This window comes from Lepisosteus platostomus, chromosome 1 (assembly GCF_059453375.1).
Source record: "Lepisosteus platostomus isolate fLepPlt1 chromosome 1, fLepPlt1.hap1, whole genome shotgun sequence".
Lineage (NCBI taxonomy): Eukaryota > Metazoa > Chordata > Actinopteri > Semionotiformes > Lepisosteidae > Lepisosteus > Lepisosteus platostomus.
The window spans coordinates 53,566,161-53,638,249 of NC_142611.1; positions in this window are offsets into that span (position 1 = coordinate 53,566,161).

Below are 72,089 nucleotides of genomic sequence, written 5' to 3' on the forward strand. Positions count from 1 at the left end.
CAGACAGTGCATACACTTATAGCTTCAAAGCAGAGGGAATGTTTGCTGAGATGTGGGAGGTCCCCTGATCAAAAACAATTGGAAAATGTGCCTTGGTTTTCCTAGTTAATTAAGTTGTGAGTAAATGATGGACAGTTAGCAGCCCAGAAACACACCATATAAGATCACATTTAGACAACAGAAGAGAAAGGAGAAAGGAGAAAGCCGAGAACAGGAAAAGCAGGGGTGCACAGGATGAGGAGAGAGGAGAGAAAGAAGGTGAGACCTCAAGAGAGGAGTCATGAGGAGTTTGAATGTGAAGCTTGTGCTAGATAAGAGCCCCTACTTCATGAACATCCAAACAAAACCTGACTGGAGCTAAATATTTGAACATTGCTAGGGAGAGCTTGCTATTCTTTGTGTTTTAGGGAACTTTGGTTTCCTGGTAAAAGATACATTGGGTAGAGACATCTTTCCTGCTTGTGGATGCATTTTTAGAGTAGGGAGATAGGCTCCCATTCATTTTGTGGCATCTTGTACAGAGAGACAGATTTAACTGCAGGTTGTATCGCATTTATTAAGAAGGCAGCTTACAGTATCTCTTATTCTGGCCTCTATGGGTATTATCTAAGAGTTTAATACTTAGTAGAAGTCTTTAAGGCTTTTGTGGGTGATTAAATTGTTAGGCCTCTAGAACGCCTCGTTTGTACATACTGTAAACAAATTAACTTGTGTGTTGTATGTTTTTGTTGTGTGTGTTGTAGTGTTTGTATTGTCCTTGTTTATAAACATTTGTTTAACTGAGTGTGCCTGGAATATTACTCTTTTCACCAAATCTGTGCCAGAGAATAAAGCATTCACGTGCCTCTCATACCAACTGCTTGGGTATATTCTGAAGAAATCAATTACAAGTTACTTAGATTATTTTATTTATTGACTAAACCACTTGTTCAATTCCTGAACTTCACCATTTTTGTCACCCCCCCATTTGTAACGATATTTTGGTTTCCTAGGTTTTGTTTTGTAGTACATGCATTTATCATTGTTACATTTAACTATTGTTCCATCTGAGAAAGTCATTACATTAAAAGACTTTTCATGCAAAGGTGGCTATCATTACAAATTGCAACTATAAAATCAATGTATTTTTTCTTTGTAGTAATTTATCTAGTGGTTAGGGTACATAAATAATAATAATAATCTTAAACAATATTATGTTATGTTCAGTATGTAGAGATAAAAAAACTTCCTGTTTATATTTAATATAGTTGGACTATCTTCATTTGCTCACCTCTAATCTCACTAGTGATATTATTAAACTAATTATGATATGTCCAGAATGTTTACAAGCTCAATTAGTGCAATTTTCAGCATTCAAACTTCTTCAAATCAGAAATGGATGTAAATAAATGAGGCAGAATATTAATTAGTTTACTGTCATTATCTATCACTGTGAGAGTATCGAGATAATACCTGTCTGCTTGAGCAATATAAAAATTAAAAGTGTGTTAAAAACCCCAAAGTCCTTTTGTGTAACCTGCATTATATAAGGAATTAATAAACCTTTCATGTTATTAACATCATGTACTGACATTGTAAGGTACATTAGAAAGAAGGAAATAATGGTGGTGGCATGTGGTCTGAACCTGGAAACCTTTTTGGCTTTTTAAAAACATTATCAGATTTCATTTGAAAATCCTACATGTAGATTGAGGACAAATTTGGAATGAATTTCATCATGATGAGGAATTTGATGTTAACAGTTGTTTATCAATAAGATTGATGAGGAACATGTGGTGTTTCCTCCATCCAGACCACCTAAAACAATGTTACAGAATGTAAATGTGTATTTTTTTTCCACTGAATAAGAATGTTTTCCTGGGGGAAAAAAGAATCAGGCAATGGCTAACAAGTAGCTGTGAGCTGTTATTTCACATTCTGTAGTTCTAAATGTTAATAAATTTGCTGTCCAGTAAGATAAAATTAATTTTCATAAGGCCTTTCTTATGTTTTATTTTTAATCCCTGCCTCCTCTTCTCATAAAACCCATTAAATAAATTTTATTCTTAGCTTACTTGTCTTATTGCAAATAATGCTTTTATAGCTTGCAGGAATTAAAGTGTAATGAGTTTGAGTTCAGTCTGGAAACATGCCAAAGTCAAAGTCTCTTCTGCTATTTTTTCTGTGGGGCTGATTAGGTTTTAATGATACCAGGTTTGTCTTTAACACGACAGTAGCTGTAGGAAAATGGTTTTCCATCGCTGGAGAGAAACTGTAGACGCACTGCAGTGTATTTCAATCTTGCGCATGTAACACCAGGAATCCAGAAATAAACTCTTGACTGCATGCAAAATTAATAACTTTTACTATGCATTGAAAATTCACAGCTGCATGCACTTTCCTGAGCATATGCACAGCTCTTTGTGTCAGTGTCTATTTGTTTCACCATCTAGGAGCTTTTGAATAGGAAACAAAGTGCAGAACAGTGACTTCTGACTACACTGCTACACAGTGAATCAAGTTTAGTGTGTTTCTCCTAGAAAGACTAATGAACACTGAAGGAGTGGCATTTTCTCTAAGACAGAACCTGTGTCTTCTTATTGTCCTCATCAATGCAACAATGCTTAATGACACAGATGCCATTGCACCAAACCTTTTAAAATATGTTTTTGCAAAGCCACATTTTATAGAATAGTTTCTCCTCATATTTACTGAAAAAATGTAAAGTTTACCTGTACAGATGCAGCCATTCAAACTACGGTACAAACCCGTACCACACGCAACTACCCACAAGCCACCGCAGTCCACCGCGGTAAGTGATTGGCAGGTCAAAATGACCGACAGGGGCATTCGTGGTGCATTGGTCGGTAGTGAAAAGATGTAATCATTTAATCTCTTTACTGTGCACGTTTTAATCCGCTTAGTATTGAATATTTATATGGAATTTTACCATTAAAGGGAAATTTTAGTAGCTGAGCATAAAAAGAAGTGGAGCATAACGCATCTGAAGGTCATAAACGATATTAATTTAGGAACATAAACATATTACTGTATGTAAACTGTACTGTATATGGCTGGTCTTGGTAGTTTAAAGAAAAAATACACACCAGTCTTCAATTTCTCCCTAAACATTTTAAGCATCAAGGTTTTATGAAACGGTCCCCAAATATGAGATTGCTGTATAGAATTAATTTAAATTATTTAAATTATTTAATTATTTAACACGAAAATTAAGCTGTTTACGTTCCTCCGCCTGAGAATAAAGTCACTCGTTGCTACGCAATGCAGAAACACAGCCACAGGTAACTAGCAAAGAGAGGACATTAGCTAGCCAATATGATAAAGCAATAAATGATTTTTTTAATTTCTTTTACACATTTATTTGAACATTTCCATCGATTGTACAAGCACTTGAAAACTGTCCAATCCCTAGTTCGTCTGCATTTTTTATGCTCCGGGCATTCTCCCGGTCTGGCGCCGGTCTCTGTCTTCTAGGATATAATGCCGGCGATTTGTGTTAAAATTGGATTTCCAATAACGCCGCAGCAAACTTTTGTTTTTATGTCCACTATAACGGACAATCTCCCTTGCTTTTAACTGAGCGTTTCATAATTTCCTAAAATGAAAATGCAACAGAATTCTGGGGTGTCCCTATACCAGAGATTACGGTAGGCTTCAGAATGGTGATTGGCTGACACCATCTGACACCCCTCTGATTGGAGAAAAAAAAACTTGCTGATCTGTTCTACATAGCAGGAAGAAAACAGCATATGCTGCTTCTATTTGAAACGTGTATTTTAAAAGTTTAATTAGGAAGTAAAAACCTTACAGCGTACACCGATTTCTAAACTGATCAGGAGGAAGAAAAAATAAAAAGTGGTTATTAACTTTCAAAACCTGTTTTATTTATTTTATTTTTATTTAGATTAAGAGTTCCCATCACCCCCATTTCCATTTAAATCACAAACCCATGTTTAATTAAATATTTTTATTGATTCACAATCTGGCAATGCAATGTAAATTGTTATCTTTGTCTTCTGCATAATAGTGTTCACCTTTCTGTCCAACAAATTAATAATAAAATTTATTTTCGTCGTCTCCGCTTTAATGGTACCCCCGTTGTGGATTGTATTTCATTGCACTTTGACAGATTGTCTTTAAATCAATTGTTGTCAGAATATCCCCACCTCCAAACAAGAACAAAATTGCTACGATTTTATCAACTGGGTGTTTCAGTAACTTAAAGTATATATTTAAAGTAATAATTTAACAATATATGTAATTTTTTTAAGATATGTTTATGTTGTGAATGTCTGTAGATTGTATCTTATTTTTAGTTTTTATTTAAGCTCTACTTATTATTTTACAAGAGAATGCACCTGACAAGCTGGACAGTATGCTTCTCAAAACGCTTTACAGGATAACAACAACAATAACAACAACAATTTACAAGTTCTGGGAGGAAAAATATTATCAATATTAATAATAATAAACTTTATTTTATATAGTGCCTTTAAAGGTGGCTCCTTAAAGCGCTTTACAGGATAACAACCGATGAAACAACAGTGGCTGGGGGTTGAAAATACCTGTGAAACAGGTTGGTTCACAAAAAATGTACTGTAGACACAGAGACTCAGTAGCAATAGCAATTAGCAATATCAAAATATCAATATTATGGACACACAATTGACTTAAAAAAAAAAAAAATTTTGACAGCAGGTTTTTGTTGACAGCTTGACAGAAGTTTATCAGTGAAAAGACCACAGGCATTCTTCCTCCCCCCTACATTCTCAGAGTAGAATAGAATTTATTATTAGCACAATTTATCACAGTGCTAAATTTAATATTATTGATTACTAATAGTTTATGCTAACACCTAGCTTTCTTAACGCGAGAACTTACTGTACTTACTTACTGTACTGTACTTAAGTACTACTACTGTAAGCAAAAAAAGGGGTTTTGGAGGGGGGGAGAGGTGTCTTTCGCTGGAAGACTTGCCCCCTTCTACTTTGAAAATACCTGTGAAACCGGTTTAATTCGTCACAGCCAGCACTCCCGCAGATAGTGATGAAAACAGCGCAGCGTCGCGCCAGGCAAATGTACATTAATATGTTGGGCTTTTGGGCTCAGGTCAACCATATGTAAAACTTTGGTGCTTAAAATGTTTAGGGAGAAATTTAGTATTGGTGTGTATTTCTTCTTTAAAATACCAATAACAGCAACATACAGTTTACATAATATATTTATGTTCCTAATATCGTTTATGACCTTTATGACCTTCATTATGCTCCTCTGCGTTTTATGCTTATCTACAAAAATGTCCCTTTAGTGGTAAAATTCCATATAAATATTCAATACTAAGTGTCAAAAGAAGCGATACACAACCTGTCTCCTCTATAACTCTTCAGTTTAGAGAGAAATTCCGCCAGAGCCTCACAACATTGTCCAATAATATTCTTCTCGTGTAACTTTTAGTTAAGCGGGATTTGAGCTACAGACCATAACAGACCAAAAAACTGAATCCACCTGCGATTCGGGTGTTAACAAAACATGTTTAAAAAGAAAGTGAAATACAGTAAAACTACCAGCTATATAGATACATAGATTTAGATATTTAGATCCTTAAATTAATATCATTATTAATTTATTTTGATATGTGATTACATACTCTCGATTATAAAACAGATAATTCCAGTCCTGGAATCTGACTGGCTGACACCCTTCTGAAGTGGTACCATAATCTCTGGTATATGAACGCCCCAGAAATTAGACTTTTTACTGTGTGATAAATTTTAAAGACTACTTCTTAGCGTAGATAAGAAAGCGTAGATAAAAAAGCTTGGATTCTCATGTATCTGATACAAGTATCTTTTAATTCAGTCTTTGTACAGTCTGAGGATCCTTGTGATATTTTGAGCTCTGGTTGAATGATAAGTGTCGCAGTTTAAATAATTTTCGTTGTTAGAAATTATGAAACGCTCTGTTAAAAGCAAGGGAGCTTTTATGTCTGTTATACTAAAAGAAAATGCCCGACGAACTAGGGATTGGACAGTTTTTCAGTGCTTGTACAATCGATGGAAATGTTCATAATATAATATATATATACAATGTGATAAAGAAATAAACAAAAAAAGTAATTTATTCCTTTATCCTATTGGCTAGTTAATGTCCCGTCCTTGTTTGTTAGATCAACGAAATGCTGTGGTATTACTTTTTGTTGATGAAAAAATAAAGTATTTTCATTTAAAATAACGGTTACAAATAATGTGGACCAGCGTAATACTTTGAGTTTACAGCTTGTCCAAGGTAATTCATTATTAATACTATTAGTAATATCTTCGGTAAAGGCTTTGATGTATAAAAAAATTCTGCATAATTAAAATATTTATGATAAAGGTAGGTTGTGAACTTTTGCCTAACTGAGCAATCTTGCATTTATGAAATCTACCAACTTTTTAATGACTGATGATTAACATGCTGTAATACACAGTTTAAATTTAAAAGCTTAAATGATGTACATGAGAGGTTAAGCTTTATTGGCTCCTCCTGGCAGTTTTACAAGGTGATTCTGGATACTTTCCAGTATGACGTCAAATGACGCGATACACCGTGTAATACTGCGTTTTGATGCGACACGCCCACCGCAGTGTACCGCGAAATACCCCACCCATTTTGAATGGCTGCATCTGTATGTTCAGATCTTTACAATGGTATACTGTATAACATTTGCCCTTCAGCCTACTTTGTAAACAATAACAGAAAAAGAATATAAATGCTAAAAAAGCATGTGACAAAAAAATCATTTTATCAGGAATAAAATTAATCTTTCCCGAAAATAATGACATATTTATCAGTCATTGAGTCAGCTTTAAACTCAGGCACTAACTAAAGTTTCAACTGCCATTATTATTATTTTTTTAATCTGAAACTCAACAAAATCAATGTGCTGATCTTTGGAAAACAACCCTACCCATTGGATTTAAAACTATACTATTGCAGGAAATAATATATTAACATTTAATTTAACATCCATCTCCTTAGATGTTACAATTACTTTTGCTATTGTTTTAGAAGTTATGTATGTAAAAATAACATAAGAAAGTTTGTCAAAGAAGCAATTTCTTATCCAGCCATTTCTTGAAACACCTGAAGAGTCTAAATAACAGAACTGTTTGTTCCAGACACATGCAACTCTCTGTCTTAAATGCATCTGCATTTAATTTCCTCTTGCTTTTATACACCCACATTTCATTACAAAAAAATTGAGATGTTCTTGTTTTCACCCTCAAAAGCTTTAAATGTAATCCTATTTTAATCTCCTATCAAAGGCAAAACATATAAAGTGTTCAACTTAGTTTTCAGGCTGAACATTTTCTCTTCAGTGAATCAGAACAGGAATTATTTTCTCTTCTATTAACTCTTTCCTGTAACAATGTGTAGTTTAGGTATGATCCGGAAGCGACTGGAATAGGGCTACAGGGAAAACACAGTCAGGAAAGGAATGGATGGCGAACAGGGGCGGTGCCGACAGTGATTAGGTGCAAGGGGGGAATGCAGGCAAACAAGTCCAGGGAACAGTCCAATGTAGGAAATCTGGGGCTAAGTCCAAAATCCAAAAACCAGGGAATCCATCCAAGACAGAATGATTAAAAACAGGAACATTGACATGGAACAAGGAGATTAAAAATGGAGTGACAAAGGCCAGGCACTCCAAGCCCCAGACTCAGCTTGGTCAGGACACCGTTAGGAAGTCCATGCCCTAAAGCTGTTGAAGAAGGGTGACTTGTTGCTAGGCGGGCCTCCGGGTGTCCGTCTTCCACTGCAAAGCCCCAGTTTCTGGAGCACCAGGTTTAAATAAATGACGGAACAAGGGGGCAGGTGAACGTGATAATGAACTTAACACAAAAGGGTCAGAGTGCCCTCTAGAGGAGGAATGACGATCATGACATTTCCAGGACAGGCATATTTTCTTAACCAAAACATTTCACCCAAAACAGTACTCAATATCCCAAATACTATGTTTTTTCCTTTTAATTTAATAAATTAATTCAAATTTGATAATTATATTAAAAGTTTATTTGGAATAACATACCTGATTGAGATAATGGCCTTCCCATGAGAACAAGCCTAACAGGACCTCCAAAAGAGATTAAAGGAACCCCATAAGCAGAATCCTTTAAAATCACACCATCTGGTGTTGTTACATGGTGATATAAAAACATCATGTTGTTATCACATTTTTAAAAACAAAATATGTTTTAATAAGTGTGTTGTAGGTGTTGGTACAGTATATAGTATCTGAGTAAAACATTTCATATATGTAATGTTATGAATACAAAGGCATAGATTAATGGTTGGTAATAATTGAAATCAAATTCTGAAGGTAGTAGCAAACATTTGCTCTCCCAAATCTTCACTTATTTTACAATCTGTTTTGCAAATACAAATAGTCAAAGTAATCATTTCTTTTCTTTTCTTTTTAGTCTTTTCAAAGTGGAGCAGTGGCTCTGTGGCTTCTGTGGCTGGTAGAGGAATCCTACTCTGTTGGGCTCCTGAGCAAGGCCCTTAACCCCAAATGTTCCAGGGGTGTTGTATAATGGCTGACGCTGTGCTCTGACCCCAAGCTTCTCTCCCTGTCTGTGTGTCTCACAGAGAGCGAGCTGGGGTATGGGAAAAGAAATTCCTAATGCAAGAAATTGTATATGGCTAATAAAGTCTTAGAAATATTCAGAAAACCACTCTTGTTAGTACTTTGAAAAAGAGGCAACTCTGTCATGAAGTTCAAGGGCTTACAAATGCATGACTGAGCTAGAGAATGAAACACCTGCATGTTTTGTTCTTGGTATGGCTGACCTAACCATTTCAAAATGAAGTTATTAAAGCTTTATCACATTTGCTGTTTCATTTTGGACAACTGGATGGTGACAGTCAGGACTTGTTGGCAGCAGTTTCTGGAGCACGCTCAGACCCCACAGAAGCTCAGTCTTCATGAGACGACAAGGTCACAGCAGGTCAGGAATACATTCTACAAATTGGACAGACACCAGGGCAGCACGGGAAAAAAGACCTTGACAGAATGATGGAGATAAATTTATTTCATCAGCAAAGAAAGAGACAGTGTGACAGTGCAACTGCACTACATCTGGGCTGTTAAGAGTAAAAGTTCCCACAGATGAAAGAAATACAATGATGGATTATTATTTAGCTTGATCCTGACTGCAATTCTTTTTTAACTTTATCGAAGAGATGCCTTTTAGCACTGCATCTATTTTAAGGAGTCTATCTCCTTATGTAAACTATTCAAAAAGGGTTTTCAAAAATGGGGTGATACATCTCCATAAAGGAAGCAGTAAACTGTGATAAAACCTTTATTTGTGTGTATTTTTGTATTTTTCTTTTTCCAAAAAAACTGCATAACTGTACCTTCTTTCAACTTGTTCAAAATTTAATTAGTTTTGTTATACTTCATCAGAACCTAACAGTATGGTCCATTATTGTAGAAATTATGTTTTTAATACATGTTTTGATGAGTATTAAATTATCAAATGTACTGAATCTGTCTTATTCGAGAACCTACATTTTTAGCAAATTGATGACATGTTTTTCTTTTACATTTAAATGTTTGACATTTAAAGTACACAGATTTGTACCTCTCTGATACTAAATAATAGTGTTCTTGAATATCAGTTTAGCCAATTAAACCCATTGTTTTGACAGGTGACTACTGTTGTTTTTGTATCCAAAGTGGCTTCCCGTGGAGGTAGAAGATGCTAACAGGGCTGCAATTCAAATCAAGTGACCTTTACAGCAATTGACTGAATTAAGTATGATTTTCTTTCTCCAATGGGAAATACTGTAATTAAGCTATATACAATACTTCCCTGACTGATCTTAATATGATTAAGAATTGGAGTGATTGGAATAGGATTGACAGAGAGAACAAAGGAAATATCTAATTAAAAAAATAACTTTATTAACTTTATCAAAGGGTTGTAAAAAACAAGCTAGATTGTTAAAACTAATGAAGAAGAAAATATCCTTCTAATGGCTATTTTGAATTTTACTTTCTCAATTGGGATAATAATAAACTCTTTGTGATAATACATTGCAAATAAGCATTTCATCGCACTTGTGCATATGACAATAAACTTAATAAACTTAAACTGTAAATGTAAATCCCGTGTTTATGTTGCAATGCATTTATTTGTTACTGTAAGAATGTGTAACATATCTGTCAAAACCTGACTTCAGAAAAGATTTGAGGTCTGACAGGAATCAAAAATCTCCATGACTCCACTTCCTAGACGTTATACTATGGTAAGCTGCTCTCTTCCATTCAGTGTTCTTTTTGCTTCCCTCCTTCACCCCAGCAATTTCACTGTTAACTCCTCACTTTGCATTGGTCTTCATCTTTACAACCAGGTGGTTGGCTCTCTTGATAAATTAGGTCAAGTTATTAAAAGTTATGATTCAAAGGTCATAAAGATGTATGTATAGCTGAAGTGTGAATAATAATTATAATTGTAAAAATTATTTATTTAGGCAGGTTATCACATCAGTTTCATAACTGCAACCTGCAAACCTTTACATTACCTCTTTGTTGTTTTACTGTAGGCACTGCAAATCTCTCTGTGACAATTTCATATTTCCTTTGGAGTGAAATAATCAGAATTTTTGTTTGTTTATTCCACCCCTTTTCATTGCACCTGCACAAGTATGATATACGTGTTGTGTAGGTGTTGTTTTCCTCATTCAAACAAGGTTTGACATTTGTTTCTTTTCTTTGATATGGAAAAAGTTGAGATGGTAATAAGAAAGCTGACTGCTAGTTAGACAAGAGTCAGCCTTGTATTTTCCAAAAATCAATGTTTTGTGGATTTTTTTCTTTCATCCACTTTGGATTTTTTTTTACTTGTAAGTGTTTTGTATCTTGTATAACACTATCTGTTGCAGTTTTTACAGCAAGATGACATTTTACATTTTCAGTAACATTTATCAGTGAACTCATGTTTGATTCTGTTTTTACAAATATACTTCAAATGTTTTAAATTAAATCAGAAAATATGAGTCAAAGATCCTATTATTTAATATGTATTACACTGCATTGCAAAACTATCCAAAGGGAGAAGAGCATAAAAATGTAAACACAGATGGTCCAAACTGCTGGACAAGTACTGAGAGGCTGAGGATCAAAGAAGAATGATGCCACTGTATGGACAATGCTGACTTTGAAAGAGCTGCAGAATTCAATAGCTGAGATAGGAGAAAAAGACCATTAGTCAATAATATCCTGGTCAATCCAAAAAGCTGGCCTGTATGGTAGAGTGGCAAATCTATCTCAAATTCCTCATGGAGTTTAAACGAAGCATTTAAGTGATACAGCAAACATGGCAAACTTTATTGTGGTCAGGTAAAACAATATTGGAAATTTTTGGTCTACATTCAGTTAGGTTGACCCTCAGTTGGAAACCCAACACTGTACTTGACCCAGTCATCATCATCCCTACTGCCAATCATGGTGATAACAGCATAATACACAGTATGTTATGGCACTGCTTCTTATCACCAAAATCTGAAAAGCTTTGTCAACTTTGATCAAGCAAAGTATAGACAAATCTTAAAGCAAAAGATGCTTCAATATCCTGAAAGCCTAAAGCTGAGGAAAATTGCCCTTTCCATCGGGAAATGAGCTAGAGCACAAGGTCAAAGCTGCACTGATGTACTGTAACTGAACAAGAAAAAAGCGAATGTCCTTGAGTGATCCAGTCAAAGTTCTGTCTCGAATCTGATTAAACGTTTATGGTTAGACATGAGAATTGGCATGCCATCAATGATCTCTTAGTAACTTGGCAGAGCCTAAATAAGTTTGCAAAGAAGAATTTGTGACAGCTGTATCATTCTGGTGAGAAAAGATGCAATGTCTTATTTGAAAGGATTCGCAGCTGCAGAAGGTGCTTCAACCAAGTTCAGGTGGTTGAATAATTATGTAATCAAAAGATTTTAAATTTTGATTTTTCTTTGCTGTATTTGCTGAAATGTAACTACTTTCGAACTGAACAAGCTTTGTTTATTTTGTTCAGTCTGACCTTTCATGTTTTGATTAAAATATTAACATAATTTTACAGGATGTAATCACTATGCACTGTAAACTCCACATAAAGAGTTTAAAAGTTCTGGGAGTTTAAAAAGTGGTTGCATCACTCAGCAGTGATTATGTTTTTGCAGATGCTCCTGTATAGTTTTTGAGCAGATAACATTTTTGGACAAAATTAAGTCATTAATTAATTACACCTAAGTAGTTAGTGACACTTTTCATCCATCCAAGGATTTCATCCAGCGTTTTCATGAAGAAAATCAAGGTTTCTACTTCAACAATATTGGATAACCTGTTGCAGACTTTTTAAATATGCGCTTCACTTTGTTTCCAATTTTTTTATCTGGTTTGTGTTTTTCATGGATTATTCTAAAGAACTACTCTATGAGTTTTCTGAATAATTGTATCAGATCCCATTGTAGTCTCATCTGTTCACAACTACAATGTTCTTTCAGGCTATCATTGTCAGGCATTAAACAGAGGATTGAATCTAGCTCTTTTTCTCTGGACTGATTCCAGGTATCCTGATTTTGTACCTGTATATACAATGTTTCTGTACAGATGCAGCCATTCAAAACAAGTGGGGTACACTGCGGTACAATGAGGTGGGTGTGTCCGATCAAAACGTGTCATAACGCGTCATTTCGCGTCATACCGTGCTTTACCAAATGCAAATTAGATTGTCAATAGTATCTGGAATCACCTTGTAAAACTGCCAGGTGGAGCTAATAAAGCTTAACCTCTCATCTACAGCATTTGAGCTGTCACCAGAAAACATCTGATATCGAATCCCGAACACCGCTGAGGGACAATCTTTATTCAATTAAGAATTTAAGTTGTATACTCATTAGACTTTTAAATTTAAACTGTGTATTACAGCATTTTAATCATTATACATTAAACAGTTGGTATATTTTATGAAAGCAAGATTGCTCAGTTGGACAAAAGTACACAACCTACCACCTTTAACATAAATATTTTAATTATCCAGAAATATTTTATGCATCAAAGTCTTTATCGAAGATATCACTAATAGTATTAATAGTGAATGACCTTGGACAAGCTGTAATCTCAAAGTATTACCATGATCCATTGCTTTGTAATCGTCTTTGTAAACTAAAATACTTTATTTTTTCATTGACAAAAAGCAAGCAACCACAGCATTTTGTTGATCCGATCACATATTAGTTTCCAATCATACAAAGTAAGTTTTGAGAATCTCTGATTCAGCATGCCTTTCACATGCTCATAAACGGTAATTTAGGAACATAAACATATTATGTAAACTGTTCTGTATATTGCTGGTCTTGGTAGTTTAAAGAACAAATACACACCAGTATTCAATTTCGCCCTAAACATTTTAAGCATCAAAGTCTTACATGCAGTTATTTTGGAAACTTTTTTACATGCTTCTGACCATGTTACTGTACGTTAATATACTTTGTGAAAATTGATCGTTTTAACCTTTTCTGCGAATACGCTCATTATTGGATTAAACAAAAGCATACTTTTAGAATTGGATTAATAGGGAATATAATATGGATTTGTGTATCTAAATAAATTAATAATGGTATAACTATATTCATATACTGTTGCACAAACAGTAGTATAAGACTTTCCATTGATATGTGTACTGCTGTTTCAGTGCTTGTCACATGACTGCCCAGTGGCGTGATAGCTTAAGTAACTGACTGAGGTCGGGTGTTCAAACCCAGCTGTCGCCATTAGTTTTCTTTTAACAAATAAACATTTCTTTGAAAAACTAAAATAGCAAATATTATTGGCATTATATTGACATGTTTTATATTTCTAAATATCACAACATGTTCGTACTGTATGTACACAGCGGTACCGCAGGGTGTAGGGTGTAGGGTGCAAATCCACTTGTGCCCGAAAGCCCTACATTAATGTTGTTCATTCGCCTGGCGCTGCGCGGTTTTCACATCTCTCTCTCTCTCTGCTGGAGTGCTGGCTGTGCCGAATTTCACTCCACAAAGTCTGAGTCTCTGTGTCTACATTGTTTGTAAACAAACCAGTTTCACATGTATTTTCAAAGTAGAATAGGGCAAGTCTTCCAATGAAAGAAAGTCCACCTTCCCCCTACTGACAAATGTTTTCTTAGGAAAACAGATTCACAACACAAAGCTGTGTCAGTCTTCTGTGTAAAAAAAAATGCTTTGAACACCATAGGTGCTGTTTTTAAGAAGCTGCTGAGTAAAGTATAGGAATTTTCCTGCTGTCAGCAATATTGTGTATATAGTTTTATGTACAGGCTGTGAAAAGTTTCACAAGTAGAAGTCTGGGCAAACGATCCAAACACACACCTAAAGTATGTTGTTGACTTCTTCCTTAGGGAACATTTGAGTGAAATACAAATTTACTGCATCAACTATTTTCCTTTCATTGTCCAGACATTTCCCTTTGCTGTCTTGGTTACATTTAACTTCATCCTAAATTAAATTCATTTTTCATACTATACAGTAAATGTTGTTTTTCACTTTTTATCTCACTTATCATTTTATTTTGTGTTTCAAGCAAAATCTCTTTAAAAATGTTGATGTCACTGCTTCCATATCTGTCCTATCTCATTCTACATATCACAATCTGTATATAACTTCTTTAAAGTTCGCTTTGCTGAAAATATAAACTTTTTATTCGGACTCAGTCTATAGATTTTCTGAAACATCCAAAGAAATATTATAAAGAAATTATATTAGGAAATATAGTTTAACTTTAATTTTAATTTAGTTTTTACTGCTAGTCTTTCTAGTAAAAAAAAATTAGTGGATGTACAAAGACATAAAATGGGTATGATATTACAGGATTATTAATGGTGTTTCATGCTGTGATAAGTAGAAAAGCTACACTAACAAAATCAATATGCACATGGCAATTCATCAGAACTTAATGAAGGCTGCATTTCATGAGTGGCTGATATAGCTTTTTTGATTGCCAGTACTTAATTGATTTGAGGATCTCATTCACCTGTTTCTTTAAGGAAAACAATGTATTGAAATCATGGCTGTCTATCTTTTCCCTGACTCAAAACCCTTTAGAAAAAGAGTGTTTCCTGTTTATTTTGAAGTGTACTTCCTGCTTGTGTCCTGTAATTGAGTTTCAATGATGATTCTGAAGATGCTGTTGCCCTCAGTCTTATTTTGTGTGTAAGATTAGCATTTGTACTTCATCTTTGCATGGGTTCAGACAAGTCAAAAATCCATCTTTCCCTGTAAACAAGAACATATTCACTGTTCTGTCAACTTGGGCTTTATGGCAAGGAAAGTCTTTGTCTCTCCATAAACATTCAGGGTTTTGATGGAAATGTCTAGATAATACAAGATCCTTTTCCAGTATTATTCTCGTGGGGTCTGGGAGACAGGGTATGTTCATCACAACACAATTAATAAGATTATCTCACTTTAGACAAGTAGTGAAATGGTACCCATGATAGGTCTAGAAGGTACATTGAGAATTTACATAAGGCAGTGTTTATTGAAAAACAACAGGCTTACTAGTGCTGTTATTTGACTGATAGACTCTAAGATTTACCACAAGATAAAACTGCAAAGCAAAACCCAAAAGCACTTTGGCATGGGTGCCACAATGAGCATTTAATGTAAGGTTTGACACATGTGAGATTTCCTAGTGTTCCTAAACATTCTTGAAGGTTTGACCAATTAAATTTGGTGGGAGATGCAACTATTTTAACTCATCCTAGTTTTGTTTTGCAGGGAAAACCTTTTTATGAAGAGCAGTAGGAGATGATAACGTCAGGACACTGACTTTATAACCTTTTTTATTTACAGAGAAGGGAAGGGGGAAGGGGAATTAAGAGGAGAAACAGATATAATTTGAAAACATCTGGGTATTTTACAGTGATTATCTACAAAAATACTATAAGTATAAGTATGTCACAGAGAAGGCAGGAGGGGTATCCAAGTGAGTTCTTTCAAAATAGAATGATGGCTCAGCCGCAATAGCACTTAGGTGCAAAGGTTGTGGTTTATTTGGACAGTGCTCCCCACAAACCAACAAAACAAGTATATATAGTGCAAGAGAATAACAAAATAGAACAAAAATACACAAAAAAACACAAACCCCTCCTCCATGAGTAAAGCCAGGAGTCCCACCACGTTTTGGTCCTGTCAGCTAACTCTCAGGGACCCATCCTTCTTGGGCATGATGACTATAGGACTACTCCATTCACTGGTCGATGACTCAATAACTCCCATGTCTCTCATGGTTTGGATCTCTGCTGTCAGAGCTCTAGCTAGTACATATAAACTGAAAAAATATAAAGGAGAGTGTTTGTGTCTGATTTTCTATGAATAAAAGGGACAGATTTTGAGGTCAAATGTGGTTATGTTCTTGCGCATATGGAATTTGGAACTGCTAACTGAGCCCCGAGTGTGCACCCTCGCAAACAAGCTACCTAGCTGACAGGAAAATGGATGTATGAAGGCGTACAATTTAAGTGCAATAACGTGTGTGGTATACTGTACTGTCCGCAGACAGTGAGAGAGATCCCTCTGTCACATTACCTCCCTCATCTCCAGGATTGGCAATCTGGAAAGGTAGTCCGCGGTGATGTTAATCTTGCCTGCTTCATGACAAATTTTGAAACAATAGGTTTGCAATGCCAAGTACTACCTCGTGACCCTGGTGTTGTGAGCCTTCATTGTCTGCAACCAAGTGAATGCTCTGTGGTCAGGGTCCAAATCAAACTCTCGTCCCAGTAAATAGTAGTGGAGGCTATCAAGGGCCCACTTGATGGCAAGACACTCCTTCTCAATGGTGGAGTACCTGGTTTCTTGGGGCAGAAGCTTGCGGCTCAAATATAAGATGGGTTGCTCCTCCCCCACCTTCCTTTGAGCATGTACCGCTCCAATGCCCACAGCGGAGGCATCCACCTGGACCAAAAGCCTCTCCCAAAAGTTTAGACTATGAAGCACTGGGGCAGAGCTAGGATGGTTCTTGAGGTACCAGGCCTCTCCCTTGGCCCATTCACATTTTTGGCTATTGAGTGTCAATCCGGCACAGTGTATCTTCTCCAGGACCTGACAGAGATGTTTGAGGTGCTGCTCACAGATGTTTCTGAAAATGACCACATCATCCAGGTAAGGTACACTCTAAAGCATAATTATTTAATGACTTGTAATTAGGGATTTGGATTTGCATATTTAACCATTTTAACTGGAGCAGTCAATACTACAACTTCTATCATTTAGCATTGCATTTGGTTTAAAACTCAAGCATAAGGATAAGCACATTTCATTCAGCTCACAGCAGTGTATAAAGATTGCCTCAGTATTTTCTTTCATTTTTCCAGTCTGGTCCTCTACCTTTAGGCTCTCAGTTTGGCTGTTCTGGCCATAAACAGCAAAGGTTTATGAACTGTGTGAAAGTGATTCTGAAATTGAAAACAGGAAGCTTTTTTGGTGGTGTTGCTCTAATGCTAATATCCAGGCTTTTTTCAAGAAACATCCATCTGGATGAGGTCCTTGGATCAATTTGCTTTTAACGACAAAACAGGCTAGATGAGCCAAACACCTTCTTGTTGTTTGTATTTATGAATGATGTATGTTAATTCCAAAAATCTATTTTTAAATCTATGGATCTGGGGAAAAGTGTGGTCTACTGATAGAAATGCAAATGCAGATTTGGCAAATGATCAAATTAGCAGAAAGTAAAGAACGAGGAATATGGTTGTCACATTACATCTGAAGTGATTTTTACTAACCAGTGAATTTTATCCACAACACACCCAATCTGTTTTTGAAACATGGAAATGTATTAAGTTTTTTTCACATTTTCAAAAATACTGCAGTTTTTTTATTTCCTTTTTTTATTTCTCTTACATCACTCATCTGACTTTTTATTGTTTTTTATTGTTGTTTAAATTTTATATATTTTCCTTATGACATCTATGAGCTAAAATCAAAAGAACAAAATTATTTTTGGTATGTTAATACAATTAGCAGAAAACTGTGGCTGGAAACATTTTATATATATATATAAAACATTGCATATAATATGTCAGTGGATTTGAATTTGCAGTAAATCTTTAAACATTAGTAAAAGAAAGACTGATAAAATGGTTAATAATTTAACAGTTAAGAAAACAGTTAAGTGTTCCAAGCAGAATCTGATTCTTTGCTATATTTAGATAAAAACACATTAATGTGAATAAGGAATGTCTTTGTCACTGACACCTTAAAGCTGCCTGAAGCGTAATAAATAAGGATGCTAATTACTAGCTGTCAATCTGTCAAGATTCGCTATAGCCTCTTCCTTTGCCTCTTCTAGCAGGCACTTGGAACAATACTCTCTGGCAACTGTCTCATCCTACTTGTCTTGAAGAGAGTGAAATGCACTCAAGCTCACCAGCATCTGTTCCCTTGCCACTTGAGTCAAGGGCAAGAAAATGTTGCAAACTAAATGATAGTCATGATTCTCATCCGTTTTATTCTAACTTAACAAGATGTTTTAGGGCCACCTGTTCAAATGAGGGTTAATAATAACGTATCAGACTAAAATGTAATACCTTTGAACTTTTGTGGATGTATAACCTTTACATATTTAAACTTCTCTGTTATCTGTTGTTCAAAATAATGAATAATCCTGTCATGGTTGATGTGATAACACTACATTTATCCATAAACAAATGGATAAATAACCAGATCTTCTTTAATGTTTTCTGCCTTTACCATTATAATAGTACATGAAACTATCAAGGAAATCTTCAAGCAGACCTCGTGTCTGTAAATTCACCAGATCCAGTTTGTTTACATGTTTGAACATAACATGATGCTTAAAAAATCAAGAATTAGAAGAGACTAGGATAGCACAGTGGTGCAGTAGTTAACACTGCTGCCTCACAGCACTGAAAACCTGGGTTCAATTCTTGAGGTGCTATCTGTATAGAGTTTGTACAGTATGTTCTCCCCAAGTTTGTGTAGGTTTCCTCCGGGTACTTTGGTTTCCTTCCATAGTCCAAAGATATGCTGGTACATTTCTTGGCTTTTGTAAAATTGTACCTGGTGTGTGTTTGTGTCTGTGTGGAGTGTATCCTGCCTTGTGCCTATTGCTTGCAGGGTGTTTAAGCTCTGACCCCTGTAATCCAGTACTGGATAAAGCAGTATAGGAAATTGATGGAAGAGGAAGCTAAGACCAAAAGCAATCAATTAATATTTTTAAATTGAGCTCAGGTGTGCTTTTAGGGATGCAGACTAAACTACCAGCTGTGGAAAGTTATTATCATTTAAAAAATATAGTTTTCTTTTTATTATCCAGAGAAATAAATTAAAAGAGGCAAAACTTAGACAACCAGTCCCATATTGTTAATATTTATGATATGCTTGCATTGTTCTTTATCTTTTCAGATACAAGGAAAATAGATCTCTTGAATACTCTCCAATGCCAAAGTACAGTTTGGTTTATGCGGCAGTGTAATGTTCAGCACTCATAGGAAGTCATTTGCCTGTGATGATGTCTAATTAAGATGAATGGCCACTTCTGGCATGCAACTACTCAAAATGAATAAGGAAACAGCTGTAATCAAACCATGATTTTTTTTCTTGTGAAAGCTATTTGTGAATGAAAATATAGGTCAAAACAGAAGTGTTGCAAGATCTAAAGCTTGCATAAAGAATGACAATTCAAGTGGGTTTTATTTAGAATTAAACAAAACTGCAGAGCATGCAGCAGCAGGTTAAATTAATAGTTTCCTGGAAAGGCAAGTGTGCTGCTTCAGCTGTTTTCTGTCAATTGCTTTTATTAATTAGCTAGATAACACACATTATATTGAGCAATGATGGCAGAAAGCAGTGAGCACAAAACAAATTGCATCCAAAAGATGCCATCTGTTTAATAACTGCCATTCCTTACACTCTGTTAAAAAACAAAGCTAGGGGAATGATTCAGGAGCACCATAGCATGGCAAGCTTCAGAAGATACCAGATGACTAGAAAAACATTCATATATAATCTTTGTTGCAGAGGCATTTCACAGCTTCAGTACTTCAGTAAATAAAAATTAGATTTTTATATGCAGGCAGTTGGAAGTGGGAGTGGTTAGGGTTTTACCTTCTTCCAAACATTTTATTGAAACCTTGCATTTTGAATACTATTATATCCTTTGTAATTCAACTTGTATCTTATTGAATACCAAATCATTATTCGTAGCATATCCAAATAACTTTCTACCAAAGAGAAGTGTACAGTATATTCAACTGCTTCTGTAATTGATGCTGGTGTCCAGAGCATAGATATTAGAATATCTTGACTAGAAACTAATTAGGTTTTCTTAAAATACAAATTAACACCGTTCTTGACATTATTATTAGATTGTTATATTATTTAATATATAACATATATTATATATAATATATAAATATAATGTTATTTAAGTGTCAGGGTTCTGATTGGTAATCAACAGATTCTTGACTGATTCAGAGACAGAAGGTTGTCCCACAAGATTATTTTAACTTGGCTTCTGCTTCAATAAAAGGAAAAATGTGTTTCCACCTCAGCAGGCTGAACGCATCAGTCCTGTGCTTGGATTTATGCAGCAGTGCCAGCAAGTGCTTTAATAAGTATAATTTCACTTGAAAAAGGGTCCCACAAAATGGCAACCATTGCAAGCTGTATTTGAATTCAAGGAAAATAACTGTTGTTTAATCAACTCGGCTATAAGTATATGATGGCTACTAAACTCAAAACATGAGCACTAAATAATGTGAAAAGTGCATAACATTTGATTTGCACAAATAAATATATAACCTGTTATATTTAACCCTGATATATTGATTTATGTAACTATTTATTTAATTTATTAATGAGTAGGATGTCAAAGGCCCACTTAGATGGGGAGAAAAAATAACAAATGCATGTGCAAAACAATGATTAAATAAACTTAGTAAATTATGTGTTTTTAGTCATATTTAGTAAAATTTGTGATTTTTTATCTCTACAGATATGTTTATAGAAATGAGTACAGCCATTTCAGTTGGTCAAGTATACACATCACGCATGAAAGTTTTTTTACATTGTTTCAATAAAAATGGAAGCTAAATATCCCATTCAGTAGAGTAGTTTAGATTACTAATGTTACACAGAAACAATTACAAAGTGAATGAGACAATACTGGCATCCTTTTACAAGAACTTAACTCACACTCAAGAACTGTCTATCTCACCGTGTAATGAAGTATGGTGAGATATACAGTAGCAGAATATCCATAATCCAAGTATGTATTTAAAATATCACAAAAAACAATCGAGATTAACAAAATGTAATAATCAACACTGCATGTTTCTACTCAGTAGAAATACTCAGAGAGCAGATTTTTCTGGTAATGTAATACAATTGTATCAAATAAAATTCAATTACTTTATATTTGAATTTAGATAAACTTTAAGAATGGGGAGAAACGTGGCAGAAACAAACTACAAAACAAAACACAAATAGACACTAAAAGTGAGAAACTGAGCCTGAAGAAACAACTAATAAGAAGGGCTGAGGTATTTCTGCTCACCGATCATTTACTTCTTCCGAACAATAAGGAGAAGCAGTTAAACATGCAAACAATATGCTATGCCTGATGCTACATGTTTGCCCATTGGTAATACATGCAGAAAGTAGCTGGTTTTGGTAATAATATAGAACATTATTTTGCTCTGGGCATCAGATTAATAACAACATTGCCATCTAAATGTGTGCTGTGAAAAGTCTCTATAACAAGGAAACAAAAATTAATGATGTTCAAAATAGTGTACAACATTTTTAATCAAAACTTTAAATCTAGCAAAATAATCACAACAGTTACTTATTAATATAATAATAACTCATTAATGTTTGATGAATCCAGAAAGATACGGCTTCTACTTTCCATAAAGGCCAGGCAATGCTTCAATAATACAATCAAAACATTATCACCATGATGTGTTTAGAAAGTTTATTACAATAACATATTGAAAGCTCTTTTGGTTTAAATTGCCTGGCTGGCGAAAATGGCAATCTGACCATAAGGACGAGAATATCCTTTATATTGAAAGAAATGATTCACGGAACTTCTGCAAGGGTGATGATGGAGGGAATGAGGGGTGTGAGAAAGTGAAAAAAGTGAGGCACAGGAAGTGAGATATATTGTAAAACCTTGATATTTTTTAGTTCTATATTCACAATTTTGTCTATTCAGTGCAAAATAGTGACCAAAATAACCTATTCGCGGGTTGCTGAGTGGGAGAATAAATGCGGGCACCCACTTTCACATTTTCATCTTGTATTCAATCTCCATGCATCCAGTTATTCCTGGCAACAGTCTCAGCAACCTAGTGGCCATCTTGGAAGCATGTGGTGCAAAGTGGGACAGAACGTCAATCCATTTCATAGTACACACTCATACATCCAGTGACCCCTTTTGAAATACTGGTGAACCTACCCAGCTTGTCTTTAGAAGGTAGGAAAAAATGAATATCCTGTGAACATAGGGATAATATGCAAACTCCAAACAGAAAGCATGCCAGTCCAGAATCCAAGAGCACAGATGCAGCAGGACAAAACAATGTCACCATGCTACTTCAATAATTTATTATGATCTATACTTATGTTGTATTTTAATATGTATTTTCTGCCCACCAGAAGATCAGTCTTAGGCTGTATAATTCCCAGTGCTGGATATTATTGCTATTGGTTTATTGACCAGGTGGACCTTTATGGACATGGAGTCAATGGTTTATGACATTCATTGTGATTCACACATCACATCACAAAAGGAGAAATAATCTGAAGATTTGTATTACATAATAAAAAGTTAATGTAAATAGTAAATATATTACCAAAAAATTAAAGTCTGTACAAATTAGATGCCTTATGTTTAAATGTGTACTTTGTGAAGATGATATACAGTACTGTGCATGAACAAATAAATTTAGAATAAATATTTTTCATTTCAGTAAAATGGTAAATTTCCAAATATTAAATGAGAAAAAAAAACAGTACTGTAAGAAGATTTTTAATCATGCTTCACTCTTGATCTATGTATATTGACCTTCTTTAAGGTTACTTACATTTACAAAAATGTAAATTGTCAAATATACTTTTCTGATGATATGTGCTTTTTTAATTATTAGGGTTTTGTAAGCTTAAAAACGCAAATGATCTGATCATACCCAATCAATGTCAGCCCTTAATTGATAATTGACCTTTGTGTGAACTTTGAAGACTACAGGAAGGCTAATGATTAAATAGCTGGGACATAAATGAGAGGATTGAATTCCATTTGCAAGAAAGGATTGCCATTACCTCACATTTGCAGACAGCAGTATTATTTTAGAAGTCTCTAGGGAAGAAAGAAAAATTGCTTTACAAAGTAACTTGAGCTTCACTGCACTCGCTATACAGCATGCAGTAAATTAGGAAAAGCAGTGGAAATTAAAGTGATCTAGTCAGCATGCACCATGCTGCATCATTGAGTTAATGTATTGAATAGCTGTATATTTTAGAATTAAAAATACAATGGACGAGGGGAGGTCAGGTTTCGAACTATGCTTTGTAGGTGGGAGGAACAAAATGTCATTTGGGGTTCTAAGGGACACACAAATGAGAAGATTATAACGGAATTGTCATGGAAGTGTATTTAAAACTGAAACTCGTGACCTGTAGGGTTGCACATAGGGTAGTGAGTGCATGGAACAGGTTTTGTAGTATGATGTTGAGGTTGATAACCTGCTCATCCTTCATGAAACAACAGACTTTGATGGGCAGGTTTCAAGTAGCAGGATTTTACAAAAGAAATATTTAGAAGCAATACTTAGGTAACATTAAAGAGTCAGCAATAAGGAGTAAATTAGTAGTATATCTTAGCCAGTGAAAGATTTTTGTGCTCATGCTATTTCTGCTTGTTTTGGACAGTAAAAAGAAGGAAAAAAGATATCCTGCCATTGAAACTGCTTTTTTGCACTTTATTTTTATAGAGAAGATCACTCTTTACTCTGGAATGGGCCAAAAATAACAAATACATGACAGTTTTTGATTATGTTAAAACAGACCTGTCAGGTTTGAGAATGATTAAAGAGACATGCACTACATACAGAAAACAATGAAACCTCCCTGCAGTTTTTTCAGCTTGTTTAAAATACATTCACTGCTCAGTGTCTTTTCTATTATTACTTCCCAATTAAAAAATGTATGCAGCCATAACATTTGTTTAATATCAATGTAATGATGTAGTTTGTTAAACTTCAGAAGGATTTTACCACCACACAACTAACCTCAATCAATCAGTTTATCAAATGCACAATACAGCGTGCAGCAGTAGTTGCTGGCAATGAAACGTCTTTTCTGCGAGCTCACGGGGGAAGGGGGCAGGGGGTAAAAAAATCACAAAATTAAAGTTACAAAATAAGGTTAGATAATAATACATAATAGTGCAATAGAAAAATAAACTCAGACAGGGCTCAATATAAATAGAGCTGTGATGTGCCCAGGGTGTATGCAATACATTATGTCCAAGTAGTGCAGTATGTTGAATACAATGAAAACTGTACGTCCATGTAGCCATTATGGGTGATTTGCTGAAGGAACTGCAGCTTGGCTATTTAGCAGTCTTACTGCCTGGAGGTAGAAGCTGTTCTGTAATCTGTTAGTCTTTGACTGAATGTTTCGATACCATTTACCAGAGAGTGGGAGAGAAAACAGTTTGTGACTGGGATGACTGAGGCCCTTGAGAATGGACCTGGACTTCTTAAGACAACTAGTTGAGTAGATATCTTGGATGTTCGATACCTCACAGCTGGTAATGAGCTGCGCTGACTTCACCACTCTCTGCAGTACTTTGCAATCCCAGGAGGAGCAGTTCCCATACCAGGCACTGATGTAACCAGTAAGGATACTCTCAATAGTGCACCTGTAGAAGTTGGCATGGATATGTGATGGCACGCCAAACTTCTTTAGCCTTTAGAGAAAGAATAGGCGCTGCTGTGCTGTTTGACCACGATGTTGATGTGGTGGGTCCAGGTTAGGTTCTCTCTGCCAACTGACCCATTGGCAGTCACTTGGCAAATGAAATAATATAATTGATAAGTTCATGTGAGTGTTTATATAGTTTTTTTTCTGTCTCTTCATCAAGACAATATGGTGAAGCAATAAATTACAGAAAGCCTGGGTTTATAATAAGGTGTAGAATTTAAATAATGGGAAGTAGCTTTCCAAGGATTTGGTGAGATTTAATTTAGAATAGTGTTTCCATAATATAAAAGTCTAGATAGAAAAAGTTCAAAGAGTGAAAACATTTTCACATATCGATGTATAAAGTACACATTAAAAGGGTCATGATACTTCAGAAAGAATTCATGCAGAATGGAGAGTAGTTTCTTAACACAAAGAATTAAACAGCCTTCCCAGCCAAGTGTTTGGGGTGCAAACTCTGGGCTTCTTCAAGAAAAAGCTACAGTAGATGAAATTTTAGTTTCACTTAGTGTCCAAACCTCCAAACAAGTAAGATACAGTATGTTAATTGACCTCCCTTTTGCAGCCTTTCTTACATTCTTATTTATGTTTTAACATACAGGTGTCATGCCTGGGTGTTTGGGAGCCTTCAACCCTCAGTTTCAATGGAAACCAAGCACATTCCCACAAGAGGTCACATTCTACAAGCCCATTAATTATAATTACTTACATTTTATATAGCGCTTTTCTGGACACTCCACTCAAAGCATATTACAGTTAATGGGGACTCCCCTCCACCACCACCAATGTGCAGCATCCACCTGGATGATGCGACGGCAGCCATAGTGCGCCAGAACGCTCACCACACATCAGCTATCAGTGGGGAGGAGAGAGCAGAGTAATGAAACCAATTCATAGATGGGGATTATTAGGGTCATGATTGGTAAAGGCCAATAGGAAATTTGGCCAGGACACCGGGGTTACACCCCTACTCTTTTCGAGAAGCGCCCTGGGATTTTTAATGACCACAGAAAGTCAGGACCTCGGTTTTAAGTCTCATCCGAAGGACGGCGCCTTTTTACAGTATAATGTCCCCATTACTATACTGGGGCATTAGGACCCACATGGACTGTAGGGTGAGCGCCCCCTGCTGGCCCCACTAACACCTCTTCCAGCAGCAAACTTAGTTTTTCCCAGGAGGTCTTCCATCCAGGTACTGACCAGGCTCACACCTGCTTAGCTTCAGTGGGCTGCCAGTTCTGAGTTGCAGGGTGATATGGCTGCTGGCTATATTCAGACCACCTTGAACCAATTAACCACACTATTTAAACTATGTTATGCCACTGGTGTGATGCTCTGTCATTGAGATGATTCCAAGTTCCAATGGCAGTGCACTTAACAGTACTAACCTGTGTCTCGTAATTAGTTCTCTGCTTGAATCCACCTTAAGGCTTACAGACCAGTCTTATTCTCAACCACAATATCCCTTTCATCTCCAATCTGCCTCTGCCATCAATGGTAGCCTTTGAGCTCCACCATTGCTGATCTCTAGCACTTTGATTACCAGCCTGTCAGAAAGAGGCAGCTGTCAGCTCCAACTAGCAACGTTATAACAACAGGAAACCTGTCTCTTTCTAATTAACAGATCACCCTAAAGTTGAAAATTGGTAGTAAATTTGTCAATGATGTAAATACTGTATATTGATGTCAATGGCTGCAGGATGTGAGTTGCGTGTACAAGCAAATGGGTGTGATATTTATCCAGGATTAAAATTAGGGGCCTTTCACACAAGATCCATAATTGTAACCTACAGTATACTGAGTTTGTGGTATTCTGATTTCTGATTTTTTAATTCTGATTCTGGTATCATGTAATACCTGTTGAACAGTGATACTGTTGTTAATTATGAACTAATGTACACCGCAGGTCCTCTGTCTTCTAGCCAGTGTATAATTGCGCATAAACAAAAAGCTAAGGTTTCTAAAAATGCAGTTAGGTAATAGCTACCATTTAAATAAAATGTATTCAACAATTCACAAATAGTGATATTTTAAACATCAGTAGTTTGAAAATTCAGTTTTCCTCACAAACCTATTGACATTTGAAATATTGTTTCTCAAAAATAAACACAGTTAGTGTTTAAATTATAAAATGCAGGTTGTGAAAAAATGCACTAATCACACTCAACAAAATGCAAAAAGATTGACATCTCTAGGTGGGCACATTAAGATTAATATCTGATGCACCCCAATATAAATGGTGATGCACAACAGCATGAAAAACTTCCGTGAGCTGGGCAGCTGGTACTTAATTGTGGTATCATTTGGTTTTTGGTAGCGGCTAGTGACAACGCTTGTTCTCTGGTTTTTAGAAATTATAACATGGTTTCACGTAGAATATTAATATGCCTTTCAATCATGCATCTCTGCAGGTCCCACCCAAGACGTATTATATATTTTGACTACTAGCTCTGACATGAGAGGACAATGACAAAAAACATTACTTACAAATATTTACAATACTTTGGTATTTGTGAGTGGCATTTATTAATTTTACACTTCAAAAATAATTGTCAGTTTTTTTATTTCAAGGGATCTATTTTAAATGGAAGAGGAAGTATATCCCTCACCAAGCGTAGCTTCTAGTTTTAAATTCATCATGTGAGCCAAATACATGGACAAAAAAGCTACATTTCCCAATGTTCCACGCATGTTAAAGAAGTCCGTGAATAAATATCCACAGATGTCCATAGTGTACATCATCTGTATATTGCAAACACCACTGCCATTCTTGCAGACTGCCTTCATCAAAGGGTCATTAAAATTATATTAGATTGTTGTGAGTGGTGCATACAGTACCTTAACAATATAATGGCAATTTGCAATTTGCAGTATTAACAATTTCAGCTATTTTGATTAGTTTATAGTAACTCAATGTTTTCTGAGAATTTCCATTAACCCAAAAACTGGGGTCTGATCCAGGCTCTATTCATGGCATGTACTCCCCTTTTTTATATAAAAAAATACATACTGTACAGCCACAATAAATTTTAAAACAGTAGCTAGCTATGCATTTTATATTTAATATTATGTTTATATTTATATTATGTTTATATAATATCTGAAATATGTTATATTTTCAAGAAATATTATTATTAGACTAAGAAAAAAGCAGATGAAGTGAAGCTACCATTTCTGTAACATCTAACGCAACACAAATGCCATCTAGTAACCTGTTTTGCGCTGTAAAGGGCTAATAGCAGTGTGTTGGTACAGAAATTACCTTAATGAGCCACATGATTAGTTGAGTAGTCTTAGTTTGAGTGCAATAATAGTGGTTCACATGATGTCAGAATAAATGCACACATCACTAAGTCAAGTCCAGTAGTCAGGTAGTGAATTTCAAGCAAATAATTAACTATAATGACCAAAGAGCTTTCAAAATAACTCAGGTATTAAGGTGAATGAATGCACAACCTTATACAGATCAGGAGAAGGGTATAAAACATTTCAAATATCCTTAAACTCTTATCATCACTAGAATCATTAATCATCTGAGAAGTAGAAGGCATCCAGATTGCTTGGATAAGGCTGTCCCTCCAGAAGGAGCAGCAGGGAAAGAAGGAAACTGATTAGGGATTCCACCATGAGACCAGCAGCAAATCTGAGTTACAGAGCTCAATTGATGACATACTGTAGGAAATAGTGGTAATTCCACAGAGCTAGTATGTTATTATTTATATTGTACACGGAAGTAAATATCCCTGAGTGCCAAGTCAAAGTTATGACTTAAATCCTATTGAGTACTGCTGTCCATAAACAATCCTCAATAAATCAGAGAATTCTTGACCAAATCTCTCTTTCATCTCTTCATGGGCAAGAATTTCACAAATTCAATGAACAAAGTAGGTAAGATTTACCCAAAAGTCTTGTGACTGTAATTGCTGACAAAGGTACTACCACCTCTTATGGATTTCATAGGTCTGACTGCTTATGCAGTCAACACATATTTAATGGAAGTTCTCATCTGATGGTTGAGAGGGATCATAGCAGACAAAGCCAATTTTCACACAACTGTCATAATCATTACAAGCTTTTTCTATGCATTTTGTATGTATGTATTTCTTCTTGCATTTTGTTTCATGTATTGATTTGTCAACTCTTGAAGTACCTTCAAGTAACACAAAACGACAGGAGGAAAAAAGAAAAATATTCTACTCATCTCACATTCTCACCCATTCTTTGTCATAGACTGAGCCCCAAACAACAAAGAAGGAAAGAAAAAGATGGAATGCAAAAGAAATATTCTGTCTTGCATTTCCTTCATTCAATATTTATGTAAACATTGCCTGTTCTCCAAACAACTAAAAACAAAGATATGTATATACTGTATATACACTCTATGTGTCACACAGTTTGTCTTTAATGCAGATAATTTGTCACATTGAACTTCATAATTCAACATATGCTCCTTACAATTGAATAAAACAAAACATTTTAACTAAACAACCAAAGAGACAGAATGGAATGAAAGGCAGCTCCTATCTAGCACAAATCCACCACAAGCTTCCTCTTATCTTTTTTCCCTTTCCATTCCTTTCTTGCTAAAACTCCCCCAAGAATGCTGCACTATAAAGCAAAAAGGAATTATGCAAAATAATGAGTGGAATTCTGATATAACCTTTTCCCCAATAAATATACAGTTAACAATTAATAGATTATTGATACAAATAAAATGTAACTAATCCTTTTTATTACATACATTTTTTAATGAAAATACTACCTCCAAATAATGGTATTTTCTCACACAGTGAAGTACACATGCTGGGACAGGCATTACAAAGTCTCTGTTGCTAAGTTATGGATTGGGCTTTATAGGTTTTTGGGAGAAACCATGTTGCCGGTGAGAAAAAAAATTAGGTGTTTTTTAGTAACATATGAGTTAACTAAATGTATGTGGCTATATTTGTATTTTAATTTCACTTATAAAAACAAAGGATCCAGGTGTATTGTTTGAGTTAATTTTGACCGCATTTGAATGACCTTTGCTCTGTGTGTGCACCCACAAAGCAAGCAAAGCTATCCCCAGAATTCCAAACTAGGTAAAGTTTGTTTGTGTTTCAAACCAGTTTTATTGACCTCATCTAGACAGTGAAGTGTTTGCGTATGTGTGCACTGTACCTGTGGATACCTCATGAGTACCAGGTGAAACGGAGTCTTCAGTTACTTGGACTAATAGGGGGATGTCAGTTATTGCCAAAAATCAATTAAAGCATGAATGGCATTTTACAAACTAAAAACATACTATTACATGAGAAATAATATTTATTTATGATAATATACATGAAATAAAGAGATTGTTTCATAAAGATGTATAACTGTGTAACATTCATATACTGTATACAATTTGCTAAAGCATTCAAAACACAAACAATACCCTTCATAAGCAACTGACATACCCCTATGGGGTACAATTGATATTCCTGAATTTCAAACATATATAACATTTATTTTTACTGTTTTATTATTTGTGTATTTCATAGTTATTGTTGGGAAAGCCCTGTATTTTTTATTCTACAGCCAACATTCTCCTTTAGGAGATTTTGTCCAATAAATCCTAATTTCGTTAAAGGGGAATTGCAGTACCAATTTCACAGACTGGTTATTTAATCTCGGTAACAAAATTAATTCATTGAAATGCATTACCCTATAATTAATTATCTTTGCAGTTTTCAAATATTCCTGCCTTTTCAGATGTCAACATCCCAAAAGGCAGATTATTTGACACCCCAGGCTTGCCTAAACATGTTTCGACATTGATATGATTCCTGTACCAAAAAAAGGAAAGTGTCATTATTTTCTCTTACAGCATACATTTTCTATATTATTATGATAATATAATTTCAAACCCTAGGTCTGGGGCTCTTAATCACAGTCTAATTGATTTCTATTTTCTCTTTAGGGCATGCTTTTAAATTAGGTATCAGTTCTTAAAAAGTTGAATAGGATTGTAATTAGTATGAACAATGTACCAATTTCTGTCATGATCGTTACTCCTCCTCTTAAGGGCGCTCCAGCTCTTCCTCTTTCTGTCCCATTCCCCACACCAGTTCCTTATTCCAGCCCCTCTTTAGTTCCACCTTTAAAGCCAGACGCAGGTGTTTGCCCGAGGCTTCTCATTGAAACCTGCTTTGTGAGAGCCCGGGGTCCTTCTGCGTCTGGCTCCGTCATGGTTTTAGTTTCCTGTTCCTGATTCCCTGCCCCACCGGTCCCGACCCGGTTCTTGTTTTAACTTCGGATGGATCCCCTGGTCTTGGACTCAACCTCCCATTTTGGATTCCCCCTCTGGATATACCCTTGGATTGTTCGCCCTGGATTCACTCCCCCTGGACACCTGCACTCTTCGGACACGCCCCCGTCTCCTGACCCAGTTCTGCATGATATTTTTCCCTATTGTTTCTTCACCTTCTGGATCGTGTCGTCCGCATAGGGCCCGGAAAGAACTGTTCATGACAATTTCAAGTCCATTAGCTGAAATGTTACCAATTAAATCTCTGTAGAAACAAAAATACAATTGTGGGGGTGTTAAAACATTTCCATCCAACTTGTGCCTTTTCACCATGAAATGTTCAACTATTAGTTGTAAAGAAAAAAAATATAGGATATGCAGAAAGACCGCATAAAATTCTGTATGCAAAAGCTGCTGGAACAATACAGTTGAAGTGAGTATCTCTGAAATGAATACCTCTGTGCTGAACCATAAAATAAATTACTTTAAACAAGCAAAGTGATCTATTAAAGCTATGGATCAGCACTACTGATTACAAGTTTAGTTTGAATTAAAGCCAGTAGTCACTTTGGGTCCCCTGGGACCAGAGTTGGGAACCACTGCTATAATTATTTTGTGGGTGTAATTTGTGTCTTTTTTACTATTCTTCACTCCATTAAAACAGTAGTGTCTATGTTTTATATTATAATATATTTCTTAAAAACCAATCCATCTATCCAGTATGTCAAAAGTGTCAGATTGGAGGAGTCCTTGTGCAAAAGACATCCCTGATAGAAAACTGTGGAGAACACTTGCTTACTGAGAATCCCATCAGTGAAGATGATAAATTCATAATCCCAAAATCAATATGTACTAACAACAGCCAGAGATTGTTCCATTCAACATGACTAAGGCCATTTCAACATCTAATAAAAGGACTGCATATTGAGATTGGCATCAGTGATAACATGAATGTTGTGAAGAAGATGTTGAACATTATCTGCTGCCAGCTGGATTCTGATATTTCCTATTTGATAATGATACATCAATCTGAAGTTTATGTATGCATTTTGACTTGTAGGTTAGCATCCAAATGCTAACAGCCTTCTTCTCTTTCCTCCAAAACTCCAAATAAACCGACTCCTAGGGGTGGGTTTCCCTGCTACTTACACTATTTTACAGTAAATTCCCATGACTCAAGTTTACTATTCGAGGAAAAACATTTAATTTATGAATTTTTGAGTAAGAATTATGTTGTTGAATTGAAGTTATCCATTTGTATCACTTTATTCAGAAACTTTGAGCAGGGATGACAAAGAGATTATTTGTGTTCAAAATTCTCAAAGGCAGTGCAAAGTTAACACAGTGGATTTCTTCAGAATGAACTGTGAAACACAATTCAGACAGCACATGTGGAAACTATGTGGAAGTGCATTTAAAACCAAAAACAGGGCACACTTCTTTACACACTGCAGGGATATACAGTAGGGCAAGTTACCCGGCCATGTGGGTGAAGCCGATACCTTGGCTCTGTTCAAGAAATGAATGGATGAGATCAATGGTCTGCATTTTCTGCCTTTTTAATTGTTATGTACATTTGATGTCTTTTGCCTTTTTGTTTTTAAAAAAATAACATTCCCCTTTAAAAAAAAGTTTGACTGTCACTTCATTGACTTCAACAAAAATTAGAAATTTGTATCAGGAATATTGTCATCTGTGTGCAGTACTCCTGTATTTTGTAAAGAAGAAATGAAACAAGGTTTTGGCTGTGGAACCTTCTTTGGGTATCAAAACACAGCTAAAAGGCTCCACATTCAAAACATTATGTTTCTTTTCTTCTCTTTTAAGCATGGAATAAACCTTACTTGTTCCTTTGCAGCATACACATGCTAATGCAGCTATCTAACCTACTTGAACTACTTCATCCCTGCATTTTCTCATACTTTCAAATACATTTCAAACTGTAAAGAAATGTATATGTACAGCTCTCTACATCTTCTTTTTCCCTTCTCCACAGAAATAATGAAAGGCAAGTTTCCATTCAATGACAAAATAGACAATATAATATTAATTATTATAATAATATAAGCAGTGTGTGATTGAGACTAAGCTTTTTAGGAGCAGAGAGCACAACACAGAGTTTTGTAGGATGGAAGAGGGAGTTTCAGAGCAGGGAGCAGAGTGCATGGGCGTTTGTAGGAGGGCATAGAAAGTTTCGAAGTAGAGAAGAGGACACTGTACTGAGGACTTGCACAACACATACCTTATTATAGTCTGCATTGCCTCTATTAACTCCGTCTGAGAATTTGGAGCAACAAGAAGAGCTTGCTTACTCCCTAGTTTCTATCAGCTGAAGACTTTTTGAAACTTTTGACTTCCATCTGTATCTCAAAAAGCTTCTGCCCAGGTTAAAGAGGATGAGCATTCTTTTAGAAGTGCTAATTTAAGTTCTTGTTCTTTAATTTTGCACATACAGGATAATGTAAGAGTCAAAGTAGTAGCACTCATAACGAAGCCCTCGATATGTTTGATAATAATAGAAGGTTGCTTACGAACCAATAATTAAATTGTTTCAATAGCTTCAGTTTTCTAAAATGTTATAATTTGTTCTAAAATTTCTTTGTGCCAAAGTGCTAAACTCTGAACACATTCAATCAAACTGAATTGTGAAAGTCTAAGCATAAGACAAGTAAATAATGTTTACATATATGTACAAAAAAACTCTTAATCTTCTACTCAATTAATTTCCAGTACTGTGTATTGCAGTATGTGAATACTATTGTCTCACATAAGGACCTATTTCAGATGCTATTTCCTATCCATGCAAAATGCTCAATAATTTTATCATTTGGTAACAATTATGACTGATTATTGAAATGGCCTTGTCTGTGAGAGAACACAAGCAAAACTAATGATCATTACATCACTTCACATTATGCTGGAAAGACCAGCAGTTTGTGACAACTTTGAGTTGGCAGATATGAACATGATTATATTATGTGGTCAACAAATTCTGTTATCTCAAAAGAAATGACAAAAATAGTAACTTACCATGTCACAAATAGAGGTCTTACAATTTGACCAACTGGATATATTGCCCAAATTAATAAGAAGAGGTCACCAGAAGACTCAATTCCTAGAATATTTTGCACAGAAAATTAAGTCAAGTAAACAACTAGATTTTTTAATTGTATGTGTAGTATTCCAGGTATTTCCAAAAAACGTTCTTGTAATGTTATATTGGTGGTGAAATTGCTATGGTCACATTATCCTGTATTTCAGAACTGAAAGTGGCGGGGGTGGCATGACACTTACTTATAGAAGAAGAGGTGGCCATTGTTGAAAAGGTGCAGAGGATATCCGGTACAAAATCATGACAGACAACATATAGCAACAGGAGTTGAAGCCATTTGCAACAACCACAATTGGACACATTTGGAAATATCACCAAATAAAAATAAAGCAGATATGCTTAGTGTATTTTCAAAGTGATGAAGAATTAGTGAAAGCATAGCAATTGTGATCGTGTCAGATCTGATGGGGTGCTGCCTGAGTACCGGCAGAGCACTTCTTATTTCTGTGCGGTGTGCTGGTGTGTAGTCATCTGTGGAGGTTTCTGTTCTCTGGTATAGGAGAGAATCCTTTTTGAATGAGGAGAATAGATCCTCTTTTAGATCAGCACAATTGTTTGTGTATCCGGCTTGGGAACACATTCGGTTCTAAGCTGACCCCTGTCTGCGGGCCCGTGTGGATATTAAAGTGCAGCCCTGATTAGCTTCTGGTGTGGGAGTGCAGTGGGAGGTGTGGTCCACTGTCACACAAAATAGATATGCTCAGGTAAGTGTACCGTAATTTTGCAAATATTAAAGTGTTGGTAAGAACAGTGAGAATCAATCAAACAATTGTTTATGTGCCTTGTTTGTATAAACTAGAGAGTATACAATACTTTAGGGTTTTAGGTTTTTACTTTAAGAATTTGTTCTTGCAGTGGTTAGTTTTTCTTTTTATTGTGGTTTATGAGCACCATCTCTATATGTGTAAAAAGAGTAAAAAACAGATAAAATAGAAAAAATTGGAGAATGGTATTTTTTTATTTCAAACCGTATAGAAATTGGAGGTATGGAAATGCAAATGATGGAATATGTGAAAATATAGGAAAAACTCCTAATACCATAGAAAAAAGCAATATATTACTTAACCTTTATTTTATTTTGTACCTTCCAACGAAGACATCCTTAGCAAAATAATGTACATTTCAAATGTTTTAATAATAGTATATCAACTGTATAGCCACTGCATTAATACAAAATGCATACAAAACAAGGAGTGAATAACAGTTGTAACAAAAACTTCAATAATAGAATTAGCACAATTGTGCTTCTTCTACAGCAAGACTGAGAAGGATGGATATTACTGCTCAGATAGAAACATCATCTGGAAACACTTCGCCCCTGCAGAAGCCTAACTCCCCTGAAAGCAGGAAGTCTGGGCCTATTTATCTCGCTACAGCAGAGGTGACTCTGGGGGAGAAAAAGCCTCCCACACATGGGAGACACCTGCATTCATCAAAGCCTCATCAGCCCACCAAGGGTCCCTCTAGTCATATGCTCTTTTTTTCCCTTCTGGTACTGTGTAACCACAACATGCCCACAGTTCCAGAGCTCATATGCTGACAGCACACCTCAGACATAAATAGACAAGGGGAAAGAGAAGGAACACAAACAAAAGGAATTAAGTACTGTTCAATAAAACATACAGTGCTCTGTGTAAAATACTAGTCAAATTTAAGTCGTCATGGCTCTGTATCATCTTCAATCTCATAGATTATATTTTTCTCTCAAAATAGTGATAAAAAATCTAAAAGATAAGAACCTAAAACCAATTCCATTTGTAGTGATGCAAGGGTTTTACTTTACTGTAACAATTAGAAATTAGAACAATAAAATTGATGGCTATCTTGATGTTTTTTTTAATCAATCAAACATAATGTAGCATTCTCACAACCCCAAAAAAGAAGGTGCTTTATTTTGGGAATGAAAGCAGCTGGGAAACTAATAATGAATTATTAAGCAGCCATATCACCCTGCAACTCACAACTAGTAACCTACTGAAACTAAGCAGGTGTGAGCCTGGTCAATACCTGGATGGGAGACCTCCTGGGAAAAACTAAGGTTGCTGCTGGAAGAGGTGTTAGTGGGGCCATCAGGGGGCGCTCACCCTGTGGTCCATGTAGGTCCTAATGCCCCAGTAAAGTGATGGGGACAACCCGTCCTTTGGACGAGACGTAAAACCTACTGTAGGTCCTGACTCTCTGTGGTCATTAAAAATCCCAGGGCGTTTCTCGAAAAGAGTAGGGGTGTTACCCTGGCCAAGTTTTTCATTGGCCCTTACCAATCATGGCCTCCTAATAATCCCGCTATATGAATTGGCTTCATTACTCTGCTCTCCTCCCCAGCTGATGTGTGGTGAGTGTTCTGGTGCACTATGGCTGCCATTGCATCATCCAGGTGGATGCTGCACATTGGTGATGGTGTAGGGGAGTCCCCATTACCTTTGAAAGTGCTGTGAGTGGAGTGTCCAGAAAAGCGTTATATAAGTGTAAGCAATTATTATTATTTTGCTACTGTACCCCATATAAATACAGTTATTTATATTATATTGATTTTTTATTTAAAAAAACTACAGAGTATTTTTAGGAAGTTATTTTTTGCATTGTCAAGCCTTTTATATAGGCATAATCCTTCCAGAGCTAGATCATTTTCAGTATGCATTTTCTTTGTGAGGGCCACAGCAAGTTAGACCAGAAGGTGTTTTAATGCTACTAAATCTCCAGTTCACAATGGTGTTCAGTGCTTTTCAAGGACACAAATTAAATTTGTGTATACAACTTTTCCCCTTGCCATAAAAAGTATATTCTGCATACGAATCAGTGAAGAAAGATTGTAAATTAAAAACCACTTACAGTATGTTAACTGTACTTGGAGCATCTTACTGATTGTGACGTTTAAAACAAAGGTTTGAAAGAAGTTCAAACTGTAGTTTCAGCCTTGGATGCATACTTACATATATCATGCTTCTAGCTAACTCTCCTGCGCATTTGACTTTCACACCCCTTCCTTCACTACATCTTCACTCTTGCAGCAACTTCCTGGCACATCATTAAAGGGGGTGTTTGACAGGTTGGGTTGTAGTTCTTCTCACACAGGTGCATTACCTCAATAAATTCCTATATGTGAATCATATCTTTTCTCTGACATGACTGGAATTTGACCAAACAACAGAAAGAGGTTTGTATACAGTATTTGTATTTTCTATGCATGTTCCAATCTGCACTATTTTGCTTAAAGCTGTTGCTGGGAATTTATATCTTACCTTTAAAATACATTAAGTAGGCCAGTCCATCCAGACTATCCAGAACGTTCTATACGTTGGTCTAATTAATGTTACTTTGTAAGTTTTTAAGCCATAGTTCTTAGATTTCCTTGCTGTTGTTTCCCTGAAGGATTGGTTTAATAACATTAATCTGTAAAAACTCTGCTTTTTTAGTTTCAAATCACTGCACTGTAGATATAGCTATCTAAACAAATACCAAACCTCTTCAGATTAAACTGGGATATGATTTTGTTTAAGCTACTTTCACATAGCATTTATGATGTAAACCACACCAGAGGGCAGTTAAAAAACAAAGTCAGTAGACAAGAAATTTGAAAATATACCATTAGCAGGACATTTAGCACTTAGCTATTCTTATCTTATTCAGTTTCATTCTTAGAAGATTTTTACAGAGAATTTGTAGATTTTTGGCTCGGTGACTGGGATTGTAATTGCTTTTCTTTGTTTGATGATCTCATCTGCACAGCTCCAGTTTAATATGGTCACAGGTCATTGACCACACTATTCCGCTCACATTAAAATGATGGACCTCTCTGTCAAAAATTTTAATTAACATTTAGCAAGAACCTGACTATGATGATATTGAATTTCTGTATTAGTAGTATAGCCTTGCACAACGTCTCAGAATAGCATGTTAAAAAACATACAAATTTCCCTTGGTTACTATGGAATGGTACTTTTCAACATTATTCTTTTTTTAAGTGAGCAGTGCAACTTGGCATATATATATAAATACTGTTATCTGTAATTCTTTCTTTACAATTGGTTCAACATGTTGAAGAAATATCTTCTACACATCCTAGTAATATGTAATTATAGTAGTTATAGTTGTTATAGAGAAAAGCTTTTTATTGCATATTTGAAAAGTGCTAATTTAGATTCCACTGATTTAGATTTGTGCAAGCAGGATTTTAACCTACAACCCAGGCAGAAACTCCACTTAATAATTTCATAAAATTCAATTAGGTACATCATCATTTGCAATCCTTCTTCCATCCCATCTTTACCTTGCAGAAACTTCCTGGCACATTCTTTAAAATGAAAGATGGTTCCATTAGTCTTATCCCTAAGGTCTTGTTGTTGTTGCCTTAGTCAGTTGAGCTAAGACAAAAAAGCAACTGTTTTAAATTATGCCTCTCCTCTGTCTCTGCCTACAAATATAATATGTATATAGCATCTTACATGACATACACAGAATTAGTATAATCGTAACACAATTTATTTTCTAACTTAACCTTGGGATTGGTTTTGTTTTAATATTTACTGAACTATGTTCATTTTCAATTGAAAGTACCACGGGGGTAACATTGCCTGTTAAAAAAAAAGGAGAATAGGCTTCTCACTTTCTACATGGACAAATATAAGCTAATCTTCCATCTACCCACATAATATTTTCATACTGGCATTTGCTTGCTACAGGTGTCTGCCACCCAATGGGAACCCATCAAGTATTTGTGTGTAATGATTGATTGGTATTTTATTTAATTTAAGCCTTAGGTATGAAAATACTGTATAGCCTTGAACCATATTATTAAAAATACTCTACATGCCAATATTTAACAGTGTAGCAACAAGACAATTTATTTCACTTAGAATTACGTGTTAGTAAAGATCCTATTAATCTTTCTGTGCGTTGACCAAGCAGCTTGAGCCCTCATTTGATAAGGAAGATTTTCAGAGATTTCCATAGACCTCGTAAAGCATTCTAACCGTGGGTCCTAGGATTATACCTGATCAGCTTAAACCAATCATTAACTGTGATGTTATACTTTAAATTTATTTGGCACCAATTCAATTTTTGTTGGTTAATGTACAGGTTTCTTACAGTATCTCTCTCCAACTAACCTGGCAACTCTGACTTTTCCAACCACATGAGTGCAAGATTCCAAGTCAGGTCTTAAACATTTCTCCAAGATGACATGCAGAGAGAGTGAGACAGTAAGTACAGACTTCTGTCCAAGATATTCTTCCTGAAACACAAGAAATCTTATATAAGTGAATCCACTGTTATTTTATCCTGATCAATTAAATTAGATTGACTCCTTATTGTCGACATCCTGAATATCCAAAAATATTAAGTAAGTTATAGCTGCGATGAACCTAGTCTCTCACCATCTCACTTCCAAGAAGCAGATGACCATGCATAGACTGTTTTTATACACAGAAGTTAAGTTATAACTTCTTGCATAACTGTCCTCAGCAATGCTAGACAAAGCTTTCTATCTTCTCTTTGCACGGGGACACTCCCTGATCATAACAGGCACCTGCCAAGTCAGACCACAGAACAACTCAGCCAGCTCCATCTTTTTAGCTGGAAGTTTAAACTAATCAAGAACATATCTTTGAGTATAAAACTTATTTATTCATAGTATAATTCTCGAGAGGAGAACTATTATTCCAAACACATTTGATAGTTCATTTTAGTGAGTGTGGATTTGCTGTATTTGTATCTGAGAATATTAATTGTGATGTAGACTATCCCGATATAGTCAATGAATTTTAACTGTGAGGTTATTGATATTGTAAACCATGTGTGAACAATCAGACTTTTGTATCATAGCAGATTGTTACACAGATATGTTCTATTACTTTTGTTGTTTGTTGTACATTTGTGGTGTTCATTGATAATTAATCAATTGTATATTGTATATTTAGAATCCGTGTGTGAGACTGTAAATTATTATGTTTGATTTCTCACAGTCATCAACATACTGTCACAGTACACTGTTCCAATATTTAATTGTTATAGCAAATTAAAACCCTCACATTTCTACAGACAATGTACTGATTCCTATTAACCATTTCTGAATCCAAATTCATTCATGATATGGGATTCATATAGCTTTTAATATGAAAATGACCTTTTATGAGGGATCTTATCAAAAGCTTTCTCAAAATCTAAATATTTCACATTGTATTTTTCGCATTAGGAATTGCTCTTGCTACTTGTTTAAATAATTCTAGTAAGTTAAACAAGCTCTTCCATTTCTAAATCTATGTTGATTGTTTCTCAAATTTGTATATTTTAGTAGTGTGACAGTGGAGCACACCTCCCACTGCACTCCCCACTCCGCGGCACATGGGAATGCGTACCTTCCACACCTGACACTAATCAGGGCTGTGCTTTAAGATCCCCATGCGCCCGCAGCCAGCATTCAGTTTAGGACCGAATGTGTTCCCCTCACCGACAACACAAACAATTACTCCAAACTAAGAAAGTATTCTCTCCTATACTAGAGAACAGAAACTTCTGTAGATGACTACACACGGCACACCGCAAAGGATTAAGCAGCACTCTGCCTGTGCTCAGTCAGCCCCCCATTAGATCCGACTCTATCACAGTAGATATTCTTTTAGTTTTAACAATCATTTTGATAACTTTGCAAGTGGCAAAATTAAGATTGATTGGTCTAATTCTAGAAACTGAGTACTGATACTGGTTCTCCACTCTAAGTGAGAGTTGAAATATCCTAGGTGGCTGTGAACAACAACTAATTTCCTGAAGTATGAATGATAAATTAACCTCAGACCCCAGTATTCTATTTACTTTTAACTGTCCTAGTCCCTGTTATGGCTCATTATGCTAAAATTACTCAATATTGATGGAGCTTGTACTACAACATGGGGCAGTGTTTTTAGTATCTATACAATGCAGTATATGACAAAGCCGCTGTGTGGGTTTTGGCAAGGTGCTTCTTTTCTATTTCCTCTGCATGTACTTTAAAGGAAAAACTTTTATCTTGAAATTATTTTTGTAATTAGTATGTTCAAACCTTTGCAAATGATGTAAAGCTAAAAATGATGTAAAGCTTTAAAATACCTTTTTTACATTATTCTGCAGTCTCTCACCATGACTGAAATAGTTGTAATATGTGAATGGCTCATATGAAGTGGTCGCAGGTGCTTTATGAACTCAAATTGCTTTATCAAATCTGAAAATTAAGTCAGTCCTTTTCAAATGTAGTGGGCATTGCTACCATAACAAAGACTACAGACTAAAATCTTTTCATTCCTTATGTTATTGTTTGTTGAGTTTGCTTTGAATAAAAATGTATCCATGGTAACAAATAAATGTAAAGTAAAACCAATATATTTACTGTTGTTTATATTAGACTTCTACATCAGAGAACTTCAGAGAGGTAGAAGCATAATATTTAATTAAATCAAGCCTAACTGAAGATAAAAAGTATTTCTCTAATGAAGAAGTGAGTACAATGTAATTCAGTTCTTTAGATTTTTTTCTTAAAGCATTTGAAAACCTACGGCATAGATTCCATCACTTACGCTATAACATGAGTGTATGCAGTAGCCAGCAATTCAAAAAGTATTACATAGATCAGTGACTGTTTTCTTCATAAATTAGTTAACAGAATTGTTTCTAATTACGTTTCCATTTTTTAGTAAACAAGACTTTCACTTTTTGGGTACTGTACTGAATAGAATAACATTCCCTATGTACTGTAGCAGTTGAGAAAGCACACAAATAAAACATGATTGCTTAAGGAAAAAATGTATTAGGAAAGTTCTTCTTTTGCTGTTGGGGTAAACCCAATGATGCAGAGCAAGTGTATATATTATAACTGAAAGAAAAAAAAACATTCTGGAATCATTTTATAATTCTCATAGACATTTAATGAGACTGAACATTTTCCCATATCTACTTTTGTCATCTGTGAGATGAAGTCATTTACTCCCTACATCTTTTGCCATTTATATTTTTCTTGTATATTAAACTATTAGTCTGTTTGAAAGCAGCTCTCCACACCCAGTCACAAAGGCATGTGCCAGCTTTTCCATTACTGCAGTTTAGTGGGTGGTGAATGATATAACTTTGTAATCAATAGCCTTGCAAGCAGCAATTATAGACAATAAGAAAAAAAGAAAAGCATGACAGCTGGGGGGGGGGGGGGGTTCCAATATAAAATGGCAATTTCCCAGGATGCTTTGTACTAAAATTCTTTTCATAATATACAGTACTGCAGACTTTTAATTATCTTACCATTCATTGGCCTACAGCCATTTATTGTGAAGAATGAGAGATGAAAGAGTTTTCACAATGGCAAGTTTTGCATATACTTTTATAAATTTTAAAATATCGAGACTATTGCTAGCATTGTTTATTTAATATACATGTATACTGTACTCTAAGAAATCCAATTTTCCTCAATAATTATATAACATATTTTTGTACACCTGTTTTTGGAAGTTGGAAGTTTGGAAGTAATTACTGTTTTAACATTTGTTTGGATTTTAAAGCCATTAAAACTTACAGTATATCCATTATTCTGTCTGCTAGCTGAAGTTTACACCTTCTTGTGGCTATGATGTGTTTCAAGCCTGTATACAACTCCAATGTTTATCACTTGTATAATTTTAATTGATTTAGGTATGGTTTAGGTTATCTATAAGTTTATTTTAGTTATTAAACCAAAATCAAATAGAGGTTAAAATTGGGGAACAGAAACATTTTCTTTAAAAAGCACTATTAATATAATACTGGTAAAATAATAAAATTTGTAATATGTAATTGTTATTGTCACTTATTATGTGGAACTAGTTTGCCTTTGACACCATTGTTGAATAAAGTTTCACCATTTAATTTCTGCAAGTTCAGTTTCTTTTTCAACATCTCAGCCAGTTAGACTTCCTCATGCTGCACATACAGCAGGCTAGTGATGAAATGCAATTGTTATCGCTTGTAAAATCAGACATCAGTAAATACATTAACCAAAAGAAGAAAAAGCAATCTGATACTGTGCTTTTTTTAATTCTCTGATACTTCAAATGATTTGTGCTATAGCAAAAAAGTACCCACAAATTTTCTGTCAGCATAAATGATTTGAAACTCATTCATGTCCTATTTTTGCACCAGTCCTGGCATTACATTTCTTGAGACTTTACAGAGTCATTGCTTTACAAGCCTTTGTAAGACGTAATTAGTGTAATTGATACCAAAAATTCTAAATTATGACACTTATGTTATTATGGATTACGGTTATGGATTACTGTTGATGACTTGAACAAGGGAACTATAACAATTAAAGTGGTCAAAATGTCACAGTCTATGAAGAGATTAAGAAGGATGAAGAACACTAGTTTTAAAAAAAATGCCCGTTTCAAAACAGATGAAATAAGATGACATCTTATCTGTCAAATCAATGTCTTTCAAATGGTGATTGTGAGAATATTTAATATAAATATCCTGTTTGTACAATATTACAGAATTAGTTTTACATTTCATGCTTAAATAACATCATAGTGCAGGCAGTGAACCAATTTGTATTCACTAACTAAAGTTCAATGAATTCAGTAAGTGTGGAGCCCTCATTATTGGAAACTCACTACCTTTTTATTAAAATCTGGGATCAGAATATTCTCTCTTAAGAGTATAAGGATGCATTGGTAATTCACTTACTGTACTGTAGACAAGGACAAGAAAAACTAGCCAGGTGCTGACAAGCATTGTAGTATGTAAATTCTCGCCATTGCAGACAAGATGTTTACAGTACAAGGAATGTCCACAATAAGAATATTAGCTATTTAGCTGATTTGGTGTTGAACATAATTTTCACTGTACTGGGTAGTAAATTGTATAAAAGAATATAAGATTCAAGAAAAGAAAGAAGAATTCAAGGACTTTCCATAAAGGAATCATGGAAAGTAAATCATGGCCAGTACAACATAAGTTCAGACAAAATGTAGGAAGTCCACAGAGAAAGACTGAAAAACTGTGGTGAATAATCAAATGTCTTAGCTGTCACCAATGGTACCAAAACAATGTGTAACGAATGCAGTTCTTTCTAACATCTTCTCTACCATGCTTCCCTTTAACTTAAAATATTTCTAAAAATGAGCATGTATTAAGTTCAGAACAAATGCCAGTCTTTTTCAATTTGTAGAATCAGTTGGTCAGAGAGTTATTGTTTGAATCTTTTCATCTCAAATAATCCCTTATTGCTTTCTCTAGAAGAGGATCTGCTTCATCATACTGTACATCACAAAGAAGTATAGAAATGTAATAGATGCAGCTGTGAGAGATCCTTTGAATATACTGTAAGTCTGCAGGTTGGGTGTTCAGTAACTCTGAGATTCATAAGTCTTAAGGTTGCATGGAGGTGAAAGCCTGGTGAAAAAACTAGGGGAAACATGGTTAACTATAATTACAGAGGGGGTTATACAGTATACAAAGAGAAAGCAGTTCTAGTGGTTTGAAACAGAAATACATTTATGGTTTGTGGCTTATGAGAAGGTTATGGATTACAGGTTATGGTTATAAACTGACTTATGGTTAGAGAAAGAACAGAGCTTCCCCTAGGATCCAATGAAGCTCAAGGTGACACCAAAGGCTGGGAGTCAATTTCTGGATTTCAGGGGGCTCTGGGTTTCAGTTAGGAGACTAAGAGTTGCAATCTCTGTTGGTAAACCAGGAGTTGCAGGCTGTGAATGGCATGGTGAAAGGTTTCATGCTACTTACAATGGTGACAAGAAAATATCCAATCCCCCATCTGTGTGATGCATGGCAGAAATTCTGCACCAAAAGTCACACTACACAGTACATCAAGTAGAGAAGTAAGAAACAAAATTGCCCATTGAATTAATCATGCCAGATAAAACTCACAATGTGTGAAAATACTGCCCTGGATATACCCAAACAAAGTGATCTACAGTATACTATAAAAAAGTTTGTACATTAGAGAACAGAATAATTAACACCATGCTTTGCTTTCTAATATTCTCATGTTCATTTAAATACACAAAGAGAAAAAAATAACTCCCTTCTTCTGGAAATTATCTTTCAAGTCTAAATAACACACAAAGTAGGGCATGCAAAACCCTACAGAAATCCTAATTAGTATCCTAAAAGCTGGTATGGTACTTTGTTAAATGTAATTTTAGTTCCTGTACAATGATTAAAACAGCTTTGCCCACTCTTCTGATGCCATGATAAACAGTCAAACATGTCAAACAGTCTGTAGTATTTCCTGTTACATCACATTACATCACTGTCAATGTAAGTTTTTTTAATGTGAGTTTTTCAGGCAGTAGTCATTCATTGGTGAAACACAAAATCTTCCGTCACATCACAAATCAGCGCTCTTAGTATTGCATTTAGTGTTATATGGGATACAACAGTTTTTGTGTTCATAATGAACCATTTACAAAAAACAATTTTCTTACCTTCAATGTGCTGTGCTTATTCCTTCAGCATCTAATTTAATCTGTGAATTAAAATTTACAATGGATGGATTGAGAGACTTTAAGAGCAGCACTGTCTCATCTGAGTAACATTAGAAGCAGTCTGACAGGTTTCTGTGTTGGCTCCTTTGTCTGTTTGATTCAGGCGAAATCAAACTTATTACCATATATACAATAAAATTGTCAAGTGTATTAATAGCACAAAGACTAGGGGACTAATAAAGGTTTGATGGTGCAAAGATTCAATTAAAACAGAATCAGGTGAGGACATTAAATTAACTTGGCAAATTACATGGAATTAAAACAAATATTGTTGACAAAAAGTAAAAATAAAACATATATAATACAAATGGTTGATTTATAGGTAAATGAATTGCCTTACCAGATATTGAAGTGACTGAGAAGACTATAAAATAAGACATATCCAAATAAGAGCTTAAGGAATAAAGAAAGCTTTCAGAATTCAACCATACCAGCATTCATTCAACTATAAGAAAAATCTAGGTTCATTTCACTCATTTAGTTAACCTTTCTTTGCTTCATTGATCATATTGTTTAATTTGTCTTGTTCATTAATTCCAAATTCCACAGTTCTAACGTAGATGTAAAATTGTTCTCTGCTGAAAGCACTATTGTATGCAAAGTTCAAAATTTAATTCAATATGATTAAATCTACCCACAAGATGGGATACTCTGACATTATAATGCCAAAGGCAAGCCAAACTGAGTGTGTAGGAGCATGGTCCATTTAATTTCCAGTGGAAATGCCATGATGCTTCAAGCATGAATGGTAATGTAATCTTGTTGCTACACTCTGGTAAACAGTTCTATCCATATCTGACATGTTATTTACCAAACCCACTTAACCATACACTCTTTGAGAACTTATTTCATATGTTTTGAATAGCATGACACTAGATATTAGCATCTAAAACCATATTGGTGTAATAAGAAAAGAAACTCAAAATTAAAACATAATACAACTGTCAAGAAATAAAATACAGAAACAATCAAAAAACATGCTGCATAGATTAACCAAAATATATGAATGTTGAGAAAAACGTGAGAGTTGCCACCTGAAAGTGTCTAATTAATACAGTGGTATAAGCAAGATAAGCATACTTAAATTGCTACATCAATTAATGTCTATGATAAGACAGTTACAACATGAAAGAAGTATAGTTCAGGCCACACAAAAAATCTACAGTTTTCAGTTTATTTGGATTGCAGCTGCTTTCAGTTACAGCAGGTTAACAGAGGAACAAATAAAATAGAAGTGTTTTACACAGTCCTGAACCTTCCTGAGTGCACATTGCAATGTCATCGAGAAGTTGAAGGACAGCACAGACTGAGACTGTACTGGAATACAGATTAGATTGTCATTGTTTTTTCTCATACAGTATTTTCCACAAGGCAAGGAAAACTGCAACCACGTTTTAGTGGAGAGATATGTTTTTTGATTGTGATTCTGTCTTTGTTATTACAAAATTGTGTAATAATAGGATTTTTGTTTCTTTTAACAGAGTGGGTATCTATTATTTTGCCTTTTCCAGCATAACAACATTTCCTCACTCAATCTAAAAATGAAAAATAGATGTCATGTGGTGGTCTGTTTAAATCTAGAGTGCGGTCCAATTAGGAAGGTATAAAGGGTTCCATATGGTGTATAGAAATGACAACACATTTGTATGCATTAATCCACTGTACCTTAAGAAACGTTCAGAGGGCCAGATTCCAAAACTGGTGTTGATAAAATTTAAACTGTGACTATTACTTTAATTCATAATTATTAAATATCTTAGATGGAAAAATTCCAGTGTTTTTAAAGACCAAATACTAAGCTTTGATGACAGCAATAGTAAATTACTTCTTAACCAACTTCACTGATTGAGATTTCTGTCTGCATTTATTAAACTTTCTAGCATAATGTAGGAAGTGTTATTCTTGTTGTTGCAGATGAGTGGAAGGGCAAGCTAATATTTAAATGGAAGCCGGCCACCGGTTATTTAGTGCCTGTTACTGCGTTAAATAATTCAGCAGGAGTCTTGAACCTCCTGTAGGCAAATATCCACCGTGCCCGCCTCAGATGGTTCAAGACTATATAAGATGTGATCTAGCAGTACTTGGGAACTCACTGAGTTGCTTCAATGTTTGCTATATTTCAAGCTTTACCCTGAGCTCCTGAATTCTCTCTGTGTTTGCTACTTGATTTCTTGACCCTGCCTCTCCCTGACTTCATTCTCTGGATTCTCCTCTGGTGCTTTGTCTCTTGGTTTTGAACTTTGCTTTTCCTGATCATGGCTCTGGATTGTGTTTGCCTGTATCGCAGTTGCTTGTGCTGTGCTTTGCCAGCCTCCTTGCTGCAACCATGTGCTGTCTTCTCATGCAGCTCTAGCCTGCTTGCTGTTACGTTCCACATCCCTCCTCTAGAGGGCGCTCCTACCCTTTTCTGTTATGATTCGTTTTTATTATTTCCTGGTGTGTCTTGTTTGTATTTTGGTTAAAGGCCTAGCGTCTCTGCAGATCCTGGCTCATTATTGGAAGATGGATGCCACAAGGCTTGCCTATTTCCCGGGCTCACAGTCAGCCCAAGGGCAGGCCTTATTCCCCGGCATTTTGACCATCTGGGTCCAGGGTTCGGAGCACCTGGTCCCCTTATGCTTTTAGTTCTTTGTGTTCCCAGTCTCAGTGCCCCTTCCCAGGGATTAAAAGTGTCTTTGTCTTGGATGGATCTCCAGGTTTTTGGATTACGGACTGCGCCATGACTTCCCATTTTGGACTTCCCTGGACTTGGTTGCTTCCGCATTTCCCAGATCACTACAGTCACCGCCCCCTGTCTGTCAACCTGTCCTAACCCTGCAGTATCTGCCCCTGATGTCCTTCTCCAGTCTTTTCTGGATTACACTGTCCCGCATAGGGTCTTTAACAGAACCCTAGCTTCTTTTAAGAAACAGGCGATCGGGATACTTGGAACAATTAATTGTTTTATCAGAACTGGCTCCCGTGGCACTTGCCTTTGTTTATCTACACGTTCTTGGGTTTATTTAATGAAAACATGGATTTTCTACCATTTCCAGCAGCAACACAGTACAGTAATTACTGCAAAGTGTTTTATTGAAGTCAATTTTTTAAGTCAAACTGTACATCCATCCATGGACAACAACTGTCAACTTTGCTGACAAACATACAGCTCTTGAATTCTCTGCTTTCCTTGCCATTTTCAATATATAACTCAGAAAATGTGACTATCACATTATACAGAAAGTAGGCTTTCTAATCCATGTAATACCTTAAAATGAGAAGGTTTATGACTCACAAGAGTGTAGAAATAGCAGGAATGTGTGGAATGTAACATCCTCAGACAGCAAGTTTGTCTTAGGGCAGAAAAGTGTAATTGGTCTTACTAATCTGAGTATCTGTCTTTTCACCTTTCTTGTTAACAAACTATGAGTCATTGCCTGTCAGCAGAATAATCTTAAAAGCATATGCAGTGTATAGCTATTTCAAGTCTATGTAAAAGTATATGTGCACATTAATTTCTAGGAAATCTAACAAAATAACCAGATAAAGGGATAATTATCCATTAGTCCTGAAACTCATTAATTTGTTATTTGACTAGTTTTTTTAAAATAATGTAGTACATTTCCAGTGTATGTTATTACTTGCCAGACATTTTGCCTGCTTTTATCTTTAGTGTTTTCAGTAAACATATTTTTCCGTGAAACGTTTTTTCTTTATTCTATCAAGTCTCGTACTGTAGAACGTGAATGTGTGTTATTAAATATTTAATTTTAAAGTAATTGCAAATATTTCAGTACATTAAAAATTATAATTTCAGAAAATCTGTCAATATTGTAACTCAGTGGTTCTCAAACTGTGGTACACGTACCGGCAGTGGTACGCGGAGTGCCGCCAGGTGGTACACCAAATGACCCTGGAACTGTGTTGTGTGCGCTGAAAAATCGGGCCGGGTTTTCATATTTTGTATTTTAATACGTGTCGAATACGCAGCCTACGTACTACTATACAGTGCGAGCTAATACTTCAGTGGACACAAGAGATACTTTGTAATTCTATACCACTCTATAGGAATGCATGCTACGGACACAAGTGACCAATTGTATTTAAAAAAAGCTAATGTATCTCCAGCAAATAGGGAGGAAGGAGAATGTGTGTGATTTTGGAACAATGCCAACGTTGTAAACACAGGAATGCATAGAAATACGTGCTACGAAAGCTGGTAATTCTTGTGAGCACAGGAAAGCATGATAGATAACAGAAAAATATTTAAGAACTGTTCTAAGTTAATTTGAGAAAAATACACCGAGCGTCTCTGTGTTTCGTTCCCATGCGCATGAAATAAAAACTTTAAATAAATACAGAAATAAAAATGGAAATGCAGAAAAATGCAAGCTTGCAGATTGCTAAAGCAGGTAAGCCACACTATTTTTGAAGAGCCTTATTTACCGTTGGCAAAAGAGCTGACACGAATTATGTGTGGAGAAAAAGCTGCTAAACAGCTCGACCTGCTGCCCCCCCGAAAGACACAGTCATTCATAGAATTATTGAAATGAAGGATTATATCAAAAGTACACTGATAGAGCGCGTTAAGATGAGCAGATGTTTTTCATTGCAATTAGATGAGTCTGTTGTTGATTTGGCCAATTTTACGTTAGATACGAGTTTGAGGATACGTCCCATGAGAACTTTCTGTTCTGTAAACCGCTACCAACAGGAACAACAGGAGAGCACATATTTCAGCTTCTGAATGAATTTATTGAAGAGAATGGCATCGACTGGATAAAATGTGTCGGAGTTGTTACAGACGGTGTGAGAGCAATGACAAGCCGACATAATGGTGTAGTTGCACGAATTAGAGAGGTTGCTCCAGGACGCATTGCAACATCCACCGCGAGACCTTTGCCGTCAAGAAAATGTCTGACAATTTAAAATCTTTTAGACTCTGCTGTGAATTGTATCAAGACTCGAAAAATTAATTCACATCTGCTTTGCTCGACTAAACAGGCTCACCCCTCTCACTGAATGAAATGGTGCTTTTTTATTAGTTGTTGTTACTGTTTTTTTCTGTAAAACACTTTAAGAAGCCACCTGTAAAGGCACTATATGAAATAAAGTTTATTATTATAATATTTATTATATGTATGTGTAAGTGTGTGTGCACGCGTGCTCATGTTGGTCATTGAGAATTTCTGGGGTTCCTATGAGATGATGACTTGTAGGTAGTAATTGGATGCTTTGGTTGGATTAGGGGTGGTACTTGGTCCAAAAAGTTTGAGAACCACTGTTCTAACTAAATTGAAACAATAGCTATTACTATTAGCTTTAAGTTACTATTAAGTTTGGATGGTGCAATGCCTACAAAGGAAGAAGTAAATGGGTAATTCTGTGATACAAATGTATGCTCTGGTCTGAGTGTGTGTTTGTGTCTGTGTGAAGGACTGGTTTCCTGCCGAGTGTATATTCTGCCTTGCATCTGTTGCTTGCAAGGACAGGTTCTTGCTCCCTTGTGTGTTAGAAATCCCTGGTGGGGAGATACAAGGATCCTGTGCAGACGCATGCACGGGTAGTAGATGAGCGAACAATCCAAAACAATAAGCGAGTTCGTAGTCTAAAGGAGAAGGGTGTACAGCAACCAGGAAGAGCGTAGAAAGCGTACAATCCGAAACAAGAAGCAAGGTCATGGTCAAAAGGCGTAAGGAAAGTCGTAATCCAGGGAGAACACAGGTGGCTAACAGTCCGAGGCGAGAGGCGAGGTCCAAAGTCAAAAAGGCAGAAGGGGAGTCCAATATCCAGAATAAATGAGGTACAGGAAAAATGCCAGGTAGAGCTCTCAAGGAGTAGACTCAATACCGAGCAGCAGGAAGCAGGTTAAGATGGTATAAATAGCACTGCGTACCGCACGGTGGAGCGTGTGCAGGTGGGTTAACATGTGCGGCGGCGTTTGTTAATAATCACCCGCTGCTGGTGCTGATTAGATCGCTTAAGAGTTGGTCTTAACTGCCTGGCGGTCATGACATTGTGTCCCTGTATTAAATACATTTGTTAGATGATGAATGGAATAACTCAACAGCCAAAATGCTGTATTTCTTCTTTCTACTTTTCAACATAGTGCTACCTTTATTCCTTCATAGTATTAGAATTTGTACCTCAGGGATACTATTTCTGGTGAGCCTTTAATAATAATATGTTGAGCTCCAGGCTATTTAGAGTTTAACATGGTAAATTTTCTATATGTACAGTATAAACAGAAAACAAAAGGTTGTTTTTGCTTTATTTCTGTGTTTTTCTTTCATGATAACTTAGCACTTATTTTATTCCAGATCCTTCAACTATTATTAGGGCTATACTTCACAGATATTCTTTGAGATCTTTAGCTTAACTGTAGGATTGGAGCATACAGTATATCACTGAACTCACTGCAGTCCTGCAGGTTCTCACCAAGTCCTAGAAGTCCTAGAAGCACCGCGAGACATTGAAAGACTAAATCTAGCCATCCAGATGCAAGCAGCATCCCAGTATTTATTCAATCCCAATCACTCAGCCCTACATTACCTTATCCACTAGGGTTTAACATGTGTCTTAAGTCCTAGAGATAGTCCTAAAGATAGATACTTTATTGATCCCGTGAGGGAAATTGCAGTGCAACGGCAGCTTAACACACACAACACAGCCACAGTGTAACGAATTATATAATAATAGTACAATACATACAATACAATACAAGAGTTACTCACAGTCCGGACACACAAAGAACAAACTAGAACAGAACAGTACACAGAAAAATCGTATCACACATATGAATATAAATATAGATGTAAATATAGATATGGATGTAAATATAGATATAATATATTGCACAGGTCTCTGGCATATATTGCACAAAAAAAGGTTGTAAACGGGAAAAAGAAAAAAAAAGAAAGAGAACAGATGTAGCAGTAGATGTGTAGATGCGTTCAGTCCAGAAACAAGTCACTGTCGATGTTGCCTCTGCCAAGACGCAAGGTGGATGCGTTGTACAGTCTTATGGCAGAAGGCAAGAATGATCTCCTGTAGTGCTCCCTGTCGCACCATGGATGAATCAGTCTATTGCTGAATGTGCTCTTCATTTCTGCAAGCCTGTCATAGAGGGGATGGGAGAAGTTGTCCATGATGGCCTCTAGTTTGGACATCATTCTCCTCTCAGCCACTACCTCCAAGGGGTCCAGGTCAGACCCATTGACAGAGCTTGCTCTCCTGATGAGCTTGTTCAGCCTTTTAGAATCCACTGCTCTAATCCCAGAGCCCCAGCACACCACTGCGTAGAAAATGGCACTCGCTATCACCGACTGATAGAACATATGTAGCATCTTACTACACACATTGAAGGACCTGAGCCTCCTCAAGAAGCAAAGTAGGCTCTGTCCCTTCTTATAGATGGCCTCGATGTTCTTAGACCATTCCAGTCTATCGTCAATGTGCACTCCCAGGTACTTGTACAAGTCCACCATCTCCACGCCACTCCCATGGATGTAGACAGGAGTAGGTTTGACCTTTTTCCTCCTGAAATCTACCACCAGTTCCTTTGTCTTTGTTACATTCAGTTCCAAGTGGTTCACCCCACACCACTCCACAAAGCTGCTGACCAGTCCTCTGTACTCCTCCTCCTGCTCACCCTTGATACATCCCACAATTGCAGAGTCATCTGAGAACTTCTGCAGGTGGCATGACTTTGAGTTGTACTTAAAGTCCGAAGTATAGAGGGTGAAGAGGAATGGAGAAAGAACTGTCCAAAGAACAAGTTTTTGAGGGTTGTAATTGGCAACAAGCATGTATCAATTCATGAGTTTCATAACTTCCCTGTTTTATGAGTCTTTGCTGAAATGTAACTAATTTGACTTAAACAGAAGGCAAAAACACTTATTGTGATACATTATCATTCCCACCTGCCTGTTCATCATAAATTCATCACATATTAAATGCTTTTTAGTCTCAATTAAGGCCACAACTTCTTAGTTAGCACGTTCAGAAGTACTGTATTACGTTATGTAAAATGTTTTTGGAAATAATATACCTTAGCTAAGGTATATTTCAAACTGAGGTGTGTGGAAAAAAAGACTAAACAAGCAAAAAGACCAATTCCATGTTTCACTTAGCACTGGTGATCAAGGGCTTAGCTAGAACAAAACAAGACTCATTCATCCATCAAGAACTGTACATTTTCAAATGTAAAATATTACTCATTTTTGGTCATTCTCTCTTATGGATATGTCCATGAGATTTCACACATGCCCATATTGTTGACCTCCTTTACAAATATTAAGAAGTACAATAGAGCTGGAAGCAAAGTACAAAAATTCCTGGATATTGAATCACTATACAAAAGCTTTAGCTTTGCTCTTGATTATATGATTAAAATAATAACCCAAAAGCAACACTGCACTGTTATCATCACAACATTTACAAACAAAAGGAGGCCTATTGGCATATAGTAGTTCAAGTAGTCATCCGAAGAAGGCTCCACAGCCAAAATGTTGTATTTCTTTTCTTCTCTTTTCAGCATGGAAAAAACCTTTACTTGTTTCGATCCTCATATATACAGCATATTTCCTAGTTAGTAGCTGATAAAACCAAGGATGTGATCCAGCCATTTCTTCAAAAAAGGCAGGGCATCAACATGGCTATATAGTTTGTTCCATACTCCCAGTTCCAAAAAGGTCAAATCTGAAAGAACAAATAATTTCATTAATTGTCATACAGTTAGTGTTTCTTTTTTTCTGTCATGCATTTTATTAAACAGTGCTATCACTTTAAAAGCCATATTTGATTAACAGGCTACTTAACTTTCATATAATTCCACATGATTAATGACAATAAAATGTCTAAATATTACATAATGTAGTACCCTCATCAGGCAGTGATAGGGCACCAAGAAGACAAGCAGTGGGGTTTGTGATGTCAGCCCCAGGAGAGCATTCTGGGATATTTAGGAACTATCAGGGATAGTACTAACTCCTGGGACTCAGAGAAAAGGGTAGGGGTTTGTGTACATGGTATGCAAGTATACGTGTGGGGCTGTCACATGTTTCCCTGTCTGGGTCTGTGACCCCACCTTCACTGTTTGTTATGAATGGCTCTCTTCCTGTTGGCTGGAGAGAGCAGTACTTTTAAGGATAGTGAGAGGGCAACTGGTTGCTGAAGAAGCTGTGGTGAGTCTGGGAGATGAGTCTGGAAAAGGATGAAGTCAAAGGAACTCAACCGAATGGCTGTGCACCAGAGGCTGTATACCAGACAGGCCCTCTACAGACACTTTGCTCACCAGGAACCTGCAATACCCCCAGGACACATGTTTCATTGAGGAGACACAGGAACATCTGTTCTGGAACTGTCCTTTCATCAGAGCAGTCTGTACAGGAACTAAGGAAGGAAAACCTGTTCTTTTGAGCTCCTGCACAGGACTGGATGACCACAGTTTCAGAGCTACAACAGGAAAAAGGCATGAACAAGTGGTAGGGCTTGGAGGGACACTTTTATTGTGGAAATGCAGCCCCAACAATGACTTGCATAGATTGGAAAAGGACAATCGTCTTTTTAATAACTTTTAGATAGTGTGACAGTGGAACACACCTCCCACTGCACTTCATACTCAGCAGCGCATGGGAATGTACAGCTTCCACACCTAACGCCAATCAGCGCTGCGATTTAAGATCCCCACGAGCCTGCAGACGGCGTTCACGGTAGAATCGATCGTGTTTCCCCTCACCGGCGACATAAACTAATTTCTCCCCTTAGAGAAAGATTTCTCTTCTGTACCAGATAACCGAAATCTCTGCAGACAATTACACATCTGCACACCGCAGGGAAGACAACATACACTCTGCCGGTGCTCAGGCAGCCTACTAACTCTACCCACACTGTCACAATAGGTAGTAGAGATTGTATATTTTGTTAGAGTGTGTACTTATTGTGAGAAGTATATTGTGAGATAAAGTTTATTTTGTTTATAAAAGGATAGCAAAACTATGCCATTCTATTTAATAAGAGCACTTCCATTCCCACACTTCAGTGTGTTTATACACACAATTATTCATCTTAAGTGTGGACATACAGATGCAGCCATTCAAAATGAGCGGTAAAAACCCGCGGTACAGTAACCAACCCGCGGGGCACCGTAGGGCACTGCAGGGCAAGTGATTGGCTGGCCAAAATGACCGACAGGGGCACTCGTGGTGCATTGGTTGGTAGTGCAAAAATTTAATCATTTAATGTCTTTACTCTGCACATTTTAATCCACTTAGTTTTGAATATTTATATGGATTTTACCACTAAAGGGAAATTTTAGTAGCTGAGCATAAAAAGAAGAGGAGCATAACGCATCTGAAGGTCATAAACGATATTAATTTAGGAACATAAACATTACTGTATGTATGTAAACTGTACTGTGTATGGCTGGTCTTGGTAGTTTAAAGAAAAAATACACACCAGTCTTCCATTTCTCCCTAAACATTTTAAGCATGAAAGTTTTATGAAACGGTACCCAAATATGCGATTGCTGTATAGAATGAATTTTAATTAAAAAAAATTATTTAACACGAACATTAAGCTGTTTACATCTTCCGCCTGAGAACAGTCACCCGTTGCTACCCAACGCAGAAACACAGCCACTAACTAGCAAAGAGAGGACATTAGCTACCCAATATGATAAAGAAATAAATGATTATTTTGTTTATTTCTTTTGCACATTTATTTGAACATTTCCATCGATTGTACAAGCACTTGGAAACTGTCCAATCCCTAGTTCATCAGGCATTTTACCGGTCTGGCGCCGGTCTGTGTCTTCCAGGATATAATACCAGCGAACTCTTGTTTTTATGTCCACTATAACAGACAATCTCCTTTGCTTTTAACTGAGCGTTTAATAATTTCCTAAAATGAAAATGATTTACTTTATTTCCCTCACGGGATCAATAAAAGTATCTATTATCTGTCTAAACTATGGGACAGAATTCTGGGGTCTCCCCATACCAGAGATTATGGTAGGGCTTCAGAATGGTGATTGGCTGACACCATCTGACACCCCTCTGATTGGAGAAAAAAGACGTGCTGGTTTGCTATACATACTGTACCAGGAAGAGGATTTCTTTCTATTCAAAACGTGTATTTTAAAAGTTTAAGAAGTAAAAACCTTACAGCGTACACAGATTTCTAAACTGATCAGGATCGTTATCTTTGTCTTATGCATAATAATGTTCACCGCTCTGTCCAGCAAATTAATAATAAACTTTATTTTATATAGCGTTTTAAACGAATAAGTAATTAGATTGCTCATAAACCTAATCACTTGCTTTTTCTTTTTATTTAGGCTCAGATTTCAACTATAGATCGTATTATTAATAACCATAATAACAACCAACCAACAAAAACAACCATATAAACAATACCAACCAAAAACATAGATAACGACCACAATACAAAATCAAATATATCAAACCATTATACTCTCGCAAATTCTTCCAATTATCATAATCCCGCCCCTTATGCAAAACCAAACCCTCCTCCCATCCCAGTTTATCCTGTTTATCATAAACAAAATCCACCTCAATTTTCAACATAAAGCATTACTGCTTACTGGGTTTTTGAGGGGGGGGGAGGTGTCTTTCGCTGGAAATCTCGCCTGCTTCTACTTTACGAGTACAACCCCCTCTCTGCCGCAGTGCTGGCTGTGACGAATTAAACCGGTTTCACAGGTATTTACAAAGTAGGAAGTACAGTGTTAACTGGTAGCTGGGCTCCTCAATGAAATCGCTTTAACATGCTAATGCGTTGGTGTAACAGTCCGGGAGTGGCAAGCTTCCAATGTCAACTCGACTCGATTGGAAGACAATGAACGTATTTTAGCCCTAAATGAATTAATAGCAAACATGGTTTACATAAAATACATTTTTCCAAGAAAGTTTATAATAATACGATCTATAGTTGAAATCTGAGCCTAAATATAAAGGAAAAGCATTTTCAGAGAGCAATCACGCTGTGTTTATGTAGAAAAAGCGATTAGGTTTATGAGCAATCTAATTACCTATTCGCTTAAAACGCTATATAAAATAAAGTTTATTTAGAGATGAATGATCCATAGCCCCGCCCCTTATGCAAAACCAACATCCCTCCCCTGTTCTCTCTCTCCCCTGGTGGTTGTAATTGTTTTTATTTTCAAATAAATTTTAGCAAAGTCTTGTATTTTAAAAATCTTAAGATTTTTATATTTATGTCTTTATTTAGTGGTTTCATTAGTGACAAAGGCTAAACTTTCTTCGAAAAAAGTCTTTTATGTAAACCATGTTTGCTATTAATTCATTCAGGGCTAAAATATGTTCATTGTCTTCTAATGAAAGAAGGGTTCCTTTCGCCGTAGTCGGGTTGAAATTAGAAGCTTGCCACGCCCGGACTGTTACACCAACGCATTAGCATGTTAAAGCGATTTCATTGAGGAGCCTAGCCTTTAACTAGTAAGTACTGTACTTACTGGGTTTTTGAGGGGGGGGAGGTGTCTTTCGCTGGAAATCTCGCCTCCTACTTTGAAAATACCCGTGAAACTGGTTCAATTCGTCACAGCCAGCACTCCTGCAGAGAGGGGGGTTGTACTTGCAGTGTATACAGTACTCGCGTTATGCTCTTCGTTAATGTCTAAGCCGGAACATATCATTATATCTCATTTTGTATTTCTTAAAAAAAAATCGTTTTCCCAGCCTAACAGTATTGTTTTTAACCTGTGAAGCGCTTTGAGGAGCCACCTTTAAAGGCGCCATATACAATAAAGTTCATTATTATTACTATTGTAAATTTGCTGGACAGAGAGGTGAACATTACACAGAAGACAAAGATAGCGATTTACGTTGCATTGTGTATCGTGCTGCTTTAATACAGTTTTAAATAATTAAAAGTCTAAACAGTATCAGCTTTATTTATGGGTTTTAAATAAAGGTGATTTAAACGCGATTTAAATCAATATAAATGTTTATATTTTAACGCATAGGTGACTATTCATTGTTATTAAAATGACTTAAATTCGATCATGTTGTGATATTTAGAAATATACATTTGTTTGGTGCGAGTGAAGTTTTATTTAATCTCTGAGCCATACTGATTCTTCTGGAAGCCAGTTTCCGCCAGGGAGTAAAAAAAAAAAACACACTATGGTATTCTCTCCAATGCAGTGCAGTTAAAAACATACCTCTGATGCTGCTCCTAAATGAATATCGTTTATGACCATCAGAAGCTTTATGCTCCTTTTCTTTTTTCCAGTGGATTGAACAGGGAGAGGCATGATGTACTTTTCACTGATGAAACAACAGTGGCTCTGGAACAGTTTTCAACCATGTCGTTTTATAAAAAGGGGAGATATGTACACGCTACTGAAGCTAAAAGTTTAGCCTTTGTCACTAATGTAACCACTAAATAAAGACATATAGAAATCCCTACGTTACAGACTGTATATGGCTGGTATTGGTAGTTTAAAGAAAAAATACACACCTGTATTCCACTTTCTCCCTAAACATTTTAAGCATCAGAGTCTTACATGTGGTTATTTCGGAAACGTTTGTACGTGCTCCTTCTGACCATGTTACTGTTTACTGTTACTGACCATATTAAGTTTAAGTGCCTGTGGGCACTTTTCCTGTCCGTGGGGGGTGGACCGTCTTTCATTAGAAGGTTAGTCTGTTCTACTCTGAGAATGTAGAGGGGGTGGAAAGTGCCCGCGGTCATTTAATTAGTATTAAAATTCGCACTGATTCCCTTGCGAAGATACGGACATAGGAATATTCGTGCGTGGTCAAAAAATGGCATAAAAACAACAAAGTAAATGTTTATATTGTAACGCCTAGGTGACTATTCATTGTTATTAAAATGACTTAAATTCGATCATGTTGTGATATTTAGAAATATAAAATTGTTTGGTGCGAGTGAGGTTTTATTTAATCTCTGACTCAGTGATGGCCTGGCATGGTGAGGTGCGCTGGCAGCTATGTGGTGTTACGCAGTGGTGGCCTGACACGGTGAGGTGCCCTGGCAGCTGTATGATGCAGTGGTGGCCTGGCACGGTGAGGTGCGCTTGCAGCTATGTGACGCAGTGGTGGCCTGGCACGGTGAGGTGCGCTGGCAGCTGTGTGATGCAGTGGTGGTCGGGTATGTAGAGGTGCACTGGCAGCTGTGTGTTGTGATGCAGTGGTGGCCTGGCACGGTGAGGTGCGCTGGCATATAATGAATATATTCATGTGCATCCAACACACAGTTCAACGCTAGCAACTACACAAAATCTAAAATATGAGCTCTACTTGCCACTTACAATACCAACAGTACCAGCTAACTTTAGTAGTGACATTTTCATGGATCTTTTTAACAATAAAATTTACAACATCAGACTTCAGACACAATTAAACAGGCCTCAAAAAAGTCTGGTACAAACATTTTCAGCATGGTGAAACATGGTGAACATTTCCACCACTGCGTCACACCACACAGCTGCCAGCGCACCTCACAGTGCCAGGCCACCACTGCATCACCCAGCTGCCAGCGCACCTCACCGTGCCAGGCCACCACTGCATCACACAGCTGCCAGCGCACCTCACCGTGCCAGGCCACCACTGCATCACACAGATGCCAGCGCACCTCACCGTGCCAGGCCACCACTGCATCACACAGATGCCAGCGCACCTCACCGTGCCAGGCCACCACTGCATCACACAGATGCCACCAGCTGCGTCAAACCACACAGCTGCCAGCGCAACTCACCGTGCCCGGCCACCACTGCATCACACAGCTGCCAGCGCACCTCACCGTGCCAGGCCACCACTGCATCACACAGATGCCAGCGCACCTCACCGTGCCAGGCCACCACTGCATCACACAGATGCCACCAGCTGCGTCAAACCACACAGCTGCCAGCGCAACTCACCGTGCCCGGCCACCACTGCATCACACAGCTGCCAGCGCACCTCACCGTGCCAGGCCACCACTGCGTCACAACACACAGCTGCCAGTGCACCTCTACATACCCGACCACCACTGCATCACACAGCTGCCAGCGCACCTCACCGTGCCAGGCCACCACTGCGTCACATAGCTGCAAGCGCACCTCACCGTGCCAGGCCACCACTGCATCATACAGCTGCCAGGGCACCTCACCGTGTCAGGCCACCACTGCGTCACACATATTTCAGCGCCATATATTTCATGGATATTATGGAATATAATGAATGGATATCTTAGTTATCTTTCTAGTTCACAGGTTTGCATGCATAATTTAATTTTGAAAGCCACTGAGACATCAGGTACTACTGTTGTATTTATGAAAAAGAAACAAAACAAAAAACATACTAACAACTGTGCCATCCTACTCCTTAGTTAATACATTTTATTATTCATAAACAGTTAACATTGTTAGCAAAATATTTTGAATTATATTTAACCCTATTTTTTCTTTAGTTTTGTATTTAACTTATTATATGATAGTCAGACTTAATGTATATTTGAACAATGAAAATATATTTTTACAAGATTTTACATTAAGCACTTAAAATTAATATGGTTAATAATAGTAAACTGTAACATGCTGTAACAAGATCGGTTAAACTGCGAAGAAAATGCTTTCAGAGAAAATGTTTCAGGTGTGAAGAACATAGATCTCTAATGCAATTTCAACCAAACCTGTTCCCACACACCCTGCCCCCACTACCATTAGAATATACACAAACATTTTAGCGTTTCATTCTGAGCAGAAGACCCTCACACCTGAAGAGTGCTGGCTGTGACGAATTAAACCGGTTTTACAGGTTTCAATCACAGACCATGTGACATGGGACTCAGTAAACTACAGTAACACCGTATTTGATAACGCTTTAAAAACGCTATAAAATAATGTGACTTGGCACAGAACAAGTCACATCAAGTCAATTTAAACACAAGCTGTCTTTAGCCCTCTAAGCTGGTTCATACAGAAATGTAGAGATCCAGGCTCAGAACACACAGCTTCATTAGCGAATACATATGCAGGACAACTAGAGAAGATGTTTTACGGAGGATGGATTTTTAGAAACATCCCATCAGTGACATCACTGAAGTCAACTCCTAGGTACTGTAACTGTCGTGTGGATAGTTTCACAAGAATCAGACAAAGGTTTAAGCATCGCTTGTTCTAGATAAAACTGCAAAAAAAAAACAACAACCAATAATGTACTTCTTTGAGGCTTTGTTTGCCCAAATCATATATTCACAACGTGAAATCTAGAAAATAATATTACGTAACCAAAATCCGCAATATGGAAACAGAACCTGTGTAATTGTTGATAGATGATGTACTCGTAACATTTTTTCAAGACGAACTACAACATTTAAAAAATGACTTGTATGTACTTGATATCTCTAATCAATCCACGGGTCCCAGCACAAAACAAAACTAAAACGCATACCGTTTCGCGCTTCTTATTAGTTGCTCAAAAGTAATTTGACCGTATGAAATGCATAATATAAACCTAGAAACATATACGTGAGCAGTACTTAAGCACTGTAGTATCGGTGTTAAGACATACCTCTCAAATACTGTAAATCAAGTTAAAAATATCTCAAGACCGATTAAATATACATATACATACTGTATACAGTACAGTTTGCATACGGTAATATGTTTATGTTACGCGATTAAAAAATAAATAAATAAAAATGAAAAGTCCAGCACCAGCTGGATTTGAACACACAACCTGCCAGTTGGTAGTCACACACCTAGACCAGTAGGCTACAAGACAGCTCGCATGAACAGGCAGGCGAAACAGCCCTACACAGCCCTGTCGCAGGACACGGATATAATCATACCGTTATTAAATTCTTTAGATACGCAATTCCATATTATATTCCCTTTTAATCAAATTCTAAAAGTATGCTTGTTGACTCCGGTATCACGTTAGTTAAAGACTTCGAAGCTTACAATGTTTAGGGAGAAATGGAATACCGGTGTGTATTTTTCCAAGTATACAGCTTGTCCAAAGTCATCCATTATTAATACTATTAGTAATATCTTCAGTAAAGGCTTTGATGCATAAATATTTCTGATAAAGGTAGGTTGTGTACTTTTGTCCAACTGAGCAATCTTGCTTTCATAAAATATACCAACATTTTAATGACTGATGATTAACATGCTGTAATACACAGTTCAAAATTAAAGGCTCAAATGCTGTAAATGAGAGGTTAAGCTCCCCCTGGCGGTTTTACAAGGCGACGCCGGATAGTTTCCGGCAGAGCGTCAAATGATACGTGACACCACGTGATACCGCGTGACACCGCGACACGCCCACCGCGGTATGCCGCGAAATACCTCACCCATTTTGAATGGCTGCATCTGTAAATATAAATTATATTATACTGATTATTTTAGATATGCATATTTTTTTGTAGTCACCTTCTTTTGTGTTTTATTATACTGTACATTACAATGCCTTTTGAAAAGAAGATCTATATGAATGACTAAGTATTTAGCACATTTGTCAACAACAAAATACTGTACTTCTAGTTAAAGCTGAGCTTCTTAGATTCATATATGGTTAAGTTATTGTTTATTTATGTGTCAAAATGAGCACCTATCTGCACAAAATTCCTCCCATAAGCACTGAAGGCCTTTCATTCAAAGAAACTCTCTCACTCTCACCATCATAGGGAATTTCAGCATGACATACTGTATATTCATCAAAAGAGATTCTCTTCTGTACATTTTTAACCTACATTTTTTAACAGAATAGTATTATAGAAATCTTTTCTGTAACGGGATATCAAGTCAATCATGACTTACTAAAGAGGTGAGCACAATTTTATATTTTGTATTATCTATAATAAATAGGTCCCATATCTTGTTTATACAAAGGACCATCAGTCCTTTCAAATTCAGAGCAGAAAGCACTTCTTTTCAGAAGAAGGACAATTGGAAGCGGTAAACTAGAACAAGCTATCCATGCACCTTGTTAAAGCTCATACCCTAACTCCCTTCAATAAATGGCTGAATAAGATCTCCTGACTAATTAAGAGCAAATTAATGACAAAAATAAAAGCAAATTACACCCTTTCATTTTTTAATATTCTTACGTCACTAATGTTACTACTTCTAAAAAAAAATAATCTAATTGTAAAATAGATTAACCCACTAGACACCAAGCTGTGATGTGTATGCTTACCTTGGTAGACAGCTTGCACAAAACCACAAAGTTGACCCCCAACACATATTAGTTGTTGTGCTCCAAGGGTGGAAAGGGGGGTCAGTACCCTACCTGAGAGTGGTTGGGAATGGTCTAGATCTCCCAAAACATACTTAAAGAACACTTAAATAGGATATGTGAGAGCCAAGCAGGACATGCACTGTCTGAAGAATCATATCTACCGAAACATTTCTGGCCCAAATTAATTAAATGTAATTATTTTTCAAATTATCTGAATTTCATTACTGTGCAAGTGAATATATCAATGCAACTATTTTTTTTATCAAATTTAAAAATTATTAAACCATTTGAGCTATTGCTTATATTCACTTACAGTAAGTGTGGCTTCAATATAGCATGTACTTTAAGCAGAATGTATTTAGTTTCCATCCATTGTCCATTGATTCTTTCTATATATTTTGTGATTTTACTGTTTTTAAGCTCTGAATTATTCCTTAATAGTATGTTTTCCTGAAATTATAAAGATTTGTTTTGGATCCTCTGTGTACAGTTTCTATGTGTATATTACATACTGTACTTGAAAGCATGCCACTTTTTTAAAAATATCATTCACACAGCATATTTATGATGCTATTGAGCCATCACACCCTATTGTTACATACATAAGTATAACAAAAAATATTGTATTTTATACAATATTTATAATGTATACACTCTATATGTATGTAATAGCCATGCAAGGAGGAAACAGTAAAATAATACCTTAAAATATTGTTTTTTAACAGTTAATACAATAAAAATATCAAAATGTAATGTGTAAAACAAAAAAAAAATACATTGCTAGAGTGAAAAATAGAATAGTTACAAGAAGATTATAGCCATATGAAGTGGAAAGATGCCAAGCTACAAGAACAAATGTAAACTTTAAGAACCAAGAGTAACCTTGGCCCACTTCACTTTTACACATGTGCTTATTTTCTTTCAGGCTATTTGGTCATTTGTTCTTTTTTTCTGTTAGATGTATACAGTACATAAATGAAGAAGGGGCAGGAAGATGTGTAATTTTTGTTAACTTTTCAAGAAAGTTTCATGACATTTGTTACCCTTAGTATGCTAAAGCAACTCCACAGCTCGAGCTCGGTTTTGAGAAATGGAGCTCTTCATCAAGCGGGGTTCAGTATCATGGCAGCATACAGTACGTCTGATTAAAGTCCTCTGGGGTAGGACTGACTTGATGTTGAGATCAGAGGACATTCTTTCAACTTCAGCCCTGCTCTGATCTCAAAATGATGGCATTTCAAACTGCAGAGAAATAATTGGAAAAAGAAACCAAAACCAAACAAACTAAATATACTTTTTTTTTAAAAAAAGAAAAGGAATGGTCTAATTTAAAGTTGTAACTCTTGCAGAACCCACGGCTTTAGCTGCTGTTCAGAAGATATACTTTGAACTGAGAAGAATAATGCAGTAGCACAGCAGGGAAAAGTGAGATAGAAAGGATTAACAACTGTTCATTTTTTAAATAAAAATAGAGATCACCAAGTAATAATCATACTAAGACACAATGTGATTTTCCTGAGAATATGAATACCTACTTTACCTGTTTTACTTTAAGAACATCCATCCATCCATTTGAATGCCAGCCCATCGCAGGGCACACACAGACATGCACATATTCACATCAGGGCCAATTTTCCCAGAATGCAAATAATCTACTGGTGTGTAGATTTTAAGAATATTTTATTCAAAAGAAACTTAGTTTAAATTAAATACTTAACAGCAATTCATTTTATGTAATTATATTGAATGTCTTCATTGTATGGCTCCTGACTAATATAACTAAAGATAATATTACCCACAACAATGCCAAACGTTCATAGAAAACTACAACACTTTAATCCAAGAATTGTACAGAATGATATTCAAACAATTTAAACTAAAAATGTATTTATTTTTAATAGGATGTAGTTCTGTCAATGAAAGTTTGCAATGACAAGAATACTGTTTGCATAATAATTAGAAAGGGTATTAATCAATAATATTGATGTGTGTAATAGAGTTGATGAATTTAGGTATAATTTTGTCATGTCCTGTTTGATTACTACAGTATGTACTGTATGTTTGAAGTGGTTGAAAGCATTCAAACAGAACTACTAGCTCGCCTATCTAGTTCTTTATCTCATATAAAGGTGACAGGTGACATTTTAGTTGAAGTCAAGAATGATTAGACCACGAGAAGCAAAGGGCTAGAATTGTAGATTGAAACAATTAGATCAGCCATTTGGTGAGAAAATAAAGCAGTATCGTCTGGCACCCCACAAGTGTGAAGAGCTGGGCAGAGTCTAAGATACATGAAATAGAAAAGTCCAAGGAATGAATAAGCTTCTCTCAGATACTAAAATGTGCACAGGCATTTATCATCAAAGATGAAAAACATGAAAGCATGAAACTCCATAGGTAAATGACTCAAAACTTCACAGTAAGAAAGAGTATCTATTTAATTGTAAGTGTAGGATGAGCACTGTGAATGTAAAATACAATATAACTCATAATTGACACATCTTCTCTGGTGGCTTTTATTTTGGAAGGATGGCTAAGTGGAAAATTGCCTAAACTAATACAGTGCTATGATTTTGGTTATTTTAAGGATTCTATCTTAAATTTTTTCATGAGCCATAATTTATTAAATGATATGATGAATCATGACGAATAATCACAAGTATTTTTGTGAATTCCTGGAGATGCAAATAACTCTTTGTAATAAATATTTTTAATCAGTGGCCATGAATACGATGACTGTCTTTGCAGAGTGTAAGTGTCAGTAAGTTTATAAATGCTTATGTAACTCACTGCATGGTATATTAGTTATTAAAGGAACAAGTAATAGTTTTCTTCCATGCTGAAAAGAGAAGAGAGAAAACACAACATTTAACCAGGAAGCCATCTTCAGGTGTTAGAAAGACAGGGCAGACAGCAAAGATTAAATAGCATAGAAGAACAAAAGCTGGGAGAGGGGAGGAGGCAGGAGGGCCAGAGAGGCAGAGAGGCCACTCAGGAAGTGCAGAGTGCAGAAGGGTGAAGAAAGGTGTGAAGTCAAAACCTGCATGAGAACAGAGATAATTACATGAAAACAAGTCGGTCATTGAGAGAAGGGGGGTGGTGTGAACCTAGTTTCAGGATGAGTTTCGTTTCTGTTGATTGTCTGCTATGGGAGTTGAGAAACCCTTCTTTGGGAACAGAGACCAAGAGATCAGTGTGATCATGGCCATCTGAGGTAAAATGAGAAACTATGGGCTTGGAGAAATCGTTAATCTTCATAGCCCGAACATGTTCTCTGAAGCGGTCTCCTAGTCGCCTTCCGATTTCCACAACATAGATAGCTGGACATTTTTTGCAGGAGATACAGTAAAGGTAAATATTAGTTATTATGTTGTTTATAGTTTGTAATTTGAAACTTGCAAGTGTTCATGGGAAATGTAGTTAAAATGAGCACCTTAAAACTATCCAAAAATGAACACAGAAAGTGATTGAGTTCAATACAGAAAATGTTTATGAAGAAGATGGAATACTGTTCTGTACAGATGCAGCCATTCAAAATGCGCGGGCGATACCGCATTATTTTCCGGTACGCTGTACGCAGTCTACCGCAATTACCGGTAAATACTGCTATTTACCGTAAATTCTCCTATAATACGACAAGCAAAATAAAAGTATCCGGAATTTCCGCAAGGTGGAGCTAATAAAGCTCAACCTCTCATGTTTGAGCTGTCGCCATCAAAGTCCTTAACGAAGATATTACTAATAGTATTAATAATGAATGACCTTGGACAAGCTGTAAGTGTAAACTCAAAGTATTGCCCTGGTCAACATTCTTTTTTCATTGACCGTCTTTGTAAAAGTAACACCACGGCATTTCGCAATCACGCATTTGTTTCCAATCATGCAAAGTACAGTAATTTTTGAGAATCGATTCACCATGCCTTTCACATGCTCATAAAAGAGATTGATATAGGAACATAAACATATTACCGTATGAAAACTGTACTGTATACAGTATGTATATGTATATTTAATGTCTTAACTGTGCCCGTTTAAGTATTGAATATTCATATGGAATTTTACCACTGAAGGGAAATCTTAGTAGCTGAGCATAAAAAGAATAGGAGCATACTGCAACGCGTGTGAAGGCCATAAACGATATTAATTTTGGAACATAAACATACAGTATATGGCTGGTCTCGGTACTTTAAAGAAAACATACATGAAACATGGTTTCATTATGACCAGAATCGGTCTTGAGATATTTTTAACTTGATTTACAGTATTTGAGAGGTATGTCTTAACACCAATACTACGTAAATACTGCTCACGTATATGTTTCTAGGTTTATATTATGCATTTCATACGGTCAAATTACTTTTGAGCAACTAATAAGAAGCGCGAAACGGTATGCCCAGGGCGTTTTAGTTTCGTTTTGTGCTGGGACTCTGCTTTAACAATGTCGCCGTGGATTGATTAGAGATATCAAGTACATACAAGTCATTTTTTAAATGTTGTAGTTTGTCTTGTAAAAATGTTACGAGTACATCATCTATCAACAATTACACAGGTCCTGTTTCCATATTGCGGATTTTGGTTACGTAATATTATTTTCAAAATTTCACGTTGTGAATATATGATTTGGGCAAACAGAGCAGCAGAGAAGTACATTATGGGTTGTTGTTGTTTTTTTTTGCAGTTTTATCTAGAACAAGCGATGCTTAAACCTTTGTCTGATTCTTGTGAAACTATCCACACGACAGTTACAGTACCTAGGAGTTGACTTCAGTGATGTCACTGATGGGATGTTTCTAAAAATCCATCCTCTGTAAAATGTCTTCTCTAGTTGTCCTGCATATGTATTCGCTAATTAAGCTGTGTGTTCTGAGCCTGGATCTCTACATTTCTGTATGAACCAGCTTAGAGGGCTAAAGACAGCTTGTGTTTAAATTGAGTGTAAGGTAATTTATGCTTCTAAAGTCATGGTCAGCATTTATTATTGTACTGTGCTGTAAACTTGTTCTGTGCCTAGTCACATTATTTTATAGCGTTTTTATAGCATTATCAAATCTGATGGCGCTGTGTAAGTTTCCTGACTCCCATGTCACATGGTCTGTGATTGAATCCCATGGAACTATGACTTTATTTTTTAACAAACATTTCTTTGAAAAAATGAAACGTTTCCCTTGGTCAGAGATTAAATAAAACCTCACTCGCACCAAACAAATTTATATTTCTAAATATCACAACATGATCAAATTTAAGTCTTTTTAATAACAATGAATAGTCACCTATGCATTACAAAATTAACATTTATATTGATTTGAATCGCGTTTTGATTTAAATCGTAAACGCGTGTTTAAATATATGTGTTTAAAGGCGATATACTGTATAAAAGCGCTGATTCTTATGGAGTGTGTTCCGCCGGGGATTCCAAAAATTTATTTTTTTTAATCGTGTATCTAAGGAAAATTGCAGTATAACTTTGTTCATGCACAAACAGTGGCATGTTACATTATAATTTGGGTGTCTCCTCTTGCCAGAAAGCTCTAAATTGCATTTTGAGTGCGGTTTTTGACTTTTTCTAAATTGCAACCCATAAATAAAGCTGATAAAGCTTAGACTAACTGTATTGTAAACTGTATTACAACAGCACATTGGACAATGCAACGTAAATTGTTAAAATGCACTTGGAATCTGTCCAAGCCCTCCTACGAAAATTATTTAAACTGCGACACTGATCATTCATCTCAAAATAAACTTTATTTTATATAGCGTTTTAAGCGAATAGGTAATTAGATTGCTCATAAACCTAATCGCTTTTTCTACATAAACACAGCGTGATTGCTCTCTGAAAATACTTTTCCTTTATATTTAGGCTCAGATTTCAACTATAGATTGTATTATTATAAACTTTCTTGGAAAAATGTATTTTATGTAAACCATGTTTGCTAATGTTTGTTGTTAATTCATTTAGGGCTAAAATACGTTCATTGTCTTCCAATCGAGTCGAGTTGACATTGGAAGCTTTCCACTCCCGGACTGTTACACCAATGCATTAGCATGTTAAAGCGATTTCATTGAGGAGCCCAGGTACCAGTTAACACTGTACTTCCTACTTTGTAAATACCTGTGAAACCGGTTTAATTCGTCACAGCCAGCACTGCGGCAGAGAGGGGGTTGTACTCGTAAAGTAGAAGCAGGTGAGATTTCCAGCGAAAGACACCTCCCCCCCAAAAAAAAACCCAGTAAGCAGTAATGCTTTATGTTGAAAATTGAGGTGGATTTTGTTTATGATAAAGAGGATAAACTGGGATGGGAGGAGGGTTTGGTTTTGCATAAGGGGCGGGATTATTATAATTGGAGGAATTTGCGAGAGTATAATGGTTTGATATATTTGATTTTTTATTGTGGTCGTTATCTATGTTTTTGGTTGGTATTATGTTTATATGGTTGTTTTTGTTGGTTGGTTGTTATTATGGTTATTAATAATATGATCTATAGTTGAAATCTGAGCCTAAATAAAAAGAAAAAGCAAGTGATTAGGTTTATGAGCAATCTAATTACTTATTCGTTTAAAACGCTATATAAAATAAAGTTTATTATTAATTTGCTGGACAGAGCGGTGAACATTATTATGCATAAGACAAAGATAATGATCCTGATCAGTTTAGAAATCTGTGTACGCTGTAAGGTTTTTACTTCTTAAACTTTTAAAATACACGTTTCGAATAGAAAGAAATCCTCTTCCTGGTACAGTCGCATGAAGAGAGAGGCGAATCAGCCCTACACAGCCCTATCGCAGTACACAAATATAATCATATCGTTATTAAATTCTTTAGATACACGATTCCATATTATATTAGCAGAAAAGCTTAAAACTACCACTTTTTCACACGCTATTTCTCGTTAGTTAAATTTAATTTATTTATATATTATATATTTATATCTCTGACCAAGGGAAACGTCTCATTTATTCAAAGAAATGTTTGTTTGTTGATTATCAAAAATGACTTAGAATCGATCATGTTGTGATATTTTGAAATATAAAAGTCAATTGATTGTCCATAACATCGCTATTCTATTTTTTCGAAGAAATGTTTGTTAAAAGAAAAGTCCAGCACCAGCTGGATTTGAACACACAACCCGTGAGTTGGTAGTCAGGCACATAGACCAGTAGGCTACAAGGGAAGTCACATGAAGAGGGAGGCGAAACAGCCCTACACAGCCCTGTCGCAGTACATGAATATAATCATATCGTTATTAAATTCTTTAGATACGCGATTCCATATTATATTCCCTATTAATCAAATTCTAAAAGTATGCTTGTTGACTCCGGTATCTCTTTAGTTAATGACTTCGATGCTTAAAATGTTTAGGGAGAAATGGAATACTGGTGTGTATTTTTTACTTTAAAGTACCAAGACCAGCCATATACTGTATGTTTAAGTTCCAAAATTAATATCGTTTATGGCCTTCACACGCGTTGCAGTATGCTCCTATTCTTTTTATGCTCAGGCACTAAGATTTCCCTTCAGTGGTAAAATTCCATATAAATATTAAATACTACAACGGGCACAGTAAAGACGTTTACTGTAAATCTTTCTACGACAGACCAACGGACCACAAGTGCCCCTGTCGGTCAACCAATCACGTACCGCGGTACCCCGCGTCATCTTGCGTCACGATGCGCGACGCCGTAGCCAATTACCTCCGGTACGTGTCTGTACCGCGCACTTTGAATGGCTGCATCTGTACCTTATTTTTTATGTTCTGCTACCACTACCAGCTATACAAAAGCAGTATATTATAGTAAGTTCAAGTATGTAGTTGCATCAGCATGCGTAGGATGCAAAGGTTTAAGGTTTATTCCATGCTGAAAAGATAAAAAATGAAACACAACATTTCAGCTCTGGAACCTTGTTCAGGTGTGAGAGAGAGTGAAATCGGCAGTTGATAAAGCATGGGAGAACAAAACCTGG